The sequence below is a fragment of the Cheilinus undulatus genome, linkage group 20, assembly GCF_018320785.1.
Source record: "Cheilinus undulatus linkage group 20, ASM1832078v1, whole genome shotgun sequence".
NCBI lineage: Eukaryota > Metazoa > Chordata > Actinopteri > Labriformes > Labridae > Cheilinus > Cheilinus undulatus.
The window spans coordinates 25558364-25630452 of record NC_054884.1 but is presented as its reverse complement, the minus strand read 5'-3'; the positions used below and the strand labels follow the sequence as shown (position 1 = coordinate 25630452).

Sequence of the window (72089 nt, the reverse complement as noted above, 5' to 3'; positions counted from 1 at the left end):
TACATGTAACACTGAAATAAAGGCAAAGACTGCCATTATAGAGTCAGACTCAATTTGGCTATCTGTCATATCTGTGTTATTGTTTTAGTGTCATGTCCTGGCTCCAGATATACGACTATAATTCAGAATTTGAGGGCTGCTCGGCTCCTAAAGACATTGTGGCATTAAGACATCTTTAAATGTGTTCAGTATTCTCCCTAAAACAAGTAATACATTTCTGTTTTTTTAATTAAATTAACAACGAGAAAAGCACTTTGAGAGTGCAGACCTCTGCCATTAGCCCTATCACCCAATAGTGAAGCATCTTTAAAAAACTCCTGGATCCATCCCCATGTGCCCCTCACCACGGCATTCGCCGATTACTCCCTCCCGGGTGGGGTGGAAACACTGTGAGGCAAAGCATTGGCTTTGCTACAGGTGGGCTGTAGTGGTGGAAGCATTGCCTGCTGGAGCCAACAGATGCACTGACAGTCTCACCCATGGTCTCACTGGACGACTGGAAGTCATGGCAGAGGGTGAATATTCTTCTATTCCTCCCAGCGTTGCGAGTGTTCTCGCTACAGTTCGCTCTTTCTCTCTGTTACTCTCCGACTCGTCTCCTCGACCGGGCGTGATTCTTTTAGTCTCTATAAACTCCAAAACTTTGAATAGAAATACACCCACAAATACTGCTGGGATTGAGGTTACTCATGTCCGCCTATCCTGGTGTAAAATGGGAACAGCACAGACCTCTGCCGTTGGCCCTATCTCCCAATAGTACAGAATCCTTTAAAAAATTCCTGAATCCAGACGGTGATCTGGATCACTCCCAGATCTAATCAGTTATGCCATTTCTGACATTTCCTGAAAATTTCATGAAAATCCACCCACAACTTTTTGAGTTATGTTACTAACAAACGAACAAATGAACAAACCCACCACTAAGTTATGTGAGTTGCACCCCACAAGAAACATTTTCTATGCATGCTGCTGCTGAATTATGCATGTCATTCTCAAAATTATTGGGATTTTGACCAATGTTTACCTGACAAGCATCAAGCAGGAACAACACTTGTTCTTTTATTTCCTGTGCCTACAAGGAAAGCCTGAGGCAAGGGGAAAAGCAGTGATACACCCGGAGCAGAGCAGGCATCAATGACAGCAGAATGACATTGATTAAGTCAGATGTAGATTAAAGGAGAAGCTGGGGTAGAAGAAGGGGACAAACAGAAGCTTGCAGAGGGTTCAGCAAAGCATAGCCAGGCTGGAGCAGTTTAAATATGGCAGCATGAGCGCAATCAGCCAATCACATGCCTCAAAGCAATTCAGTTAGCTGTTAGCTGTTGAAAGCTTGCATGAGATCAGCTAGTCTCAGTTAAAATAGGGGTACTTTTTCCACTTTCAGGCTGATTGTACAAAATGTCATAATGAAATAAAACTATTTAATTTGGAAAATAATATATTTGGCTGTGTGGGGAAACTGAGAAACAGACTACAAACAGTAGCAATGAAGGGACACAGGAGAGTATAAAGGAGCTGGACCTATAAGATATAATTGAGGTGGCTGGGGTGGAGGGAGTTGCAGCAGTCACACTTAAACAATGTTTTCACATTATATTTGCCTACGTCTTATGTCTTTTCTTTTTGCCAATCCCTTTTTTACACAATAATAAAAGGTTCAGGGATTCAAATTAAGTTCCTGGCTTTCCTTTTTCTACCTTTTTGAGGTCCCAATTAAAAGCAGTCTCATCGATTTCTTAAACTGTATTCACTGTGTGAAGAAAGTACATACCTTACCAGTCTTTACTAGCTCTAAGTCAACAGTGTAGATGCCTGTTTTCTTCTCAATGACAATCCTACATTCCTTACAGAAATAAAGGAAAACAAGCAGAGTATGTACATGGGCGATTTATCACATCTCACATCTGCCCACATCCTTGTTTCCCGAATGTCATTTATTTATCTTTGCTGTGTTAACCATCTCTAAATCCACTCATAGACCGCACAGACTGGCCACTCCATTTTTTTAAAATCTTGACACTAGAATTCCTGTGGGCACCATTACAGTCCCATTTCTCCGGGTCATTTTTTCTCCCTCCCACAGAGGAAGCTCAAACCCACATCTCTCCCCCTCCTGTCCTCCTCCTCCTTCCTGCCTCCTCCTCCTCTCTCCTCCCCTCAGCCATGAACTCTGTAAACACTGAGGCTTTGTCTGCAGCTGTTGTGGTCAGTCCATCGCGTAAAGCCTGGCCCTCTCCGAGCATTGGTTCATGTACGTCCTATCGAGCCGGTGGACGGCCACTTTGGTTGACCCCTAGGAGACAAGAGGGCGGCGTGAAGGCAAAGCCACTGTGACTGGTGCTGTCTGCGGCTTTAAGGACCCTCCAGATACCCACAGGCCTCATTTATGGCCACAAGTGATGGTTTGTGATGGTTGTTTTGCTGTGGTCCCAGTGTTGTGACTGCCACATGTGAGCCTTTTACCTCCTACTGGAAGAGCTAAAGCTCTTTTCACTGACTGAAATCAGGGGGAATTTAATGTCCAATCAAGTTATAGATGGGTTGGAATAAAAACAAAGATTAGGATGAATATATTTTTCCTTGAATGAGTGGCAGAAAGTCTTATTTTTACCCTTCTCAGGGACATTTGGGAGTGAAGACATCCTTTAAAAGATGTACTGGAAAGAACTGCCTCAGTAGAGACTCACAGGGTTTCAAGTGGCATTTTAGCAAGCTTGTAGAATAAATGACATCTCTAAAGTTTTCCATACAGCAGGTTTTGTACAGTCTTCTTGTAGAAAATGCAGCACTCGAAGTATCTGACTCATTTCAATACTCATAAAGGTCAAGACAATCTCTGCATTCAGATGCATCTCTGAGCGTCACAGTCTGAGAGCTGGAAGGTCGTTTGACTGACTTTGGTGAGAATTTTATCATATCATGCTTACTAAAATGAAAATGTGTTCACTTGGGTCACTTAATGTATTCAGAAACTAACATTTATGGCTCTTGTAGCATATGTCCAAATACAACCACAATTTCAAAAAAGTTGGAGCGCCCTGACTGATTGACTTGCATATATCATAAACCAGGGGTGTCCAAACTTTTTCCACCTACAGAAATATGTTAGGATGGTGGGGCCATATTCATATTCCTGAGGATTTTAAAGTTAGTAAGACTAATCCAATGTAAGTTAACACATGCTTAGCAATTGTGTATGCCCAAATGGCTAGTTAATGGCTGACAGTGCAAATACAGTCATTTTCAGGATTTCTTGAAACCAATCAGATTTCAGGGGTCCCCGTTTAGCCCTGGCCACCACTGGCTATGCCCCTGAAAAGTTATTGGTGCTGCTATTTGCTGTGATAATCCATCAGGACATTACTAATCAAGATATCTTCATGTCAAAATATTTGTTTACAGATTTATCATGGTAGTTCTGCCTCATATTGAAAACAAGAATACAGTTAAGCACAATTTTCATGTTTTAATATGAGCAATATTTCATTTTATCATGGCATTTGCTGCAGGCCAATCAAAATTGGGCAGTAGGTCGCATGTGGCCCCAGGGCCATAGTTTGGACACCCCTGTCATAAACCCCTATTTTACTCCTAATACAGCATATAAAGCATATCACAAAAATTGAGATATTTTACCATTTCATGAAAAATCGTAGCTCATTTTGAATTTGATGGCAGCAATGCATCTCAAAAAAGTTGGGATAGGGCAACAAAAGGTTGGGGGAGCATTTTGCAACTAATTAGGTTAATTAGTAATAGGTCAGTGACATTACTGGGTATGTAAGGAGCATTTTAGAGAGGCAGAATCTTTAAGAAGTAACGATGGGCAGAGGTTCACCAATCTGCAAAAAACTGTGTCTAGAAATTGTGTAATAATTCTACAAATGTTTCCTTAATGTTAAACTGAGAAGACTTTGAATATCCCATCATCTACAGTACATTATGTCATCAAAAGATTCAGAGAATCTGGAGAAATCTCTGTGCACAAGGGTTAAGACCCAAGGGTCAAAATTAAATGTTCGAGATCCCAAGCATCACTATTAAAAGCAGACATGATTCTGAACGGAAATCTCTGCATGGGCTCAGGAACACTCCCTGAAATCATTTCCTGTCACAGTACACCATGCCATCCACAAATGCAAGGCAAAACTGTTTCATGCAAAGAAGAAGCCACATGTCCACACAATCTAGAAATGAAAAAACAACATGTGTCCTGTCTAATGATCATCTGTTGCCTTTTAGCTTCTTGAGTGTGACCATGTCCGTAGTTTACATCTCACACATCCAGCTCAAGAATTCTGGTGCATCCTCTAGAAACCTGCTGGCAACTCTGGTGTCAGAGTCTGGCTCAACATATGTTGACACACATGTATATCACTCTGCAAGGTCAAGCTTGGTCGAGCTCTTCTCAGCCCCAGTGATATGCCAGGAGACTTCCTGTTGGTTTCAGGCCCTTGGGTCATCTTAGCACAACTAGGGGCTCATGGCAACCCTACTACCAAACTAACCAGGATGGTACCCTAGGCTGTGTACTCTCCACATCCACCTCTTACTCCACCCTAAAGTTGTGGATTTTGTTTTTTTTTTTTTCAACAGATTATTTCCCCATATTCCTGGTATGTGCAAGGACATCCAGAGCACAACTGAGATTGTGTCAATCCTCCTTCCCACCCAACTGTGCCAACTGCTGGGTACTCCCCACATCTACGTCTGCTTCAACCTAATTTTTGGCCCAAATATGCCTAAAAGTTCTGCACAGTACTGTATAGCTCAAGCATAATATGCTAAACTTTGTAATAATGGTCTTTATCCACTCATTTTCAATGCAAAACCAGTGTAGTTCAGCATTTTCAGCACTCAGAATCTTTAGCTAAAAACACCCTTAGCTCCAGATGTTTTCTCATCACTGTACACAACACTATCAGTTCAAAACAGTTCAACTTTTGGTACGCTGTCACACTGAAGTTAGTATGCTTCATATATGAAAGAACATGAATACAGTCTTCCTTATGCAATCCACTGGATGCTTAGTTGTTAAAGTCCAGATATTTCAGTCTGGACCAAACTGGTGGTACAGCCAGCTTTCCCTTAAGTGATGCTGCCAGCATGTGTGGGGAAAAAAAATCTGTTTTAATCCAAGTTTAAATAGTTTTTCTGCTTCTGCATCCCAGAATATGATTAAAGTCAGTGTGCTGCTGATAGCTGTGAGGTACTGGTATGATCTGTGTCCAAGTGTCTCTTCTCGCATCTTTGATATTCCTACTTTTATTTTGTTTCAGTATTTTTGAGTTGTTGACAGAGTTGGCTCTCATGGATGTGATAATCAGTTGAATTACTCTCCCAGCGCCCGGGGTTTCAGTTTCCTCTCACCTCTGCTGTGGATCTTTCTTCATTTACTACAGTAAGGCAGAGCTCGGCCATTGTCAGCACTTTGACTTCAATTATGTTTTTCCAATCACAGACCCAGACAGTAGTGGCTGTAGGTAATGAAATTAAATGAAATTATAATTGAGTTTATTTTGGTGATGTTAGTGAGGAAAGGATGCTCGCAGATGTGAACAACAGGTAGATGAGTCATTTTCCTCCTGCATATCGGAGAGGCACTGCCAGGCATTTAGCATTCAGAGCCACAGGGGTCAGAGATTCATGCTGAAAATGTAATGCATCAGATACTCTTCAGTGTGATTTATGCAGCTTTCTACATGATCATCAGGGTGGATGATACTCTGTTTCATAAATGGATCTGTCAATGAAATGTGCATTAGGACTTAAATAAGAAGAGCGTGCAAAATTACCTTAAACATATGACGATTTAAAGGGATATTTCTATATTTTTGAAGTTGGTTTGTATAAGGTACTTAGTAGTAGGAGTGGCATAAGCCACCAGTGATTTCAGTGTGAGTTACCCCTTTAAGAAGAATGCACTGGGAGTGGCACGCAGGAAGTGAGGCTATACAGCATTACAGACAAGGCCTCTGTATTTGGCACTATTTTGCAATGCAAGCTTCACTGGTGGCAGAAGCTCTCTGGTAGAGATCAAAATTGATGGTCACATTCATTACGCCAAGTTGTCCAGGTCCTGAAGCAGCAAATTTGCCACCCATTAGAGGGGATAAAGGGGAGTGCATTCTTGGACCCAGCCACATTTGGTGTCCATGGAGGTCAGCATGGTTCATTGTAAAGTTAAACTGTGATAACCATATTTAATTTTTTCTCTGTATAATAACTAACTAATAACTAATGACTTAATAACTACTAATCAAAGCAACAAATCAATTATTTATTAATGCCATAGTATGTAACATTCTTAAGAATGTAGACAACTTTCCTAAAACTGAATTAAAATGGGTTAAAAGTGACCAAAACCTGCAGGGAAAAAAAAAAACAGTGAAAAGGGGAGAAAATGGGCATGGCAAATATTAATATGCAGTCAAAATCTGCAAAAATGGGTCAAGAGTGTTGAAAAGGGGTTCATGGGGGAGAAAATTCATCAACAGAGGTAACAATAGACAGAAGTGGCAAAAAGAGGCAAAGAAAGTGGTGGAAAGGGTTTTAAATTGTGGTGGTAAAATGTGTTAAAATGGTATTTTAAAAGCAGCAAAATTGGTTACAAGTATCAATAATGTGTTTAAAGTGGAAAAAGAGGGGGGAAATGGCAGAAAATTGTTCAAAATTTATTAAACCTGGCAAATAATAGTGCCAAAATGGATGAAAAATGTGGTGAAAATGGGTTAAAAAGTGCCCCAAATAAATTATTCCAACATCAGTATCAGAAACATTTTCACATGTTTCAGCTCCAGAATTAAGTAACTGTTTGCTAGGATGCTAGCACCATTGCTACTGATTCAACACACATGCATTTTAACTATCAATAAACCACAACTGGGGAGGGCCCATTCTCTGGGTTTGTCAGGGGCACAGCCATATCTGTGGGCAGGCCCAGACCATCACACCACTGCCATCATGTTTGACTGTTGGCATGATGCTCTTGTTATAAAATGCATCTTCCAAATAGTTCAAAATTTTCTCTTGTGAGTCCTCAGAATTATTTCCCAAACGTCTTGGGGATCATTAAGCCTTAAAGATTATTTTTAGGCTTTTTGCCTTTACTCAGATAGGATGGCAGAAGAGAGACCAGAAACATGATGGGGTGAGTGAGTGGGGGACCACAGCCTCTTCACATGGGCACCCGCCCCACACGTCGCGTCAACCTGGCGGCCAGGGATCATCAAGCCTTGTGTTCTTTTTGGCCAGCAGTGGTTTTTACCTTGGAACTCTCCCATGCGTGCCATTTTTGTCCAGTTTTGTTCTTATTGTTGAATCATGAACACTGGCTTTAACTGAGTCGAGTGAGGCCTGCAGGTCTTTAGATGTCTTTCTTGGTTCTTTTGTGTCCTCCTGGATGAGTCGTTGATGCACTCTTGGAGTAATTTTGGTATGCTGGCCACTCCTGTAAAGGATTGCCACTGTTTCGAATTTCCTCCACTCCATACTGAAAGATGTAGGTGACTTTGTTTTCTGTTCTTAAATTTCTTTAGATGGTGTCATGATGTGTTGCTTTTTGAGATCTTTTGGCCTACCTCACTTTGTCAGACAGGTTCTATTTGAGGGATTTCTTGATCGAGCAGGTCTTGCAGTAATCAGGCCTGGGTGTGGCTAGTGAAATTGAACTCAACTTTTCAAAAAACGTGGTTAATCACAGTTAATTCATGATTTAAAAAGGGAGGGAATTACTTTTCCACACAGTGAAATGACTGTCTTTCACTGGCATATAAAGCCTTTTCATTTGCTCATACCTAATCTGTTGGTCATTTTAGACAGTTTTCCACCTGAAGGACTATGGACTGTAGGAATGTTTGGAACAAAGACGTAAATCAGGTGAGGGCGTGACAGATAAAGGGATTGTCACACTTGCCAAGCATTCCTCAGATCTGCAGCGAGGGACGCGTCCTTCTCAGGACCTTGCTGTGATCAATAAATATCTCCCCTCTGGTGTGAACTAAAGGAGGCACCTGGAGGAAGAGGAAAACGCTGCGTGCACATTACTCTTTAAGGATTATGTGCAATGTGCCCTTTAAGATGCACATGTATTTTATCAGTGCACTCAGATGTCATAAACTTAATGCAGGAGGCCCATTAATATGAGCAGCAGCAGGTTTTCTCTGATTTATCTAAGGTGGAACAAGAAAAAAAGGAAAGCTTATCCTATTCCAGCACTGCATCAGTCATAATTCTCAAGCTGGCACTTTCTTCTCCACACGTTTAATGGATACAGAGCATTATAATTTATCCTCTTCTTAACTGCAACTTTACCTGAATTAAATCTCAGGCGCAGTGCTTTGGTTACGTCCTTGCTAAGTACCACAATCTGATTTCTCCATTATGTAACGAATGAATACAAATGGGCTGGCTGAGAGGGAGACAAAGTGGCAGCAAAGGGAGAGGGGACGCAGGGAGAGATAACTAAAGTAAGTCCGTTTGAGAGACAGAGAAAAGAAGAACAAAAAAGGCTTAAAGAGTAGAATGAGAAACAGCTCTTGACCTTCTCTTTTAGAAAAATAATGGTGTCCGCACACTTCAGTCTTTGAAGCCAGATTTGCACCACATCCTTGAATGCACCAGGCTCATTTTCAACCGTGCAGAGAGGAAAATCAAGCAGCTTTACATGAGCTTCTTCAGGTTTTGGCCGCAGCTTTCACCCCCCCCCCCGCTGGAGTCTGGACTTTGGAGCCTGTGGTCTGTCGCTCCCCTGGCAAAACTGAAGCTCATTTGTGGAAAAATGGCCTGCTTTCCTACGGTGGCTGAGAGGGATTCAGGGTGTGGGATAAAAGCATGCAACAGGACACACAGTCGGTGTCACCCAGAGATAACTCTCATTTCTGCTGCCAGGCTGGATTCCACTCATATTTCACGAGCAAACTCTGGGCTTTGCTCATCTCTCTCCTCGGCTAAATATGAAATAATAACCTGCCCGGGCTGGGTGAACTTTCAACCCTGGGCTTAGCTGAACGAAAGTCTCATCATTAGGCAGAGGCCTGAAGGTTGGATCAAGACGGGTGGAAAGAGTATTTATTAATTCATGTTTCATCATTTTACACTTAAAATCCAATGCTTAAAAAGAGGGGAGAGAGTCAAATTCTTAAATTAAATTCTCTTTTTTGAGGAAGTTTGTGTAGATTCTGCCACCAGGGGGCTCTCACCACCCATTTTACCTTTGTTTATGAAGGCAAGTCAATCAAAGGTCCTCTCATTTTCGATGGAATCTCTGTAATATCCAACTTAATGCCGTCTTTCTGCAGGGAGTGTTTGGAGTGTTTTTTTGTCTTCATGGTGTAATGGTAGCCAGAAATTCTGATAGACAAGGAACTGGGCATTCCAGACACAGAAGTCTTTATGCTACATTCACTTGAGACACATTCACTGCACTCAGGTGATCCCTATTTCCCTAATTGTGAGACTACTAGCACCAACTGGTTGCAATAGTGTGAATATTTGTGCAGGCATTTATTTTACCTTTCTCATTTTAATGTAATTGACATTACTTTGTAGAAATTGATTTTACTTGGAAATTAAAGAGTTTGGGGGGTTTGTATTTTTTGTCTCAAAAGCAAAACTTTTTCCCTTTTGCACTGCCAGAGAAAAGTCCTCACATGACAAGTCACAGCTCTGAGCTGCCCATGCAATAGGATGATGCTTCTTTTGCTGCAATATTTAACATTTTCTGGTCAGTATGTCACCAAAAAAGCACTGATACTGATTGCACCCTTTATATGGCTGTCTTGTGCATCTCTGTAGCAGCATGCTGCATGCATGCATCCCTATTTAAAGTCTTGAGGCCATGAAGTACAGAGATAACTCATTGAGTTGCTGCTGACCAGCTTAAAAATCTTCTTCGGTTACCATTCCTTGTTACAGCTTCCAAATTTATTTATTTAATATTTATTTGTATAGGGACAAGTATGAAGCAAGTAAACCGTTGCCACACTGAAACAACAGACAACATGTCCTGCAGACTGAAGAGAAGAAGGCCTATGCATCTTGTTTTCAAGGTACGGTTCCAAAGCCTGCATCTCTGATGGTATATGGTTGCATTAGTGCCTATGGTGTGGGCAGCTTGCACATCTAGAAAGACACTATCAGTGCTAAAAAGTATAGAGAGGTTGTAGAGCAACATACTCACTGTATGTTCCCATCCAGAAGTCTCTTTCAGGGAAGGTCTTGCATATTTCAGCAAGACAATGCTAATCCACATACCTGATCCACCCCGACAACATGGCTTCACAGTAGAAGAGTCTGGGTGCTGATCTACCTGTAGCCCAGACCTGTAACCAACAGAAAACATTAGCAACATAAAATGAAAAATGCAGCAAAAAAGACCCAGGACTGTTGAGCAGCTAGAATGGGACAACATGCCTCTCCCAAAATGCCAGCAACAAGTGTCCTCACTTCCCCAGTGTTTACAGACTCTGGTTAAAAGAGGAGGGGATGCTACACAATGGTAAACATGGCCCTGTCCCTACTTTTTTGAGATGTGTTGTTGCCATCAATTTCAAAATGAGCAAATGTTTTTCAGGAAATGGTCAAATGTCTTAATTTCAGTTTCTAATGTGTTGTTTTTGTTCTATGGTGAATAAAATGTGGGGTTATGAGATTTACAAATCACTGCATTATGGTTTTATTCATATTTTACACAGCGCCCCAACTTTTTTGGAATTGCGATTGTAGAATAGTGCTGCTCAACTCTGTCAACCTCCACTGCTCACTTCATGTTAAAATTGAAGGATTTGTTTAACGGAAACAGCTCTCCACAAAGTGTTTTACTAAACTAAAAGCCACCATTTGTCATTTCATGGATAGATATTTTATACTGAGGGACAAAATTGTTTAAAGAGGCCTCCCTAATTCATGCTGCAAGCTACTTGAAAAGAATTCTGGGGTTGTTTGCAGTGTGAACCAGAAAGGCCACTTTTAACAGCATGATGAATCACATGAAATGAAAACACAGGCTTGTTGAAACAGAACAGGAGCTTCCAGTAGAAGTTGATGCTTTCTTTGCAGTCTCTAATACAACATACAGCGTTTCCACGGCAGCGGTACATGTACATGTTGTGTCTATAGTGGCAGCTGTCACCATCGCTATTTTATAACTTATTAAATTAAAGATTTGTTTGGCTTTGAATACTCTTGAAATTATTTGAGGTAAAAATATCTCATAAGAGTTGTCATTTTTAATCTGTACAGACATTTCATTGCAAAAATTCTACATACTGAACCTTTATCTGAAATGTAGGCACCTAAAAACAAGGGCAGACTATGGGGATGGTGAAATGTGGTTGAAAGCTCAGTAAAAGCAAACTTGAGTACTTCCTTGATAAACAAAAGTCACAAAAAAAATCCAGTCAGTACAAAGCCTTGAAACAGAACTTGGCAAGCAGAGCGCCATTAAAAGTGCAAAGCATTAAACTAATTAGAGTGGATTTCATTGATCCCAAACAGCAGGCAATATGTTTCCTTGTACATCTGATTGAGATTGAAATACTGGCTGTCTGATGTGAAAGAAGCAAACGACAAAGCCCAAGGCCATGTGGTTGTGTTAATTAAGGACAACGCAGTAATGAGAGCTGACTTTAAAGCTCCTGTGAGGAGTTTATAACTGGTTAAGAAAGAAAGGAGAATTGATACTGATGGGCTGTAATGAACTGTAAACACAAACCAGCCAAACGGAGACACGATTGATTATTTTTTTAAAGTGCTTGTAACTGAGAACTGTGTCTGAGAACAATGAGGTGGGGTAGGTGTCAACAGAAGTAAATAACAACAAGCTCTTTATTTACATTAATTTCAGCAAATATTCCAGATATGAAATATTTGAGGATGAGAACACAGAAGGGGGTTGGGGTCGTTAAGAGACACCAGTATTAATTTCGGTCTGTATCATTAAAAGTTAACTCCACACAGGAGCTTTAATGTCATTATTTTTAAAGAAACCAACATGACATTTTTATTGTTCCATATTCCATATAAGACTTACCTTCAACAACTACAATATTCAAGGATTAATCATTTGTGTTTGCACACAGTTCCTACAAATGTACAGAATTAGATAAACTGAGAGATAAGGCTACACTTTGTCCACAGGGGGCGCCAAAATCAACACAAACCAAAAGTTCCTCACAGGAGCTTTAAATGTGTGCAGGGATTTAGTGTTTTCCATTAAATCCCTTTTTAAAAATTTTTTGGTAAGGTTTTATTTCTGGGCTTTTTGTGCCTTTATTGATATAGAAGGACAGTGGATGTAGCCGGAAGCAGGGAGAGACATGTGGGAAAGGGCCAAAGGCTGGATTTGAACCCCAGGCTGCCTGCGTACATGGGGTGTGCTTTAAACCACTAGGCCACCTGCATAAATCCCTTTTTAAAAGATGCACTTAAACCCTTTTGTGTGTTTGTCAGTAGAGTAAGTAGCTGGGTAGAGAGAAAGTGGGGTCACAGGTCACACTTGAACCCTGGCTGCCTGCTTTGAGGTCAAGAGCATCTGTATCATGAAATCATGCTGTACCTAGTAGTCTATCTGTTTTGTTTCCCATCTAACTTCAGTTTTAATCTTTTATCCTCTAACAAGCCCTTCTAGGGATGGGGGTTGCATATTAGCATTTGCTATAAACATTATAGATTTTGAATAGGATGGCTTTGTCAGCGTGCCTGTGTATATCCCTAGTACATAAACCACAAGTTCAATAAACTTTACCACTTGGCCACTGGCACCCCCCTGATGAAGTCCCTGTTTAATATCAATTCTTTTATGACCTCTTAAAAACTCACTTTTACCAACATTGAAGTCAGATGCTTTCTTTCTTAAAGGTCCTGTGATGAGCTTTCTGTTTATGTAGATGTTTAGACTCCTGCTTTTTTTATGCTCGCATGTATCACTCAAGAAGAATCTTTACCATTGGGAACTTTAATATAGGATGTTTTAGCAGCATACTATCTACCTTTTTGGACACCTACCCCACTGCAGGGGTTTCAAACATTAATATAAGCTTTAAAGAAATCATCAGTCGTGTCTCCTCAAGAGTTTTAATCATTCCTAACCTTGTGTCAGACCTTAGTTGCTGTATTGTACCATTGTTACAGTTACTGTGTACATAGTGAAAGTAGACATCCTGTGGTGCAGGATTTGTGCTGCCTGAAGGTCAGCACTCAGGGGCAAAAAGCCCTCGGCTGTATCAGTCAACTTGCGTGACTTTGTTGCACCAAGACCCAGTTCAGAGAGACTCGTCTGAGCGGTTTGACAGGTGTCAGATAAGTCGAGCCTCTGGAGGGTGAAACAAGCTGAAAAGATGCATCACTGAGGCTGTGGCCTGGAGCATTAACAGTGGGACTCAGTTTGTCTCTAGCTTTGCTGAATTATACTGCAGCAAGGCTTGGCATATTATTCTGCATACCTCTGTTAGTTTGAGCTTTGCATACAGCACCTGCATCATACACTGAATTGTTGAGTAGCAGCCTTTCAGTACTCTTAGGGGACAGTGCCATCTAGTGTTACACCTGTGCAGACTGCTACATAAGAATGGACTTGGAATTTGTATGCTTTGTTTTTCAGGATAAATAATGAGGTCAAAGCAGACTGAAGGCAGTTCTTAGTCCTGTTTGTTCAACATGTTTAAACATTTCAATATTTTCTGAGTCAAAGCAACCCCTTCACAGTCTTGTGCAAAGAGCAATATTCTGCCTTTTCTCAGGACAACCTTGGAAACCATTTTTGAAAACCAGAGCACTAAGAGAGAACCCTTTTAAAATATTTCAGCGACGAGACAAGAGATAAGACCTGCAATAATTTATTAATGGAATAAAGGATTATGTAACAACATAAAAGGTCAAAGTGCCTTTGAAAAGACAATATTAGCATTTCTATCCAACAGATAAAACATTCTTCAAAAAGTTCAACAATATACAGATACTGTTACCATTTTGAACCATCTCAGCCATCCAGCACTCATGAATTCCCTTACAGCAAGTTCCTTGTAGAAATAAAATACACCAAATTCAATAGAATAAAATAATCATTTTAAATATCAAAAAGAGAAAATACATCAGTTCTAGAACAGAATTCAAGATCAAGAAATAATTTCTTTCACAGTAACATTAAAATAAATGTTAGATTCAAGTGAAAGCACTAAAATGTGAACAGGAAATTAAACATTTTTAAAGTATAAGCGTGTTAAGATACTTTAAAAGTCTCTAGGAAAAACATTCAAAACCTGAAATTCATACAGGTATATTTCAAGCTTTAAGATGTGTAGAAATCTGATTCTTGGTTAGAAATACCTAGACCAGCTGACCTTAAATGCAACACTAACTGGTTCTTTCTGACCTTGGTTTTAGTACTCCCAACAGCAGTCTCTTAGATAGAAAAGAGTCTAAATCAAGTTGTAACTTTGGAAAACACATCACTGGTAAGAACTAAACATTTTAAAAACCAAAAGAATATTTAAAGATATTACATTAATTATTTACATCAACAATAACCAGCAAATATGTGAATCAACCCTTTTTAGATTAATTATGTTGGCGTTGGACCAAACATTTAAGTTTTCCCACTTGTTATGAAGTCTTCTTGTTGCAGCATTTTCCTTTACTGCAGTTTTCCCTGTAAAATAGTTGCAGTGTAGCCTCATAGAGGCACACTTCTCAGTCTTTACACAGCATTTCCACAGTAAAACCTCCAAAGAACCTCCATCTTTGAAAAACTAATACATTAAAACAACTAATAAATGTGCTGGGTGATTTTTTTGTCAGTAGCTTTGGCCAATGTTGACTTTTAGTTTGCAGGTTTTTTTGTGTATTTTTGGAGTATGTAACAGTGGTTGTTCAGAAGGACAGGATGGTTTTCTGGATGATGTCGACACACTCATGTAGCTCGTCCTCTTTGATGACAAGGGGAGGGGCTAGACGGATGATGTCACCATGGGTGGGCTTTGCAAGCAGTCCATTGTCTCGAAGGCGCAGGCAAACCTTCCAGGCGTCATAGTCTGGGGAAGGGGGGATTTTGTGAATAAAAGCAATAGCATGATAAAGATAATTAAATATTGAAAAAAGCTGTATTAGTTGAACGCTTTGGCCCTTTTTAAATGGAAATTTGAATGATTTTTGCCCTAAGGAACACACTTTGGAGAAAACATGAGGGTAACAAATCAGACTTGATCTACCAAAATTGAGCATATAGCATTAGTTCAGGAAGGCCATGGACTCAGGCACTGTTGTATGATCGTGATCAGCTGACAGTCAGCTGATTGGCTTCTAAGCACGCTATTGGCAGATCATGCTGCCATATCTACCCTGCTCTACCCTGGCTATGCTTTGCTGCTCCCTCTGCAAGCTGCTTTTTGGAACACTCCTCCACCCCAGCTCCTCCATAATGCCACATCTGACTTAATCAATGTCAGTCCGTTGTCATAGATGCCTATTCTGCTCTGGGGGTTTTGCTGCTTCTCTCCCTGCCTTAAGCTTTCCTTGTATGCACAGGAAGGCAGGAACGCGTACTGTTCCTGCTGGATGCTTCTCATGTAAGCTCATGGAAGGGCAGGGGGATCCCAGAACAGCCACACCAGCAAAAATAAATTACAGCCATTAGTGCGAATTAATCACTGCTAGTGAAGACAAATATTTATAGCCCCAGCAAACGTTTCTTGACAAAGTGGTCCTGACTGAACTACATTCAATAGTCAAAATGATATTCATCAACAAGGCTTCCCTTTCAGAAAACGCTACTGTACCTTTGGTCTCTTTGATAACGATTGCATTCAGCAGGCCTTTCCCTCTGACTGTGGTCACAATATCTTTGGGGAGTTTCCTCAGTTCCGCCCGCAGGATCTCTCCCATCCTTTGAGCATTTTCTGCCAACTTCTCCTCCTCCATCACCTGCAAATAAAACAATAGGAGTTTCAAAACTCAGTGACAGACATGTTTTGTTGTTCTGATGTTCCTGTAAAGCGTCCTTGGGTTTCTTGAAAGGTGCTATATAAATTCAAGATATTATTATTATTATTATTATTATGTTGTTGTTTTGAGTGGAACTGTGGTAGGCTTTAAAGCTTTGGTTCTCAACTGAGAGTGGGCTGCAAAGTCATTTTCTGTGGGTTGCAGATGTGTGGCTAGAAAAACTATGTGGCAATAAGTGCTTTTATTTTGAAGGGCATGGCTCCATTTCTTTAATTTGTCACATTTTTTTCCCATCTCAAGTCCAAACTGTCCTATTTTTCATTAGAAATATTTGGTTATGAATGCTCATTTTTAGAAATGTGTGTCTCTTTTTGTCATTATAAGGAGGTAGTTGTGAGTCTTGACACTAGACCAGACTTAAGAGTGTTAACTTCATGGGATGTTGCCATGTCAGATACTTAGATTTATTCAATTAAAAACACAAGGAAAAAAAACAAGAAATAGTGACAAGCAAAAAGACAAGAAAAGATTAGTTAACATTAACATCAATACTGACCTCTAGTGCGGCCATTGCAACCTGACACGCCACCGGGTTTCCTCCATACGTGGACCCGTGCTCTCCAGGCTTGATGGTCAGCATAATCTCATCATCACACAGCACAGCAGATACCTGAGACACAGATCAATAAAAGGAGAGGTAAGGATTTCATAACCACTAAGATCTTTGCTTTAGTCTGATAAACTGGACTCCAGGAGTTGATGGTAAACAAATCTATCAAGTGATATCAGTGTGGCTCAACAGCAAACACAAACATGCTTACAGGATAAGTTCCTCCAGAAAGAGCTTTGCCCAGAATCACAAGATCTGGACGGACTTCTTCATGGTCCACAGCCAACCGCCTGCCAGTTCTTGCCAGACCTGTTTGAACTTCATCAGCAATCCACAACACCTGGAAGAAAGGGTATGTTAGTTGTTAGTTTTAACATCCTATCATTTGTACAGCATTTCTTTTTTTTTTTGTTAGTCATGAGTTTAGAAATGTAAAAACTTGTGATGACACCTCACTTCTTGTGTAAGTTTAGGTTAATCAGAAGCCAAAAATCAGGAATTGGGCAATGATATACACAGCTTTCAAAAAGCTCAAAAATCATTCAAGTTTTCTATCAGAGGAATTATCACCATGATGAGGAGAGAGGACTTGCAACAGGACAATAAATCCAAGGTTTCAAACAGTATCAGGATTTTTGGTTGCAGTTTGCATTCAACATTAGCAATGAGAAATGAAGTGGACACACAAACAACAGAACAGCACAAGCTGACAGTTGATCTCAATGAATTTAATTCAGTGTACGACACATGTAATGCTAAGGTTGTCAGAACTTTTGCTAATTTTCTGATACCACGAGCTTAAACTGGAAATATCTTTTAGTTTAGGCCAACATCTGGGAAAATTTTTCAATTCAATTAATTTCAAGTGAAACAACTTTATTTATCCCTCAAGGGGCAATTGATTCAGAGTAATTTGTACATAAAAACATAAACAGAACACAGTGACAGACAGCAACAATTTGAGTGCGCTAAAACTACACAAGACCTTAAACAAATGCTGGTATAACTTACACTAGCTACATTTTTTTTTTAGTCTGATCTGGCCTTAAGTCTCTTTAACTTCTCATAAAGATGCACATGTTAACTTTAATGTCTTTAACAGACAGAGAGCAGAAGAGAGACAGCAATGTCTCCTGGTCCCTAAAAGTTTTCCCAGACATCCCATCCTGCATCCTGCAGACTGCTGACAGCCTCACACTCCTGCACAAACACTAACATTGAGTTTATATAAATATTTAAGACACTATACAAAACAGCATCGCACCAACCCGTACGGCTCTCCCTTTTGAATAATTACTCACAGGCCTATGGTCTCTGACCTATTTCTAAGAGGGAACATAGACAAGTTTACACATGCAAAGATGAACTAACTGCCAAAGGCATGAGAGAGAAGTGATGTTAAGGGCTGCTTTTAAAAGAACTTAGCGTTGCCACAGACCTCAGGATTTAAAACCATGTTTCTTCATATAAATCCAAAGTTGTTAAAGAAAAATCTCTTATCATTACACCAGGTAGGAGTAGAATAAATGATTATCACAAAATAATCATGTGATAAATGATTATCACAAAAAAATGCAGTTTAATGTTTAACAATGAAGAGAAACACATGAAATCCTTAGTTAAAAACAAACCCCTAGAGCAACGTATATGGAAAAGGAAGGGTCTGGGATCTAAATTCAATAAAATAAATTTTTGATCTGTTTGAAGATGGACCCTTACTGTTCTATGTGTAGCCAACAATGCACACCTATGCTAATCATTAAGTATTGACAGTTCATTCATGCCGTTTTTTTAGACTTACGTTATGTTTGGTGCAAAGTTCTCGAACTTTAGTTAGGTAGCCCTGGTCAGGCACCACCACCCCAGCCTCACCCTGGATGGGTTCCACCATGAAAGCTGCAACATTTGGGTCTTGAAGAGCTTTCTGGAAGACAGAAGAAAAAGAACAGTCAGACAATTTCATCAGCCATCCAAGATTACCCTGTAGATAAGTACCTGCTACTTCAGTCAGTCACTGAGTTCATATGTTTACAAAGAAAATCAGCTGTTACAGTGTCAAGTCATTAGGTCATCCTGTTGACAGAGATGACTGAGGGTGTCACGTCCCTGTTAGAACTTTAGAACATATCAATTATGTTTCTGAAGGTCATTTTGAAAGGGTACAGTGCAACTATGCATTCACAATAAACTTTTAAGAAGCTGCTTTCATCACAGCTCATCTTTTTTTGTTTGTCCTTCAAGTCTTGCCAGGAAAATAATTTGCAAATGCTCTGCAATTTGGCAGCAAACATCTGGGTGTTGTTGGCTGGATCCTTCAACCTGCAAATTAACTCTGAAGAAAAGTAAGATGAAACTTTCGCTGGATATGACATGATGTTGCTCTAGTTATAAATGTTAACCATGTATCTTAAAAATGAGATAATAAAGAAACAAATAAGATGCATGTTAGTTGTATTCTGTAAGCCTAACATACATCTACATCTTCAAGAGGCAAAAGTTTTGTCTGTAGTGGGTGACTGAAACACTCCATCCTGTAATTTTGGTATTTTTACGAGGCACTAAGACACCAAAGTTGAGGAAATTATTCTGAAATTGGCTACTTGTGGCAGTATGAAGCTCAAGAATGCTGTTCTCAAGTGTAGTCCCAAGTGTTACCTCCAGTGCAGCAGTGTCATTGTACAGGACGTTCTCAAAGCCTGGCATGTAGGGGCCAAAACCTTCATAACTACTGGGGTCATTGGAGCTGGAGATGGCTGCCATGGTGCGGCCCCAGAAGTTTCCCTCTAAACAACCAAGTAAAAGGGATTATATATTTGTTAGATAACATGTACATTTCATAGCACAAAGCAACCATAAGTGTCATATGTGATTTTTAGGCATGAGAAAAAGTATGACCTGATAGAAAGAGCTCCAAAACATGCTCAATATTTATGCAAACGTTCTTACAAGACTCAAAGTAAGGTAAAAAACAGAACTGACTACAAAGTATGATACAATCTTTTAGATATACTTTTACATACCTGCAAAAATTATCTTTGCCTTGTTCTTGGGAACACCCTTGACATTGTAAGCCCACTTGCGAGCAAGTTTACAGGCAGTCTCCCCACCTTCGACACCTAATATGCAACAACAAAACAAATTTCAATTAATACACACTTTGGAAAACATGTCTATACAATAATCACTGGGCAATTCCTGGCAGTACCTGTGTTCATAGGCAAGACCTTATCATAGCCAAACATGCTGGTGACGTACTCCTCATAAGCTCCCAGCACATCATTGTAGAATGCTCTGGATGTCAGGGTGAGTTTTGATGCCTGGGCTGTGAGTGCAGAAACAATCTTTGGGTGACAGTGACCCTGGTTTACTGCGCTGTAAGCACTCAGGAAATCATAGTAGCGGTTTCCTTCAACATCCCATACATAGATGCCTGAAAAAAAAAGAAAGTTCTTGGAAGTTACAGGCAAAGACTCATGAGTATTTGTAAACCATTAAAAAGAAATTAACTCACCTTGCCCTCTCTCTAAGGCTACAGGAAGGGGATGGTAGTTGTGTGCTCCATGTTTGTCCTCACGGGCATAGATTTCCTCTGGGGTGAGTGGACGCTCCATTCTCAATTTGAAGGCAGCGGTGGAGGCTGAGCGTTTACCAGAGTGGACACCGCGGCTTAGAACAGGGGCAGCACGGCTCATGCCGCGGCTGAGCTTGACGATCATTCCTGACATGGTGCTATGTTGCTGTATCTGTGTGATAAAAGACAAAACAAGGAAAAAAGGCCTTCAAGTTAATGTATACATTTTGCTCTCTTCTTCAGTCATTTTTTATCAAGATGTTTAATCTGTTCCCTTCATTGGAAATTATGCTTTTACCACAAAATATTTTAAAGAAACGATCCAAAAAAGGCTTTACTAGTTTAATAGTCAAGCATTTTGCAATTCCATGCACACAGGCTTTGCAGGTCTGCTGAACAGCAGCTTCTCTTTCAAATAACACAATAGAGGGGAGGACTTTCGCTGTGAGTGGGTTTTCAAAAGCTAATCTCATTGCAGCGTGGCAACTCAACTGTGATAATGATCCAGACTTTTCTATATAGCTGCAAGAACATTAGAGTTTCTCTACATGTTCATATGTACCTCTCTTATTAAAATATAAACTGGTTTTGGAATTTACGACTCAAAACTTTCACAGCTGTGTGCTAATAATGAATTGTTGTGGAATGACTCATGCAATGTTATACAAGTGTTTTAACCTTTATTGTGAGATGGTAAGCTGTCTGAAGTAAAGTCTAGCCTTACGACTGCTGTGCCGGGAAAATAAATATTGCATAAGGCATTGGGTTTAAAAAATCCATGACATCACTTGCAAGTTGATAAGAAAAGTACATCAGTGATGAAATACACGGTTTCTTGAGAGGAACATGAGTTATCCAGTACTTTGCTCGGAATAATCAATAACCTTGAACAGTAAATAAATACACATGGCAAACAGACAGCACCTGCGCCAGGCTACATCAAGGCCAGTGGACCCGTGCTTCTGATCCGTGACACCTAGACACCATTAATCCAGCCCTTAACACATGATAGGCCGCTGTGGAGCTGCCTCCACAACACACCCCTAACCTTACAAAGCAGGCGCTAAATAAAGACCCAAAGCACAAGTTATCAGATGATAGCCCTGAGAAAGCCACGCCGCTCCCTCAAACCACAATGAATTATGTAATATTACTTCATGATGAACAACGCTGGCTTGAATCCCATTCTAGCAGTAGAATAATAAATACAGCTTTGTATTTGATTGGTAAACTGTGGTAAACGCCGACTGTATGCTGTAAGTGATAGCAAACGTGTTTCTACCGGTAAAGTACATAACAACGTAACAGCCTCACTTCCTGCTAGCTTGGGAAGATTAGCACACATCCTCCGTCTTTTTAAAGCCTTAGCTAGATATTTTCAGCAAGTCCTCGATTAAGAAGAAGTTAAGATGCATACATGAATGAAAAACAATACCTGAAAGAAGTGAAGCGACGTTAAAACAGTCTTGAGATGCAAATGATGCCCTCCTTGTCCAACGGTTGAAAACGCAAACGGTACCCAGTGGGGCTTATATTTATAAAGGGCTGGTCTGGCGCGTGCAGTGGAGAACAGGCTGATGTCGTTTCGTACGTGCCTACGTCAGAGAACACGCCCCTATGTTGCAACATTTTCCAGGAATTGCAAAGTCACCTTAAACTATCACAGATCATCACATGTCACAATAATGACGACTTAAACGACAGTTAAGTGTCAATTACAGAATTATATCCTGTCATTTGTTATAATTTCATACCGAGAATTTGTGTGATACACGGGCCGGAGAAAACATGGACTTTCAAAGCAGTCAGTCTGAATGTAAACTGGCAACACGTGTAAATTACTATGTATAATTTGAATTCAAAGCACGAGAGCGTGGCAGGCGAGCAAGACCCTACACATTACGCGCATGCGCTCTTTAACTAAAGTTTCGTTATGGCTGACATGAACTGGCCAGGCTGTGCAAAGAGTTTAAAAGGTGTCATTTTGGACATGTGTGGCGTTTTATACGACAGCGGGGAGGGAGACGGGGTCGCCATTCCTGGTGCGGCCGAAGCTGTAAAAAAGTGAGTGAATAATTTCGGTGTAGTTTTCGATAATATGTGCTAGTTTAGCTTGCGCCCTGCATGCCTGGCTGTCAAAGCTAATAAGAAAGTGCATGAACAAAATTGTTTACTGTTTATGTAATTTTAGGGTACTAGTGTACTTTGCAATACGCCCAGAGGTTGTTTGTTTTTGAGGCAGTAACTGTTTATGTGAAGAATTTGAGCGCTATCTGCATGCCAGTGTCAATTTGATGTCATCAGCTGTGTGCTCCATTCAAACTTTGACCCCTCCTCATCCCTGTAAAGGCTGAAAACATCTGACCTGCAGCTGCGATTCTGCACCAATGAGACACAGGCCAGCAGAGACAAGTTTGTTGCCAAACTGGGAAGACTGGGCTTTGACATCTCTGTCCCTGAGGTCTTCTCCCCTGCACCTGCAGCCGTGGCTGTCCTGAAGGAGAGAGGTTTACGGCCCCACCTGCTGGTGTATGATGGTAATTTTTTCTAAAGACAGCAGAAAAAAATGGGAAAAAGAGGCTTAGAGGGGTTAATTTCACAAATAAATAATTTTAACATCACAACCCACTAATAGTTGGGCATACTTGTCAGCTCCAAAATGTAGTAACTGTTAGCCAGGATGCTAGCACAAATGCTACTGATCCGACACACATACATTGATAATATCCATAAATTACAACTGGGGAGGGCCCATTCTCTGAGTTTGTCAGGGGCCCAGCCATTTCTGTAGACAGGCCTGGCTGGAGAACCCTGAAATCTCATTACAGCACCCCTAAAATAATTATAACATGAGAAAATGCCTCACTAAACTTTTTTTGGACATTTGAAAGACATTTTGCAAATATCTTGATGATGCTTACAGTTATTTGGTGAGATGATATTTATTTTTAGGCCTATATCTTAACAGATATGCAGTTTAAGTATGGTTGAAAGGCCTTGTGCAAGCAATAGTACAGTGTAGAGCCTAAAGATGTTGGTAATAATCAGCTTTAACTCATAAAGACAGTGTACCTTAAAATGCTGAAGAACATAGATGGTATAAATAACTAACGCATTATACGTATACTTCAAATCAAGCAATACATGCTTTTTTCCTTTGTTTTACTATAACAGTATGCTGTGTTCCCCACAGAATGACACTTTATTTGGCTAGTAGGGGTGGCAGATTAAGTCATCCCACCCACTTAATTGTAAAGGTTTATTTTTTGACAGTATTCATGAGCAGTATGTTGCATAAAGATGCTCAAATAGCAGCACTCGCCTTTTAAAATGATTCTGTTGATATTTTGCAATCATGGCTGATGAGCTGTGTACATGAAGGTTTATGATCATGAGGTAGAAAATTGCCACCATCATCTTGGAGTGTATCTCAGGAGTGCAGAGTCATGATGCCAGTAAGCAGCTGCAGAAAAATTTAAAACAAAGGTGTTAGAAGCAAAACTTTTAACATGAAAAAATGCTCCTCAAATAGTGCATTAATATAAAAATGTTTCTCACTTATGGGTTGATGGTGACTATTAAAGAATTAATAGAAAATAATTAGAAAAAATAGTCAGCAAATATGCTTGGGTGGCTGCAGTTATGATGATGATGATTTTGGATCTGGATCTGCATCTGCATCGATTTAATTCCGTATCATAACCAGCTGAAGAGGTTTAAAAAGAACAACTCAAAGCTGAATAGTATAAAGCGTTGCTTTCTCTTCTGCAGGACTTCTCTCGGAGTTTGAAACTGTTGACAAAACCAACCCAAACTGTGTGGTGATCGGAGATGCGGCTGAAAAGTTTTCCTATGAGAATATGAACGATGCATTCAGGGTCCTTGTAGGTTTGGAGAAGCCAGTGCTGTTCTCTTTGGGCCAAGGGTAAGAAATATTACAGAACGGGAAATACTTTATTAATCAGTATGAGGAAACTGAGTGTGCAGTTTCTCTTATGGTAGCTTTAGGAAGAGACATCTGCATGAGAAATATTAACAGTAGGTTTATTTAAACAACAGTAAGAAGTAGAGGAACGGTAAGATGTTTTAACAAAAGAGAAATATTAATAATAGTACAAAAAGCACAAAATGTTGCACATAGAGCAACATACCCATAAAATAAGCGTAAGATTAGAAAATCACATAGAACAAATGAAAACATATGCAATACTCTTTTCACAGGAGGTACTACAAGGAGACAGATGGTCTGAAACTAGATGTTGGTGTTTTCATGAAGGCTCTAGAGGTAAAGGAGACGTTAAATTTGCATCGGCATATTTATCAAGAGTCAGTAACTGCAGTTTGAAACATGTAAATACTGTTTTCTCTTTTTGTTCCCTTCAGTATGCCTGTGATTTAAAGGCTGAAGTAATCGGGAAACCTTCACCAATGTTCTTCCAGAGTGTCCTCAATGACATGGGACTCCAACCTCATGAGGTACGTAGTAGCAGAGCACACTGAACGTATCCTGTGAATATAATGTAGAACAGGTGAGGTTATTGTGTAATAATAAAGACCTTGATCCAGGCCAAAAGGCTAAATATTAAGCTAAGCTTTGCTGTGGAAAATCACCCACTTTTTTGACTCTTTCTGGCCTCTGACTGTGCTGGGAAGTAAGCCAGGAATCCACACTGACGTAGATGGAGTTTAAACAGAGAATGTGGCCAACGTATGCAACATTTAAAGCAAACACACTCCTATCACAAAGCACATTTTCCCTCAGAGTTTCATCTTGGTAAAACTTTCTAACTAGTAAGAACTACAACCACAGACATCTATAACATCACTATTTCTAGATGGATATATGCAATGAAATTCACCCTTGGACAGACTCCCATTTTAGCTGACTGATTGTGGTCAGAGTGCAAAAATATATTCTTAATTCTTAAGCGTCTTTTGTGTCCCAAAAGTAGTGAAATGTCCCTGTACACACACAAATAGCTAAAGGGACAAGCTTTATTCTCATAATAGTGACCATGCTGATATCTGAAATGACAGTTGTGGATTGGAACAATGCCACTTTAGTTTATGTCAGTTACTTTATTGAACTTGTGGGGAATTACAACTCTTCATTACGTTATTGTGAAACACGCCACACATACATTTGCCTGAAACACAATCAAGGCCTATAGTCATGCATTAGTAAAGAGATTTCATAGTGAGGGATCTGCACAGGGACTAAATTCCCAAGATTTGAGACTCAGCAGTATACTGGAAGTGAGCTGGCACATCTCCAAGTATTTTAGTCCATACTAGGACTTCAAGCATTTTTGGTGACCTTGTGTGAATCCTATCCCCAGTTTTCTGTAAATGACGGGAGTGGCTTACAGTGTGGTCTTGTGCTGCTGTAGCTCATCTGTTCAAGGTTTGATATATCTTACATTCAGAGATGCCTTTCTGTATGAAGTGGTTGTTGTTGCCGTTCTATCAGCTCAAACCAGTCCGGTCATTCTTCTTTGAAGGCATTTTAGTCCAGGGAACTACCCTTCACTGGGTATTGATCTTTTTGGACCATTCTCTATAAACCCTAGAGATAGTTGCGAGTGAAAATTCCAGTAGATTACACTTTCTAAAATACTTAGACCAGTCTGTCTGGCATCAGCAACTGTGACACATTGAAAGTCACTTAAGTCAATACCTCCTTGTTCTGATGCTCGTTTTAAACTTCAGCAGATCATCCTGACCATGTCTGCATGCCTAAATTCATTAGTTGCTGCCATGGACCAATCACACAGCAGAGCCTCGGCGCACCCTCCTGCTGCTTTTTTCTCCTCAGCAGGTGTCTGAACACGTGTGTACAGTCTCTCGCTGGTATCAGCTGATCTCAGTGTATCCTGGGAGGAATGATGGTGCTCTACCACCACACTGTATGTAAGCTTTTCTATTTTTAAACCTGGCAGTTGGTACCATGAGGGAGTCTGAGTTCATCTGAGTCCAAGTTTTGCCGTTTTTTTTAAAACTAATTTCTGTTCTTTTAGTGAAACACGAACAAATTCATCTACTGGTCTTACTGGCCCAGGCTTTAATGCAAACTGACTGGTCCTGGTTTACTCACTAAATACTCAAAATGAAACAGATACAGATAGTCTCTTTTCATTGCTCAACCAAATTCCTGAGAATGAATCTTCTTATAAAAAGTTAACTCCTGTCACCAAAAAGCTGAGCCCACATTAATGGATAAGTGTATTAAGTGCAGCTAATGCCTTTTTCTCTTCCTCTCTTGATCCTCTTGAGACTTTGTTAATCTTAATGGTTTGACTCAGAAATCATTTTTTTTACACCAAAAGGCAGAAGTTCAGCCTAATTTTCTCGCAACAGGAATATGGTCAGCAGAAAAGATTGATTTTAAAAAGAACATGAGAGGAAGGTATGTCAGACTGAAACTGATCCAGCTGATGATAGTGGGCTGTAAGAACAGGAGCGGAACCATTAATCACTGGTCCAACTGGTCTAAAAAACCTGGAGAACAGTCTGCCAATTTTCAAATCAGGGAAAGTACATGAAGAATGAGAGATAAAGAAAATGGCCTGATTTGAACTAATATTTGGGCTACCACTACTTTTGTTAAAAAGAGTGGGACACCTGATGAACACTTGCAGGGTAATAATAGTACAAAGTAGTATGCCAATTTATCCCTATTGCTTAATATTCAGAGTCCTTGCAAGAATCAAAAAGGACAAATGCTGTACATTCTGCAACTACAGACAGAACATTATGGCCTTTAGATTTCAGACACTAGAAGTTCCACTTAAATTGCATGTGCAAGTAAGTAAAACTCATGTGGTAAAGCACCTTTGCAGAGCAAGGTCATAAAATGCTTCACAAGGTCTACAATAAATATAATGAGTGCAGCAATGATCAAAAAATACCTGCAGCAACAATGAAAGATTACACATTAAACTCAAAATATTCAAAAAGTATTGATGTACAACTAGATGCCTTTACAAAGCTTTTTTACCTGGCACTCTGTTACATAAGTTTTTGGTGTTTGTGTTGGCTTGACATTTATGTGAACTGAACTGAACCTGCCCGAGCATGGTGTGCTTGCTATGCCTGTCAGCTGTTTGGTGGAGTTTTGGCAACCATTGTCCTGGCAAAGCAAATCATATCACTTTAATTACAACACATCAGTAAATCAAAGCACTATTTGTACCTGCATAAATCAAAAGACTAATTTTTTTTATTCTAAGATCTGTTATTGTATTGCTTCTAAACAAAGATAAAAACATGACACAGAGTCATACCCTTGAAATCTATTTGTAGAACATTGATTTGCACACTGAGAAAATAATATTCAGACATGGTTGAACTGGTGCATCTACTAAACAAAGAATAAAATGTATTTACAGCCACACGCCAACTTTGTGGTTTCCTGAAGACAGTGTTCAAACATGGCATGCCATGAGCAGCTTGCCATTATAAATAGACATGTCGCAGTATCAGCAGGGAATATGAAATCGTAGAGGGTTGAATTTACCCGATCTATATCTCCCTTTCTTCTTTTTTGTGTTTTTTTCCCCTCCCTTGAAAACGTAAAATGTATGTGCACATCCCTGCTCATGTTAAGTCACCACAAACTTAATTCTTTTGCAAACAGGGACATATAGTGCTTATAAAGAGTATTCAACCCCTTGGTGTTTTACCCTTTTTGGATTTTATAAATCAATCATGGTCAATGTAATTTGGCTTTTTAGACCAAAAAACTCTTTAATGTCAAAGTGAAAACAAACTTCTACAGAGTAATGCCATGTAAATTAAAAATGCAGGTTAAATAAGTGATAATAATGAATAAATATGCATCTCCTTTAAAGTGACTGACCTAATTCAACAGAGATCTGACTAATTGGTGCTATTAGTCCCACAGTTAGTGAAATAGGGATCACCAGAGTGCAGTGAATGTGTCTCAAGTGATTGTAGTATGAAGATACCTGTGTCTGGAAGGTCCAGTCACTGGTTAATTAGTATTCCTGGCTACCATTACACCACAAGACAAAAGAACACTCCAGGCAACTCAGAGAAAAGGTTATTGAAAAGTATAAGAATGGAAATACAAAAACATTCCGGTTACTGAACATCCCTTGAGTTCAGTTAAATCCATTATCAAGAAATGGAAGGAATATGGCTCATGTGTAAATCTGCCTAGATCATCAGACCATCACAAACTGAGTGACTGTGCAAGAAGGAGACTAATAAGAGAGGCCACCAAGACACCTATGACTTCTCTGAGGGATTACAAGTGTCAGCAGGTGAGATGGGCCTGGTTTCTTCACCAGTCAACGCTTTAGGGGAGAGTAGCACTGTTGAGTAAAACTCATATTAAATATCGACTAGAGTTTGCCAAAAAGCATATGGGAGACTCATTCAAAATGGAGCTGTCCTCAGAAGGCTTGTAAAATGAATGCAGCAAAATTAAGGAACAACCTAGAGGACAATCTTATTCAGTGTGGAAGAGAGCCCCATCGCAGTTTTCTTGCTGTGGTATTGAAATAGTTAATGACATTGTTTGATTTCAACCAGTATCATATCAAATGTAAAATTCTGGTATCATAACAACCCTGCTTTGCATCCATGCACCACAATAAAATGGTTTATGTTTTAATGCATAATAGTTTGATTTTGAGCCTTTTTTATGTCTTTACTTGCAGGTGCTGATGATTGGCGATGATCTGGTGAACGATGTAGGTGGAGCCCAGAACTGTGGAATGAAAGGTGTTCAAGTCAGGACTGGAAAGTACAGGTTAGTGAAGCATTGAAAGCACAAATGAGTAAACCATTTGGTCAATCTCCCAACATGACACAACACTGTGTAGCATGCTCATGTTGCTTTCAGTCTTGACTAGTGGGTTTTTATGCACAGAAGTAAAGAATAGAATAAAAGACTGCTCTCCTGCACGGTTTTATAAATATCCCACAAATCCTGAATTTAAATACTGTCTTTTTAAGTGAAGCTATTTTGAAAAATAAGAAATGGAGATAAAGGTATAGAATAAAATGAAAATCCTCACAAGTTCTTTAAATTTTAAAGCCACATTTCTATATCTGGCAGTCAAACTATAAAAATCAATTTGTTTATTCTCCAATAGATGGCGTCCTCACACCAGAGTTGTGACATTTAGCTTCCTGTGAACCAAACCACCCCGCTCTCTAGCTCTCCCAGATTTGTTTATTTGATTGAGAATCCTCTGAAAACAACTTCATTCTCTCCACATGTTGAATGCTTCTCACCCACAAGGTCATAGTCACTGAAGATTTATGATCCCGAATCTGGAGATTACTGAGGCGCCCTACACATGGTGTAATTACAGAAACATATGGCTGATTATTTTAGAACATATATGCTGCTCTTATGGCTTTAAGAAAATAGAAAAGGAACTGGGAGAAGGAGGAGCATTTTATTGTGTGTTCAAAGTCACTGTTTTTAATGGTTTTTCTGTGCGTAAAATGACCTCAGCACATGTTTTTATGAGTGTACTTAAGAGATATTTATGGAAATGTAAGGGGGATCCTAAACATTTACTGTTTTACACTGTGGGTTGTTGCTTTTTCATTTGAAACACATAATTGTTCCCTCAAAAGCAGAGAAAATGTGCTTAGATTCTTACCACAAAGCTTTACTAAGAAACAATATTTAGTTTTTCTAAACCAGCTTAATGAAGTACCCAATTTTATAAAAAATATTTTGTATTGTTATAGCTAATATACACTCACCAGTAGAGTTTATCAAGTACACTGTTACCAAATACCCTTTCTCAACTGTTCTGTAATGCAAATACCTAATCAACTATGGCATCAAACAATGCATCCAGGCATGGTTAAGACCAAGTCTGCCAGACTGCCAACAACCATGTCACACTCAAAGTAATTTAAATCACTTTTCTTCCTAATTCTGTGGTTCACTTTGAACTTCAGCAGATTATCTTGAACATGCCAACATGTGCAAATGCATGATTATAGATTTGTGTTATTTGGGGTTGGACAGGTGTACCTTAGAGAGTACACCTTACATAGTAAAGGTGTTTTTTTATCCAGAAAAGAACCCCAGTGGAGTGAGCTGGGCTCTCTACCACTTGCACAGCTGCTTACTTACAGCTGTTTCAGACTAGGTGTGTGGCAACTGTGTAATGGCTGCATCACTGCTTGATTTTCATTCTGGTGTATATGTAAAAAAGTAAAAGCTGTCAAAACTGCCTACAGGAGTGCTGCATTTTACTTGCCTAGAGTCTTAAAGGGATACTTCAACATTTTGTCAAATTCGTCCATTGCCACAATCCCTATAGTCTTAGTAGGAGTGTAGTTCCGGCTTTGCATTTAGCTTTAAAACATCTCTGTCTCGTAATGTTCCATGATTATTTTATAGCGTGGTGAATGTACAGGTCACAACTTGTCCACGAGAGCGTTTTGGAGTTGTTGGATTGTGTATTTGATGAGTTTGATGAGGGAAAGCCGGAATACCATCTGCTTACATTGACTTGGCACAGCAGGTCCGAACTCGGCAGCGGCGATCTAAAAATAGTTTGCACCGACAACTAATTATGGCAATGGACGAATTTTCCAAAATGTTGAAGTATCCCTTTAACAACAAGAGGGCACACCTATTTGGTGTAACTCTCGCGTCTCATAAAAAATAGACAGAAAAATGCTAAAAAGAAACACACTTTTACCTCACTCTAGCAGGTATGTACAGTGCTGTGCATGTTCAGGCCAAAAACTCAGGCTGAATGGTGAGTAAACCCACCTGATGGCACCATCAGGTGGTAAGGAGGATTGACACAACCAATGCCATACCGAAGCCTACTGATTTTTCCATTAAACATACAGTTTTTTGGAATCTACAGTTAGAGATGTTCCCATTGCAACTGCTATTTTGTAGCCTTAATAAAGTACGCTTGAATATCTTGTATTACTCACGTTAAATTAAACATTTTCACTAAAGGGGATGAGATACAGGGTGAACAGATCAGCCTGAATTCAGCCACCTTTTTCCCACAGTAGAAAGACAATTTAGTGGACGTCTTTCTCAAGTAATACGATTGCAGTCAGTACTCCAGTCTGTGACTAGAGCCATGTCGCAAGCAACTGTGTACTCTTCTTGTTAAAAACTGTCATCTCTTGCAGGATAGAAGACTGCTGCTATGCTTATTTTGCAAAGGGAAAAAAATAGTTAACACAACCATGTTAAAATCAAATCTATCCACCCTGGCAGCTCTTCTCATGATTTTGTAATCACAAAATTTAGGCAGCATTTTAATGTTCTGGTGGTAACATTTAACCAATCAATGTCGCACACATGACACTTTACTGCTGCTTTATTTTAGCTTCAATTTAAGACTGTAAGATGATCATTTTTGATTGAAGTTTTTTTTAATTAATTGCAGTCTTAGTCACATGTTGATTAATTAGTTATTCGTCTTTCAAAACCATTTTTAGTCCATATAGTGTCTTGACTTGTGACTCAAATGAATGCAAAGAGACACGTGTTATGATCTTGTCTCTAGGAGTAATTATTAAATGTGCCGTACTGCTACACTCGTGTGACTTAGAGGTAGGAGACCACTTTAGAGTGTTTTTCTGGGAAAGACAATGTTTGACACTTTAATACACTAAGAAATATTCATGAGGGCATGTACAAAATGACGTCTGGTGATCCCTGTTGCTTTTACACTCAAAAATATTTTCTCAACGAACTGCTATCCTTATCCTTTCACATTGTTATTTATGCTTTCTTAAGCTAAAAGCAAATTACTACCCCCTTGGATAAAAGCCTACCTTAATTTTGAAAGAAAAATATAAAATTTACAACTAAAAACTTTAGCTTAACCAAGGAAAAATGTGCTAGTAAATGTAAAGTAAGAGAAAAAAGCTAAACGAGGCAGTAAAAAGGGAACATATTTGCTGCCATAAGGTGCAGAATACTTCTGACTACGTCTGAGCTTTCTGAGAATTTTTTTTATTTTGAAATGAGAAATTCAAAAGAGCAGCAGAAACATTATTTTACATCAAAGAGCAGGGAGATGTCCCGGAGAAAGGCATCCAGCTTTTACCCCACTACAGTACGCTTAAGTATGCTGCCCAGAGTAGCGCCATGTATGCTTTTATTTTGCCCTTAATTTCACAGATTTAAAGAAAACTCCACAGTTTGTAACTGTTCTTTTCACATTCATGCAATGTTATACAAGCCTCATCACCCCCTTATGAAATTAGGTTGCATTAGGTTAAAAAGTTGCACAGAATAGAGGAAGGGAGCTCAAATTGGTGCTTTAATTGGGTACATGTCAGGACAGAACAGTACATAACACATAACACATTAAAACAAACTTTGTTACATTTCACCCCTGCTGTGGAGGACATTGAACCTCCTCCTCTACAGTATTCTTAACATGTGTTTGGCTCTTAACCACAGATTAGCGTAAAGAGAGCACCATGCTGGATGACCTGCTCCAATGCCACGGACTGGCATGCAGGTCTTGGTTTATGTGTCCAAGCTGAGTAATCTGCTTGAGCATCAGTCAGCTCTAATCCTGCACTAAGAGCAGTTGCCCAGTGTAAAAACCTGTCCTGTGACAGATCGTGGTCACTCCTGTCTGTGTGATGGGAGCATGCAGGCATGTGCTTCCACCTCTGTTAAGTTACAATAGGCAGGGTTTCACATGGCAGATTTATGCAGACCCACAGCATAGTCTGTCTGATTTATTTGACTTCATTCTCTATCCAAGCAGCTCAGTTCAGCTCTGTGGTCTGACACTCATTATGTCACTTTAAATTTTATCGCTACTACTTATCTGGCTTTTTTCAGTTTTTATAGAGGGAAGAGCAGTTGGTTAAAATTGTTGAACTCTTTCCTGTAGGATGATATTAATGCAACAAGTGTAGTTTTTTTGAATGTAGTTATATTTATTAAATCTTCTGATTAGTGAAAGTGTGGTGAAACAATGAATGCTAAGTAAAGGTGCATGTTACTGCACAATTAGTTGCATAGTTTCTTCAGGACAGCACTGCAGCACTGCAGTTAATACTAAGCCCAGAGTGCTATTTCAAGTACTGCACTCAAAGTCCATCTATCTACAATCAATACTGCTTGTCCCATTTGAGGTTGCCAGGGGGTGAAGCATATCCCACCTTCACTGGGCAAGAAACAGCGTACACGCTAGAATGGTTACCAGTCAATCAAAGGACTCATATTTACACCTATCCACGTATGAGAAAAATATCCAAACTCTTATCAGGAACCATCTTGCTGTGAAGTGATAGCACTAACAACTGCACTATTGTCCAGCCCGCATTCATAGTATCAGCGGAAATTACTGTTTTCTACTTTTTCTGTTATTTTTAGTGTTTTTTTTTTTAAGAATAGCAACACATTTTATGAAATTCAGTTTACTCCATGACTATAATTTAAAGGAAACCCAAACTAAACACTGATTTCAGTTGATTATTCTACATTCATGTAAGGTTGTCAAACTTTTTAAAGGATACAATGTCCATAATTTTTATATTAACTGTACCAAAAGTACTGAAGTTCTGCCAAAAAAACATGGTGTACATTTGTATTTCAGCCCAAAGATGCCGTGAGCTGAGAGAAAGACTATTTGCAGCTATGGGTAATCAAATGAGAGCAAGTGCCAGAGTCCTATTTTTGAAACTGAGCAGTGAATGGAGACAAGATGTTATTTCTTGATTGATTATGATATGCCCCTGTGCAGAAATGAAAGAAGATACAGGATTTTGTTTGGCTGATGCTGAAGACTCTTTCTGCCCACTGGTGCCACTTTCCACTTCAGTATCTGACACATCTATCCTTGCAAACTGCACGGATAAAGCAAATAAGTTTTATTAAGTCTCTTGAAGAAGCACATGCAAAAGTTGTGTCTGTTATGGACTGACAGAGAGTGGAGGAGAGAGACAGCCACGTTTCCTGGTCCCTAAAAGTTTCCTTTTACATCCCGACTTGCAGACTCATGACAGCTTTACAACCTTGGCACCCTTAAATGACCTACATGTGAACAAAATAAAAATTACAGGAGAGAGAAGAATCACTGTGGACACTTTTTCTGGTCAATTAATGATTATTCAGAGAAAATATTTTATTTTAGGTCAGCCCTATACATTTTTTCTAATTCATTTTGCCTTTTTTGCTTGAAACACAATGAATTGAAGCAATATTGGGTTTCCAGCAGATCATTTTTGTTGTATTGCCATGACATTGAAACAGGTATCAATATCATCTGATTTTAATAAAAAGTCTGGTATCTGGACAACTCTGTATTCATGCTAACACTTCAATACAAGCACATAGCTGCTAAAACCCATAGACAAGCCTTTGTAGGAAAGAAGTGAGCCCTTAAAGAGCTCATTAACTTAAAGTGCTGCAGTTACATTGGCTGCCAGCATTGCATCAACTAAATTCATACGATTTTTACACAAATACTGCAACTATGCATCAACTTATTAGATTTAAAGTTTCAGTATGGCATCTTGAGGCAAAACAGCTTAGACCGTAAGGTAGACAATGAAAGCTCACAGATTGGAGTGAATGAAATTGGCTACTAGTACAACTTAATTACTGTTCCACTCTTTCCACCTTGTAGTAACATCAGCAACCAGGCTATGCCTCAAGTGTAATTAAATGGGCTTTCATGGTTCAGCACAAGCTTACCACTCTGTATTTTTTACATCTCCATAGGTATAAATCATGCCCAAATATCTGACAGTTGTATGGATAAATCTAGGGTGCAAAGACATTTTAATCAAATGGCTACTTCCAACTTTGTGGTAATGTTAAGGGAAAGCCCTTTAACATTGAGGTAGGTGCAGATGATCTCGATTAGCCTGCACAAAGCTCCGACCTTAACCCTACTAGACACCTTCGGGGGGAATTAGAGCACGGATTCAGGGCCAGGTCTCCTCGTCTGACATCAGTTCCTGACCTCAGTAACACTACTCTGGCAGAAAAGGCTCACAGAGCACAAACAAGCTCCAATGGGAAGCCTCAAGAGTTCAAGAATTGCCAGAACAGAAAGTCCAGTGGGATATCAGGATATTATCATTGAGTTAATGCAGGCTTTTTCTTGACCAAAGTTTGGATTTAGCTGATGTTACTAGTAGATGTTTGAGAGGTAAAAATAGACATTTGGATTGTTGCCCTGAAAAACAGAGAAACTTAACTTTGGGCATCAAATTAGAATTTAAGACTCTCCAAGGCTGTAATTTTCTAATTAGCATCAGCTCATAACATCCCAGATTCTTCACTTATTAGATGTTTTATAGTGTATACAGTCCCTGAGAACAGGAAGAGAAACTGTGACAGTAACAGTGTTTCTGTGGGACTATGAGCGAGGGAGGCAGACGTGAGATTTAACATTTTTCAGCCAAACAGTCACTGTGAACCCAGGCTTGCTGGGAGCAGCTATAAACCCTAAGTCAGATCTGTAAAAACACAGCTGTTTCCAAGTCAACCAGATGCTGAGCAGGCCTTGGGCTGGTGGAAAACACAGCTTCAAATACCTTAGGCTTGGTGACAAGACAGGAAGGGAAAAAGATACAAATCACAGACAAATCTAATCATATCAGATTATTTTAAAAAGATTTGACTCACTGTTACTCAGAAAGGACTGCATGAGACCTTAATGCCTTAAACCTGTTGAAGACCTCTTAAATAGACTCTAGTATTTCTCTTTCCCTTTTTTAACCGGATATGGTATAAATTTTAACATGCCTTGAAAGGAATTCAGTTAATTAAACTTCCTTTTGGATCATTAGTTGGAATTTATAGGCCAACTACCAACGTGATACAAAACACAATATCATACACTACCATACCACATACCAAACTGTACCATACCAGACTATACCATGCCATACAATATTATACCATTATCATACCATATTAAACCATACCTCTGTACATACCATACCATATCATAGCACTATACCATACCATACCTTATCATACCATACTGTATCATAACATACCATACCATACCATACTGTTCCATACCATACTATACCATACCATACTATTCCATATCATAACATACCATCTCATCCCATACCATACCATAACATACCAAACTATACCATTCCATATCATATCATACCATCCCATCCCATACTTTTCCATACCATGCCATACCATACTTTTACAAACCAAACCAAACCATACCATACCATGCCAAACCATGCCATATCATTCCATACTATTCCATGCCATACAAACCATTCCATACCATGCCATACCATACCATACAATACCCTATGCTATCCTACCATGACATGACATGTGCAGTTTATGCTCTTCTTCACTGTATTATTTTTTCAACCAAAGATGTTTCTACTCGGTGGGACACTGTATCTTAGGACTGGTAATACTTAAGAACATGCATGCAGATGGATACATGCTGTTATTCAGCCTTGACATGTGTTTATTTAAGGTCAATTTGTTGAGTCTCTGAAGTTGTTTCTTTATCTGAATTTTCCAGCCGATTTTTAAGTAGGTGAAATAGTGTACATATGTATCTCATGGTGCCCTGAAGGACACTGAAAATCAGAGATATGAAAAACAAAACTAGAGTATGTCTGGAAGACATTGTTACCCTTATTTTTTTCAAGTATATTCAATGTCTGTCAGAGACCTCTTTCATTTCTGTTTTAGAAAAAAAAACCTCCTGTTCATTTTCCCATCAGTCATCATGTCACTGTAAGGAATCAAATGTGATTTACTGAGTCTAACTGGCAGAGAAAACTTTTTAGTGTACCCTTAAAAACACACTGAAATATTGATATTCTGTGGTGTAGTTGGATAATGGTACCACACAAGTCAGGGAAACAATATATCAATATTACTAATTAATGTTATTATAGATTTCAGTGGCTGGATCTGGAGAAAAGAGCCAAAAAAGTCTACAGTCAGAGTTGTGTTAGAAAAACCAAACATGTAAGAAATTTCAATCTGAATAAAAGCATAACTGTTAACAAAAGCACATCAAATAGGAAGGTTTTTCATACAACAGAACATTTTCATTCTGTGTGCAGTAAAATACGTGCTTATTATGTGATTTTGATGGCTCCAACAGATTAAATTCAAGAGCTGCTGCCAGGCTAAGTGATGTTTCCGTGCTGCTTAGAAACGGTTGGGGGGACTATAGGTGTAATACTGTATAGGGGTAAGTGTAATGAAGTCGTGCTCTGCTAATAGTCAATTTTTCCTTGTTCTTAAATAATGAGTCTAAGTAAGCACACTTCCCTCAGGGGAGCTGGAGAACCCTTTGCTCTTTAATGTAGACCAGGTTTAATTGGGGGGCCTACACACAAAATGTGGATAAAATTAGTCTGTAAGTATAGAAATCTGACTGCTGATCTACAGCATGGGAACAATTTAGAAACACTGCACTCTTGTTCAACCACTGCTCAGCCTCTGAAGTCACTACAGTTACTATGTGTTGTGTATATGTTGAACTGAACCCCCAAAAATCAAAGCTATACATAAAACATCTGCAGTATAAGACTGAGTTATGTCCATTGAGTTATGTATCAGTAATAGGAGTATTTCATTATAAAAGCTCCAACTTTAGGTACAACTAACTTGACATACCATGGGCAACACTCCATGCATGGTGTTTTGGAAGGGCAGAACCTTTCCAAAAAATGTCAGACGTTGATTGGATAAATGTTATGTCTGTCAAATTCATTATAGGCCAGCCTTTAAGGGCAAAAACATGACATAGGAAGTCCACATTATTGATGTTTAATATCAGGGGAGCCAGGTGGCAAATCAAACTCTTGAGAGAATGGTGTTGGATGTGAGAAACTGATGTTTAATAGGGTATTTTTAGCTACACTTGTATCCATACTTCATTTCTAAATCACATAACGACAAGTCAGTGTTAATCTGTTGAGCAACTTAAAAACAGTCACAATTGATCAAAGTGCTTGACAGGTTTAAAACGCAATATAAAAGAACAAATATGAGTGAAATAAAAATCAAAAACTCAATAAATTACATTAAATATGAAGAAAATCTAAATTTCAGGATGTCGAGCTGAAAAAAAAGTCAACACTAAGAGGGGTTCCTGAGCACTGATTTAAAACATTCAAGAGTCTGGACAGTTCAGGTGATCACAGAGGACTTTCCCTCAGATTTTGAGCAGCTACAGCTCGGTACCTCAGGTTTTATCCTGAATCTACAAACATCAAAAAGCACCTGCCCATGTTTGCCCAAACTTTAGTCATGAAATACAGCTTAGTCTTTGTTAGACAAATACCAATGGGTTCCTTTATTGCATTTTTTTGGACGGCATTCCAGCCGTCTCCTTACAAACAGTTTCCTGAATACAGCCATAGGCGGTTTACCAGTACGCAAAGGTTGGCGTCACACTCCCTAAAGTAAATAATGAAGTGTACATCTTAATTACTTTCAGGGATTAAGACCATTTAGAATATAAATATGGGTCCAGTAGTGAATATAATAGCATTAAAATAGATTTTGATTATCCATAAACGTGCCATGGGAGGACCCCTGGCCAAGGCCGCCCATAAAGGGGGATGAAAAAGAGAGCTTTCTGGGCCCAAGCCACATGGGAGCCTATGGAGGTCGGCAAAATAATGGTCCATTGTGAAGTTGATCTGTGATAACCATATATTTAATATTTAGCATGAATAATAACCATTCATATCAAAGCAACACAACATAAATTGTATTTATTTATGCTGTAGTACAATGTAGCATTATCAAAATGTAAACCCCCTTTTCTTAAAACATAAACACTTTTTTTGTAATGGTCACACTGAACTAAACAATAAGGAGAGTAATGTCAGACTTCATAGCTAAGCCATAATGTGCACAAATGTAAAGATTTGAAGGAACTGAGACAACTTCAAGGGGAAAATAATTGCAAAGATGGACAAAAATGAGTTAAAAGGGGCAAAATGTGGTTACAAAAATGTTTGGAAAATGGTGAAAGCTGTTATTAAGTGGCAAAAATGGGCAAGAGTGGCAAAAACTGGTTAAATGTGGGAAAATAAAAAGTTGCAAAAATGACCAGATGAGGTAGGAAAGTATGCATTTCACTCTCTACTATGTGTTTTAACCTAAATGGGCAAGGGCCTGGTATCAATCTTTGCCTCTAGCCTCCAGATTATTTCACCTGCCCCTGCATACGGTCAGTGCCTGCTGAAACGGCAGTGGACTATGCCACATGGACTACAAACAAAAACCAGAACAAAAAACAAAAGTATTGTCTTTATTGTCCTTCTTTTTTTGTTCTCTAGCATTCTATTTGAGTTGTGTTTCTGACCGCTGGGCTTATAAATGTCCCAAATGTGTGCTTTAACTCTAGTTTGGTCCCTCAAACTCATGAGGTAAAGTATTTGTTCCTTTGGCTGTTGAATGATAAATAAAAATCCACTTTTCATAGTCATTAACGTCTTGAAATTGAACCACACGGTGTTTAATAAAGCCTAACAATACAGCTGTACTTGTCCATTTTAATGTTCACACTGTTATTATAGTGGCTGAGGAGGTAGTTAAAGCTATCCACCCTAAGGCTCAGTCTTGTGTGTTGCCCTGACTGGTCCTGTGTTTTTTCTATTCTGTTGTAATCTTAACTACATCAGGACAGGACTGGGTAGCTTTGAAGCTTCATAAAAGCATGTTCACATCATGATGTTATTTCATGTGTTATTTGTAACAGTTTAATTGCTTCTGCCATGCAGCATAGTTAGTTCCTGAACCTTTTGGTCTGTGCGTGCAGTCTGTCTCCATGTGTCTGTTTTAATCAAAGAAAATGGATTCCAGGTCTTTGATTCAAACATACACACTCAGTGTTGGCATTTATATTTCTACAGAGGAGAGAGCAGTGTTGTGCTGTGTTAGATGCCAGAACATTATTGATAGATATTTTGAATAACTGCCAGTGAGTTAGAGGAATCCCTCACTGGATTCCCATTTGAATCTGGCAGAGAGTGCAGAGCCAACATTTTCACACAGCAGCAACCATCTTCAAAATAGTTTACATTGTAAAACCGCTCCCTGTGGTCAGCTCTCCACTGCTAATGCGAGTGTTGGGAAACTGTTTTGCAAGCAGGCCAGACCAGATTAAACATCCCCAGAGAGAACTAGTCTCCTGATTATAGACACTCTGAACAAGGTTGCCGAAACCACTGGATCGTGCTCTTTCTGTCTGGACATAGAGGCCATATGATTACAGTACTCCTTAAATGTTTCTTCTGTTCTGTACCTGTGCTCCTAGCACACTCGACTTAGGAAAACAAGCCTGCTGACATCAGCTGTTTGTTGTAAACTTGCTATCATCTAAAGGTTAGTGAAATGTTGCATTTATGCCATGTTTTTTTGTTTTGTTTTGTTTTTTAACAACAATCTAAGATTTTTCTGGTTATCTTCATTACCTACAATTTCTAAACAGTCCATCTGTGCTCCATTCTGTGTTTCATCCACCACTTTATCCTCTGACCGATGGCACGTGCCCTGGCCGCCTGGTTCCTGATTTTTGAGGTGGAGCCCAGCCCAACCAAGAACAACTGGATTATCAGAGTACAAGCTGATGCAGTCATGCTGTTATGCCTTTCAGAGGTTAACTTACTGTTTATTTGCTCTCTTTTTTGATGCAATGTTTGGACAGGATATACAGTTAGCTGTAACTTACTCTGGAGTGCAGATGTATGACGGACTAGCCTTGCAGCTTCACCAAATGAATACTAGCTATGAATAAACAAACCACTTAATCTATTTGTCCATTCAGCTGTCTGTTTATCAGTCTGCCTACTTTAATCAGTGTAATTGGTGTTCATTTTCAAAAGACCAATAAAAAAGCAGGTGCTTTTATTTTTTTCCTTCAGATCATTTTTCCAGACATAATGGCCAGTCTGCAGCTTATGTTCTATTTGGTTGAAAATCTGAAATACTAGAACATTTTGCCACAAAAATATCTAACCTTCAAGATATTTCTGTAGTCAGAGTAGAAAAAAAATGGATGCAAGTCAAGGAGACTGTCTTGAAAGCAAGTTTCACTGTACCTAGTAACTATGGGGGACGACGAATGTTAACATTAGCTATTGTCTAATGATGGCATAACTGTTTAACCTTGCAAAGCTAATGGATTGGCCACATTTCATCTGTCATCTGGCAGATCCATCTAGCAAAGATGCAGTCTAAAGCGTTTGTCCCTGGGCTAAGAATGACTGGACAAATCAGTGTCATTTGAAGAGAATGTGGCAAGCCAGTAAACAATGACAACCTGTTAGGAGGTTAACTGGACAATATTTCTTCTTTAAATGAGGAGCAAAGAACTGCATTGAAAGCACTTCTTGGTGGAATTGATGTTTTACTCATTTCCTGACCATCTTTAGCAAGAGTTTTATTCACCAACTGGCTCTACTGGTAGTGAACAGTGACTAGTGTACTCTCCCGGGATGCACATTAACATTAATGATATTTACCCTACTCTTCCAAATTTGTATTATCCATTATCTTTCCAATTCCTGATCTAAGTTCTATCTAGTTATGAAATAAACTGAAACTAATTTTTATGCTGTTTTTACTCTTAAAAAAGCTGAATAATTTGTCTGAAGACTGACTTTTTCTGTTTAGTTATTTTCAGTGCCTAAGAGCTCTGTTGCTCGGTAGACATCAGATAAAGTGGTTGACTGCATGCAACCAAAACCATTGTTAAAAAACTCACTTCAGCAGGGATTCTTGAAGAGTGATGATTTGGCTGTTAAAAGAGAGCAGCATGGCAATTACTCTTAAAAAAGTACCAACACATTATGTTACAGGTGAAGAGATCAGAGGTTCCCATTTGTCCACAGGGGGCACCAAAATTGACATAAGATGAAAATATCCCTCAGGAGCTTTAAGGTATGAAATATGAATTGTCCTCATGATTTATCAGAGTTCCTGCTGTCCAATATTTGCAACCTAATATGCAGAAGAGGAACATTATACTTTAATTCCAGAATTTGAAATGAATGGCTACAAGTTCCTTTAGCCTGTTGTTTTTGGCATTTACCACGAAGATTGTTTCACTGCTTGTCCACAGTATAAATGTTTAATATATCTGGGACTTTTTCCATAGCTTATCTGCCATAAACTTTCTTTTATATAAAGTTGCAAATTCTCAACTAAAGAGGAATGCTCATTCCTCTAAGCCCTCTCCAAATGTTCCAGTTCTTCTGCATACTCTTACTTCTCTGTTTTAGCCTGATACCATGTTTTCATTTCCATTTTATAGATGTTTACTGACATTGTTTTGTTAAATTACTTCTGCGAACGTTGTAACACGCAGTATAAACCACACCTTAGCGCACACCTTATAAAAGAAGCTGCTATCCCCATGCAAAAACACAAAGACATACACACATGCAGCAGTGAATAACATCATTTAGAACAAAGTGTTCTCACCAGATGGCCGTATGCAAATATTCATAGCTATCAGTGTAACTGCTACACCTATAATCACAGTCTTTATCACAAGGTTTGGCACAATCACAAGGTTGTGGGTTGGTTTCATTTCTAGGTCCTCTCATGTCACATTCTCTGTCTTCTGTATGGATATCACACGCATGAAGTTGAAAAAAGGTAGTGGTGCTTTTTTAAGGCAAACTTCCTCAACATTTTTTATCATGTAAATCATTTTCTTTAGTTCAAATCTAGACAAAACATCTTCTGAGTGGCACCTAAGTTGTTACGTATGGGGATTTCCATAGTCCTTCTGGTCCTCATATTTGTAGTCATGCAAATAAAGCCATTATCAGTCCAGCATATAGGAGGAAGCACTGCTCATTAGGAATGCAAATGGGCCATCAGCCTGCACAAACAGTCTTATGGCAGAGAGAACTTTACTATCAGCTTGGTATAATGTAATGGTTCTTGTAAGTAGTATGAATATAGTGATAGCTGATATCTGTTTGAAGAGAGTTAATATTTGAGAACCATATTTTTTCATGAACTGAAATTGTCTCTTTAATGAATATAAGAAAATTGTGGTAAAATTGTGACATGAACCCTGCATGGTATGGAATGGTATTATATTGTATCGAAAGTATTTAGTTGTATCGTATTTGTAATGTGTTTAATGCAGAGGTATTCAATAACAAATTCTGCCGGGCCAAATTTTAAAATCAAGAAATGTAGCCGAGCCAGACATGTTCAGCGCCCAATAAGCAGCTGGTAATGTTAAATTTTGAACCAATACAGATAAATTTGATGAAAAATATGCCCTTTCCATTTATAGTCTTCCTTTTAAAATTTGGCAACATAACAAAAACACATCAAAAAGTACATAGAAACACAACAACACAGCTGTGTGTGAACATAACCTGAGGAAGTAGAAATGTTTTTTTCACTTGAATAAAAATAGAATAGAATAAATAGAATCAAAAAATAAAATGAAATTCTGTAAATGATAATTTGGGTCAGATCTTACCCAGGCATGTCTTTCAGTAGATAAAAACCAAATTTGCACAGTTGTAGCTACAGTTGAAAAGGACATGTTTTATACTAGGTATCTTGAGGCTACTTCCGTCAGCATTGCTACCCATGCTTTAAAACAACGCAGTGCACTGTAGGTAGACTGTTACCAGGCTACAAGGAGTGTTGCCTAGCAATTGAATGGGCCTGATATAATGTATCGTAATGTATTGTTCAACTTACACTACTGGTCTATAACCTGGAGTCTGTCATTATATTTATGTCAGTTAAGTGACGGTTGATGCCGGTCCGTAGGCTCCTTAGGCTGACAGCACTGTAGGTTACTCCCTGCTCAGAAAATAGGTTGCAATGGTTACCCCTATCATCTAATGGCTGCTGTGCATTAATTTGGAACAGTGTAATGATTTTTTGACCGGAACTACTTGTGAAGTTCGAACGGCATCCATATATCAGAAGTTAATTTGACACAAATGGAATTTCCAGAGCCAATAAGAATCGAGTATTCACCAAGACCATGGTGTTAGGTATTATACTGTATCATACAGTACCATAACATATCCTGAGTTGAGTGTATCGTTACATTTGGAAACATTTTAATATCTTGTATTATTTTTTAAAGATATATTTTTGGGCTTTTTATGCCTTTATTATCAGACAGGAGGACAGTGAATAGAGTCGGAAACATAACTTTTACAAAGATCATTATGAAAACACCTGTGGTTCCTGGTAGTATTGTCACTGCGCTCACAGTTCTCTCATTTAAAACAGTTCATCTATTTGAACAGCACCACCTCTCGTTGGTGTCCCTTCTCCCTCGCTGGTCAATCAAAATCAAGAAGGGACAGGATGTCTGATAAAGGAGCGAAAGAAACCGACTTGTCTTTAGGAGGGTACATTTTCAGGTGTACAGCTGCCTATGTCAGGACACAGCTCGTTTGCATGTTGCATGTCTGTTTTTATTGTTCTGTGTACTGAGGGCACTTGTGCAAAAGAAAGTTAACAATCCTCCTCCCTGAATAAACATACATGTTGAATGGCTGACTGAGTAAAAGGCTTCATGGAAAAGAGCGAAACATTTCACTGAATTATGTTAGTTGAAACAGCCGAGTGGTGTTGGGTTTATGAATGGGCTTTGTCCTCTGCAGGCCTGTGACACTGAACCTTGACAGGGCAACGGTGCATGTCTGTGGGTTTGGCCTTTATAAACTGCCCCTGGGATGGCTCACGGGCACATACTGTATTTCAGCCTAGCTTATCTTTCAGAGCTCCTCTGGTGTCCTATAGCCTCGGCGGCTGTGATAATGCATGGTTTCAAGTGTTTGCCCATCAGACAGGGAGTGTTGTCTGTGACTTATATCACTTACCATATTTCAAAGCTTTGTTTGCATGCATCACTCAGACCATTATGAAACCTCCTCTCATGCATTTGACTCTTTTGTTGTTGCACACTTTTGTAGATGATTCAGTATGATCATGTCTGAGCAGGTTATGCATGAGTTGAACTTGTATGTCCTGTCTTGACCTTTATGATTCTTCTCTCCTGTAGACAAGCATTTTATAGTGTCTACTACAACAGCAGCAGTCCCACGCCCTGCCCTGTTAACCCCAGTTAGCATGTTAGCTGTGTTCTGTGAAAGGAGGAAGTTAAGTTGTATCATTTCTCTCTCTTTCACTCAGGCTGTGGGCTGTGAGCTTAAAAGCCTGTCAACCTTGACAGCTACAGTATGTCTGAATGTGTGATTAAGGTTGTTTTGCCTGTGAGCCATTTCTGAAATCCAGTGAGTCATACTACGTGCACAACATGGCCTTTGAACTGTAGGGGGCTCTCTTTTGTGCCAAGGTCCCCCCGGATCATAAGAGAAGCAGTTATGTGGAGCAGTTTTGACCCAGTTGGTTTTCTGTAGTATTTTTGGCTGACTGCTGAGGTCAGCCCTACAGATGGCTCTGTCTGTGTCTGACTGACTGACTGACTGACTGAGTGATGCTGCTTTCACTTTCAGAGTCATACCATACAGAGTTGAATTTGCTTGTACTGAAAGCTGTCGGTAATGGCTGACTCCACTGTGGTAAATAGAGCCATATATACAGAGTTTTGCTATGGGTGGGGTTAAGATGTACTAAAAGCCTTCTAATGGCTGCCTCCACTGCTAGAAATATCTCAGATATAGCTTTAGCATCGCATCCTTTTTACTAGAACTGGACCACGTTTCTGTATGACTTAAAGATTAAAAACAACCCTGAAAGCTTTTCATGTTGGGAAAGATGTTTTCACTCTTCAGTTAACCTGCTTTGGCATAAGTGTGTGACAGTTAAGGGGGAAAGGGTTTCTTGTTGTGTGACTCCTTGTATACAATGGCTGCTAGTGGAGCGATTAGTTCAGAATTAGCCACAGCTGCACTTTGGTCAGAACTGGACATTTCTCTATATAAACAAACGCAGAGAGCAACACTGAACGTTTTCCGCAACAGAAAACAATGTTTTCGCTCTTCTGCTGACCTGCTTTGGCATGAGTATGTGATAGTTAAGGGGGGAAGGGTTAGTGGTTGTGAGTGATCATGTACGTATAATATGTCCCACTGCAATTTTCAAGTAGCAGAAATTGCTTTATTTCTTTTATATGATATGTGTGTTGATACACTTTTTTGCAGAGATGTTATGCTGTCCATGTCATGCAAACATTAAAGTGACAATTATTTAGAATAGTTCTTATTTTTGGGGGGGAATTTTTTTGTGCCTTCATTGGATGGAGTCGGAAACAGGGAGAGGGCAGGGAGAGACATGCGGCAAAGGGCCACAGGCCAGATCTGAACCTGGGCTGGCCACGCACATGGGTAGCACCCCAAACCACTAAGCCATCTGCGCACCCCTTTTTAGAATAGTTTTAAAGAAAATCCTACTTTCCTTGTCTTTGTATGTGCTTGTTTTTAAAACAAGAAAGATATGAAAATAATTAGGGATGGGATTAATCTGATCCAATATTGGTATCGAGTCCGATATGGACGTAATTAATAGATTGGATAGATTGGACGGCGCCGATCCAAGTGACCAATCCAAATCCATCCTACAGTTTGTGGTAGACCCTGAACGCACCGCAGTCTAACACGAGACAGTCTGTGTGTAACTGAGCTAGTATTAGTTAGGGATGTTCTTAGCAGTATAATTACCTAGTCGATTAAACGTAAATCTATATTTAGAATAGTCAAAACTAGTCTAAAGATGAGAGAACACAAAGAAGAGTGGGTGTGACGTTAGCCTGATAATACAGCGTGGCTAGCATTGAAAGCTAGTGCCACCCACCTTCATTCCTCTTTGCAGATTAATATCGTGCTTTGATATTTGGCCTCTTTTCACTTCAGGTGAGTAGGCTTACATGAGCTTAACCCTCAACAGCCCACATACCACTTTGTTTCCATTGACTACTTTAGAAAACTGTCGTACCGCGGTCTTCCTACTATACGCTAACAGCTTAGCCACCGCTAAGCTTCTCATTGTTTACATCCTGTGAAGGGTCAGAGAGGAAGGCTGCGGCCATCAACTGAAGCTGCAGTGATCTCTAGTGGCGGGAGGTTAATTAAAGGGCATCAAAGACAGGGATTTCAGCCCATTTTTTTGATAATGGTATTTATTTTTTAGTAGTAGTTCAAATAAATTTGTTTGGAATACATTTAAATTCGATTCTTTTTTTTTTTTTGCTTTTTTTTGCTTTTTAATAAGAGGAGCTGGGTGGTTTACTACAGCCTCATGTAACCTCACACATTATACCAACAACAATAATAATTGTAAAATATATATATATATATATATATATATATATATATATATATCAGTATCGGTATTGGCACATATTTATCGGAATTGGAACTTTAAAAAAAAGTGGATCCCTAAGTACATCCCTAAAAATAATTGTTCTCTTCAATACAACAGTTCATACTGAATTTATAATAAAAGTCAAAATAATTGGGATTCATCCAAATTAAGCCTTAGTTCAATCTACCACGTACTGTATGTTGTCATGTAGAATGAATTATTTCTTGTTCAAGAAATACGTAATGGTGAGGAACTTAAAAAATAACTGCATATTAAATTGAAATTGCAATATTGGGGGGGAAACCCTAGGCTGCCTAAGCAACCTTTTTTAAACCACTTTCCAGCAGAGAATCAGGGGTTTTTCCCCACTCCACATTCTCTAGTTCTTGTTTCCGAGTATATCCACTGTCACATCTCTATTTTTAAAGGCATGAAAGCCAGAGAATGAATCATAAAAAGAAGGAAAACTACTTTTACACGTACACAACAACACTACAAAGAGATAGCAGGTACTGCTTGGACCACTAGGGGCGCCAAAGCCACACAAAGCAAAAGCTCTTCACAGGGCCGTTAATAAGGAAGTCTTTTTCATAGTTTGCCTTTTACTTAAGCCTTATCCTCTAAGAGGAATGTTTTGTGTCATTTTCAGAGTTTATTAGATTTTTGTTTGTCCACGTATGTTAATTTCTATAAAGCAAAGCAGGACACCATTTCCAATAACCACATTACGTAGTAGGGAAGTGTGTACTTTTCCACCTTGGAGCAATCATCCTCTTAGCCTGAAGAAAGAGCATGCTATTAAATGTTGCTGCCTTGTAGTCTGGCACAAATTAATCAGGAGATACCCTGGATTAAGTTTTGCCTTAAGATGGATCCCATTTGGTTTTGTTTATTTTGTGGTTTACAGGCAGAACACTATTGGTCTGCAGCAACAGAGTGAATAACAGAAATATACACGATCGTATATGTAAATAAACCTATGTGTTTTATGTTGTCATAGTGGCATAAAAGTCTCTAAAGCTAAAGAGAACTTTTCCATGACCCAGAGCTTCATTCCAGTCCTGTCCACATATCTCTGACCAGTCAGTCAGCATCAGGACATTTGGCAGGACATTTTCATGGTAAAATAGGAAAATGCATGTTGCATAAGGTTTCTATTTCCCCTGCTGGATTTCCCTTCTTTATAACAGATAACACATGAGGGCTGGGTTTGGTTGCTTGGATCCTTTTCCTCTCTGCATACTCCCACCTTATCCACTCTTGTCAGGAGATGGTTGGGTAGTTCTGCATTACCTCAGGTTTGCAGGAAATGCTTTTTTCCATTCAAATCAAACATATTCAGTATCTGAGTGCTATAACTGTAGCAATGACATTTCTTAAACTCTCTCTACCATAAACAGATATGCTAGATAACATCAGCCGTGTGTTAAATGGAGGCATTTACCACAATTCCATATACTGTCGCTAATAAAGTTAGCATAAGCTACATTTTCATCCCATTCCCATGAATTGGAATCGGCAGCTTTGTGGGGAATGTAAACACAATCAATTCAGCTTTCTGCTTCCCTCATCCAGCCAGCACTCTGTTGTTGGCATGAAATCTGACTTTGCCTCCTTCCCCCTTTGTCTCTCTCTTCTTCCTTACATTTATTCACCCATGCCGTTTATAGGATTTTGGCATGGAAGTTTTGGGTGTAGCTTACATTCCCTGCCTGTATGTTTGCTGGTCGCTTTTGCTCAGAGAGGACAGCAGCTGTGTTTAAATTGTATTCACAGCAGCTGCATTATAGCGTATTTTTTAGGTGATTCATAACAAAAGAGTCAAAATGACCATACAAACTAGTAAAATTTATAGTGTCAGAATCCAACTCTCCAGTTTCCCCAACTAAAGGTTCTAATATACAGTATGGCATCCTAATTAGCTAAATAACGTTAAACTAGCCAAAGACAATGCTGTTTGGACATTCAGTTGCCCTCTTGTCATGCATACAATGAAAGCCAGAACATAAGTCACCTTGGCACAAAAGTGTCAATTCCATTTTGTTCAGCAAAGTTCCAGCTTTTTTGCTCTTTTTGTACCATTTGTTTTCACTGTATGAAAAAGGTGTTCCCAGGCATCTATTTTCAGCTAAATGCCAATTTGAATTGCATCTGACTAGTCGAAAGAGGAGAAAATACTTAGAAAACAGTCAAATTCATCACAGTCATTGTGTCAGTAGGTATAATGTGACATACCTGACATTCTTTGTAGAGTGTAGCTAACATTAGCAGCTAGCTCCACCAGCCTTCGTTCCTCTTTGCAGATTAATATAATGCTTTGATGTGTGGCCTCTTTTCACTTTGATTGAGGAGTTTGACATGAGGACAACCCTTGACAGCCTGCATACCACTTTCTTTCCATTTTCTACTTAAAAAACTGTCATACCGTGCTGTTCCTACTACATGACTGCTCAGCCTCTCATATTTATGTCCGCTGAAGTGCTAGGCAAAGCTCAAACAGGAAGGCAGCAGCCATTAACTGAAGCTACAGTGGCTTCTAGTGGCAGGAGGCGTCATTACAGTTTAAAAGAGCATTAGACTGTGATTTCAAACCCATGTTTAAAAGAAATGATAGATACTTTCACCGACTTGAAAATCTTGATACACACAAGTGAAGCATCCACCAGCAATGGATGGGGTGAATATTCAATTGCATGTGTGTACACATGTGGTCATGACAGGTCTAAGCCACAACCAACTTTTTAGATTAAAAAATTGGCAATATGAAATTACAATGCAGCTTACTCATCAGCTTTTATGGTAGCTCCAACTCCCATCCCCCAGTCCCCAACCTGCCCAACATTATAGCCCAAACATTTCTGAGTTGTGACTAGACATGCTGCTCAGCTCCGCCTCCTCTGCAGCGTTCTTGTTATTTTGAGTTGATGAGTCTTTTCAACATCAACAACAGTATAGCGCCGTTTATGATTCGTGGATGAATTTCCCATATTGAGGGAGAAAAGCTGTTAAAAGTCTCGCTGTAGCTGATCCCAGAATGTTTTGCAAGCAACTTACAGTGCAAACCAGGAAGGCCACTATAAAGAGCTGTCCTCGCTTAAAATTCATCCATGAAACAAAAGAGGTTAGTTTACTTTTCAGTAAAAACACCTTATGAGTGGAGTTTTTGTTGAACAGAGTCCTCAGTTCAAAACAAGAAGTAAGCAACAGATACGAGTTAAGCAGAAAAGGGTATCGTGTCATGTCGTTTGTTATTGTTTCGGTCGTGAGCCCACTGGCGGAGAATTAACATATTGCTTATTTTATTCAGAAATCTGACTTTTAATAACATAATTCTAAAATTTGGTCACCACCATCTGCATGGATCAAGTTGCAACAACTCTAAACCCCAAGGAAATTTAGTTTTTGACACTCAAATGGCAAAAAATTGTTATCAGAGTACTCCTTTAAATTGTGCCTTGAATGTCTAACATATATGGGGTTAAACTTAGTCATCATTTTTATGCTTTGTTCTCATAAACCATAGTCCATCAAAGCTATACTGAGGGGAGAAAGGTGAAGCTTCTTTAAATTGAACCTGTACCTTTGATTTTGATCAGTAGGTCATGAAATCACAATGTGGCAGAGCACAACCGTTTCAGCGCAGATTCTTTGTGGATGTGTCCGTTACTGCACAAAGGGGTTAAAGAGCTTTTTGACACTCCACTGGATGCCCACCATCTCTCGCCTCCCTGGGGTGACAGCTTCCTCTGCCCTGCAGGCTCCTCTGAAGCCTGCCATGCGTTATAAGTCAATGAGATATTAATAATTAACCTGAGCTTTTTTCAAAGTGAGACCAGACTCCCACGGTGAGACAAAGGAGACGGCTGGGCTTTGGCCACTGAGCCCCTCGACGGTACTTTTCCACCCCTGAAAGACAGAGAGAGAGAGAAAAGGAGTGAGAGTGGGAGAGAATCGGAGCTAAAGCTCACAGATGGCAGGCTGAAACATTGCACTGCCTCTTAAATACATGAACACAGACCCTTAGTTGCTTCAATGGGGATCCAATCCCTCTTGCAATTACCAGAAGACAGGCTGCTTGGCTGGGGGGACTTGGGCCTCTGCCTGGTTTCTTCTGGAGCCATGTTTTCTCCCACTTCTTTGTGTGGATGTGTTTGCATGGTTGCACATGTGTGTTTTCATTATCTGTAGCACAAGCAAGTGACTCAGCAGTCCCATATGGTAACAAAACACTCCTACACTGCATGAAACAGACATACATGCTCACAACAAAGACTCAGCAATTCTTCAGAGACAGCACAGATAATAATAACACACTGATGAAAAGATGTGGTTAGATCCAGGTCACATGAAGCTCTGCATTGAGCATGACAGTGAAAAGCTTTGTCACGACCTTTTAACACAGAAATATTAATTTGTATACTTCGTATACATATGGGATTCTTAGATGAGTTGGCAAAAACAAACTTTTTTCATAAGATCTCTGACAAGCAGTTCAAAGATCATGTGCTGCAACCTGCTGGCTTTATAAGGAGTTGTTTTTTAGTATCCAAATCAATGCAGTCAAGGCAGGGATTTCTTTTTTTTTTTTTTCTTTTTTTTTATTATTATTCTTGCTTGTCAAACTCTGCCTACATTTCCCATGATGCAACCTTATAGCTGAGCTAAATTAGCCTTAAACTGCAGCTGTGGTCTTGTAAGCTCACTTAACTCTATAGCGCCACAACCCCAGTATTTATGTTTTTATTTATTTATTCATTTATTTCTAAGTTTTAAGCAATTTCTTAAAATGTGACTGCTATTGGTTACCACACACTGGGATGGACACTGGATGATAATGTAGTCCTTTAAAGCCAATTTAATACAAACCTTGTGTTTTTCTTACACCTATTAATATCTTATTGATAATTAAGATAATAAACTGTTGATACAGTTTGCCTAAAACTACAAGTGAACAGTAGAAATGGCTTGATGGCAACTTTTCATAAATCCAATAAAGTTATAGCACTTAATCCGTGAAAATCAACTTAACTATGCTTCAAGAGTTTGGCGCTTGTTTAAGTTTTGATAAATGAATATTAATCAGTGGCCTCCATCAAATGTGGTCAAATCTCAGTACAAATCTGAAAAAAAGGCTACACACTAGCCCTAGGCCTTTAGCTTCACTAGAAAAAAGATGAAGGTTTCTGGTTAACATCATGTTGTTTAGCCTTTGATATTTTTGAGGTTGAGAAGGACAGAAACTTTCCAGTGGGTGGTTTTGACAGATCAGGATTCTCTTTCGTTCTCACAGTCACACATAAACAAACAAAAGATTTTCAGAGAGCAACAGGACGGAAAAGAAAATCAAGTGGCTCTTCATGCTGCGACCAGGGAATCCCCTTTGTGTCCTTCTCGCTTGGAAAGAACCGTTAATCTGTGTAAAGTGTGAAACCATACTGCAGCTGTTTGCAGATCATGACTCAGTGTTGTGCAGCCTTCATATAGTGAAGTGATAACGGCTGCTGCACGGCCACAAACTGAGCAGAGGATGTGCTCGGCATCTGTCATGTCTGTTGCCATAACATGCATGTATCATGGTGGTTTCCTCTGTTAAGCTGGGCTGTTTTTCGTAAGGGGTTGCAGCTGTTTTATATCAGGGGAGTAATCTTTTTCTTGTTGCGGTTTGTAAATACCAGGTAGAATAGGAACAAGAAAGGAAAAGTGGAGGTGAAGTAGATGATGTTAAAATCATGACAGAGTAGCTTCTCCTCTATTTTTTTAAGGATCATAAACACCATCTATCTCTCCCATGACCTTTTTATTTATAACAGAGTCAAACAGCGATCACATTCTCACCCCCAAGGCCGAGACTCCTTCAGCGTCACAGAGCTGCAGAGCACACAAGCAGCTTCAAACCTTCCCACCCACAGGGCGAGAGGAAAAGCTTTGTCTTGTGTTCATATCTTATGTCACCCACAAGGCTTGGCTGGACATAAAGGCTATAGTTATCGTGTTCTCCTTCGGGTTATGGTTATACAGTCTGCTTTATAGTGTGAAAAGGACATGTTTTGGCTAATGCTGCCTTCACTTGTCTGGTATGAAAAATGCACTTTAAAACAATGACTTGGCTTTAGTGTTTTTCCATCCTTCTCAGGTAGACTTCTACTTTTAGAGTTGTCCTAGCTCTTGTAAATGTGACAGCTCCCACTCCAGAATACTCAGGGTGTCAGCCTTTAGTTTTATTCGGAGCAGGGGATTTAATTGAGATATAGCATCACGGAAACATAAAACCCCTCAACTTCATAAATATACAAAAACTGAACTTAAATTTGCCTGCTTCTTGATTTGTTTTTTTTTCCTTTTGTCACACTTAAATATTTCAGATCATCAAAGAAATTTTAATATGAGACAAAGATAACCTAAGTAAATACAAAGTTTTTAAATTATGATTTAATTTATCAAGGGAGATAACATCCAAAGCTACTTGACCCTAGACTATAAGATCTCAAAAAACAACACATCTCTCATCTATGACATCTATCAGTCTGAAGAGGGTTTACAAACAGCCATTTCTAGACTTTGGGACTCCAGCAAACTATGGTGAGAGCCATTATCTACTACTGGAGAAAACTTGGGACAGTAGTGAACCTTTCCATGAATGGCCAGCCCACCAAAATTTCTCCAAAAGTGCATCAACAACTCTTCAAGAAAGTCATAGGTCAGTTAAGACAGTGCTTATTATCCAACAATGAGAAAGAGACTGGGCAAAAATGGCATCTATGAGGGAGTTGCAAGGCCAAAACCAGAACACAAAGGCTCGCCTTACATTTGCCAAAAAACATCTTAATGATCCCCAAGACTTTTGGGCAAATATTCTGTGGACTGATGAGGCAAAGGCAAAACTATTTAGAAAGTTTGCATCCCATAACACCTTGCATAAAACTTAACACTGGATTACATATAAAGATACCAACAGTCAAAAATGGTGGTGGTAGTGTGATGGTCTGTTTCTTTGCTGCCTCAGGACCTGAACGACTTGATGTAATTAAAGGAACCATGAATTTTGCTCTTTCTCAGAAAATCCTAAAGGAGAACGATTTGTTGCTATATCTCATTCATGTTTTTTGGAAGCGACTTCAATCACCCCGTAGGACGGAATTCCATCCCCAGGCGACCCCCAGTAACTTTGGCCCCACTAGACATTTCCTGGGACCAAATGCATTTCTAAGGTCAGCCAAATTCTGCGGCTTAGCTGTTGTTTGCAGAAGCTCCATAAGGATAAGATAATTGCAGAGGTAATGGATACTGCCATGCTGTCATAATGCTCTGTAAGCCAAAGGAAAACAACAGCTAACTGATAGCATTGATAGCATCTTGCAGGAACAGTGCAGTTTAGCAGTATGTTGATCTAGAGCAATGATAATCAACTGGCAGCCCGGGGGAAATATCAGCCCCCCCCCCCCCCCCCCCAAGCTTCCAATCCGGCCCTTAAACGACTATTAAATTCAGAAAACTGATAGTTTTTAGGGTACCTGTCGGCCATCATTAGTAAATAAGATCTATACTAAACACGTATTTGTCATTAAATCTGCATTTTTCCTGTGTCAACTTTCCACACCAGGCTGTAGTTGAGTTTGGTTTTCCTTGTCTGACATTTAAAAGAAGGACGCGTCTTTGTAGCAGATGGTGATTACAAGTTCAAGCTTGTTTAAAGGGTTTTTTTTTTCCCTATGATGATCTTGTGTCTGCACCAGTAGAGCATGAGCCAGTTAAAACAAAAAACATGCCAAGTTATTTCAACATTTCTGTGTTCAAATCCAGCTAGCTTTCATTTTAAAATTTCGATTAAACTACCAGTTGCAGACTCTTTCACCACAATCAGGTGCCAATTATAGAAGTGTAGAAAACATCTTTAGTAGGGTAATACTACCTTATACTCTTATTTCATGACAACATTATAGTGTTTTGTCTGCAGCTAGTGGTTCAGGATCTACGATTTCAACAGCAGGCAAAGTTATTTCAAGTTTCCAAAAACAAGCTGTATCTGTGTGATGAAACTCAGCTGGGAAAAGAGAGTCAAGTTTCCCAAAAACTGCTCTGTGTCTTAGCTTCAAGAGCAAAACACAGCTTTGAATGTTGTTTATTGTTGGTTTAACATTCTCATCTCTGCCCTCATGTCTGCTTTATCTGCTTTATCTGCACAGTGTCAAGCAAAATGCACGCTCAGCACAGGTGGAGAGGTTAAGAGAGAAGTGTAAATCGAAATCTGGTGTATGTGACAGTTTTGCTTCCTAGTGTGCACACGTGTGCTTTTGTGTATGTGCTGGACTGTTAAGCATTAACCAACAGGAAGGCTGTTGAGCTTTTTACCCCACGGTCAACTACCTTTTCTTTTATTTCTGCATCAAACCTCATCGCTCTCTGACTTTAACACACAAGCACACCCTCATTTAGATCCAATTTCATTTGATGGAGGCACGGCTTGTCCTTTTTAACAGCTTTTATAGAGACAAGCATCATGTTATATGTGAATCCATATGACTCTCTAAGCCACTTTAATCTTATGTTGCCCGAGCATCGTAAACACGATACCCATATTCTCGTGCCCAGTCTGCATTACTGTTTAATCCACTGTCATGTCCTGGCTGTTGTAGGGGATTATATATGCACAGTACGTACCTGTTTGAAAGCACATGTTGTGATGATTTAGATTACTTGTTCCCTGATGTCATGCATGTTTTGTCTTTTGGAAAGAGAATGTTTTAGTTTGAGTATAGTGATCCCAGTTAAAGTCTATCCTAAAAGGGAAGTTTGACTTCTCTGATGTGGAGTGGTAAGACTGGTATCTCAAATGTTAAATGCCCACAAAATGATTGTGGGCATGACAGATAACCCTTAGATATCCACTGGCTATTTTGCCATTTTGTTAATTTTCTTTTGACGAAATAAACCACTCAGAAAATGTATACCATGCTCATGTTTGGTATAATCTTTTTCAGCACTACCTCGACTTTATAAAATAAAAACTATATTTTTTTAAGTTTAATTGACTGTATTAGGTAGGGCCTCCAAAAACACAACAACCCACAAAAATGGATTTTAGAAAATTGTTATTTAAAGGTACAGTGTGTAGAATGTGGCTGCATTTCGCCAAACAGAAACGGTGTAAATGGGATATAATGTCTATATATTTATGTGAAGTATGTTAAAATAAGTGAACAATCATCCCCTTTAAACTTTCGTTTTCTTTTTACAAAATTAGAAAAAAGCTTTTTAAATTTACATTACCGCGGGTCGCCCTCACGGAGGCTGACATAACGAACCGCCATGTTGTCTATGGCAACGTTTTGGGGACAGAAAGAGCGAAATGCGATTTTTAAATACGAACCTGCCCGCCGGTCCTGAAAGCTACCTGGATGGTAGGTGGAGAAGAAGACTGACCTATAATCTATAAAAATAATGGTTACAAAAATGAATGAATAAACCCTCACCTTGTCACTGATGTAAATGATGTCCGGCTCACGATCCTTTTTGGTCTTCACAGGCTCTCGTCACTTAGTGATGTGACGTTTTGGTAACAGATCGGCTGATTCTAAAATCTGAACATTAGATGTAGCTAAAATTCCAAATTCTACACAATGCACCTTTAAACAATATATTTTCATTAAAAAATATTACAATATGCTGAAATTATGAAAAAATACCAGTACCAGTCCTGTACAGGATGTTCCACTGTACCCAATATGTGACATTAATTTTTAGATCAAATTAAAATGATCATATTTCCTCTCTTACTTGGCCCATTGACATCGAACAAAAACTGAAAGAAAGCTTAAAGATCATGCTTTTTACACCAAGTGATTGCAATGCAAAATGTGGCTTTGTTTTCATGCTGTCATGTGACAAAACTATTGATTATAAAATCACGCCTGTGTGATTGTGGACCCCAAAGGGCTACTGAACCTGGTTTTGTTCAGGGTTTCTGCTTCATAAATAGAAGTTTTTACAGTGTTGCCTAGTGCATCCCTATTGGTGGAATGAGGTTTGGTTGTTTCGTATCATATTTTGTCGTAGAAAATATTTCTGCACTAAAATATTGCATTGAGGTACTGTATCGATATTCTAAAATGCTGTATTGATATTTTATTGATTAATAAAAGTAGTTTTGTGGTATAAATTCAACCACTAGTTGGCAGCAGGCATTCAGTTGTTCCCTCTTCTCCTCTGTTTAGACAACAAAATTGCGTGAGTATTCTGGTCTAAGCCAGGGAAGTTTCTCGTACCTATCCATGCACTGTTGCCTTAAAGAGGATATGTGGACTTGCTTTGGCCTCCAAAAAGTTAAAGACTGTACAAGTCATTTGCAAGATATGCCACCTTAGAGTGAAACACTCAGACAACAAGACAAATCCGTGATTGCTGCTTCAAATTACAGTGATAGCATTAAAGCTTAAGGTTAACGTGGCTCTGAAACAAGCCAGTTGAAGCTACCGCTGTCCTCTTCTCATGCAACCATAATTACACAATCTATACTTCTTTTGTTTGCAATGACTTGAGCCGACTTTATGTAGTTAAGATAACGGCTTCCTTAATATGATAAAAACACCATAGCCAGGTCATGCCCTCCTGACAACATGGTCTACCAGTCCTTGAAGCTTGGCATGATGACCAGCTTGGCTCCCTGCCTCTCCCTCCACAAACACCTTAACATTAAGTACTGTCTTTATTGATCTATTATGGTTAACAAATAATTTCATTGCCAGTTGCTAGAAACTGATGTAATTTCTTCAGATTGTTGTTTTGTAAAGCATGCCAAAAGATGTTAAGCTTAAAAGGTCTTCCAAGAGAAAGCTGAAACTCTCCTCATTTGAGACACTAGAACAAGCAAATATCAAATGTTTTCTCATTGTTTATTTGTAAGATTGATCATAATGGTTGATTTATTGCTTTCAAATAGTAAACCCATGAATCAGCTTTAGTTTAGTCTTTTCTATAATCCCCCAAACTTTGAGATCATTAACTGACTTAACTGAGTTTTTCATTATGGTTTCATTCTTGGCCCCTTTTTCCCTTATGCTTCATCACTGACCTCATCTTTACGTGCATACTTTGCAGCTTCTATCAGACTCTGGGAATGAACCTATCTCTGTCTCTTTTATTGATATTGCATTGACCTAAAGGACACTGCATTGCGCCGTAGATTACCTCATTGGTAATACTAGCTGTGTTGTGCTGAATTTTGCATGGTCACATTGACCTGGTTACTCCTTCATTATTCATGACAATGGGAGGAAAGCTGCAAAATGAATAAACACATGCATGCATGCATATCTGAAAGGCAAAGGCCACGGGAGATTTAAAGGAGCATGAGGTTGGAGTGACAGTGGAGTCAATGCTCTTGGCTTCTCTGCTTGAAACATTAGACCCATGTGACTCAGTTACTTGTGTGTTTGCGTCTGTATGTGCGTGTGTGAACTCAATCAGTCCCAGGGCAGGGAAGGGTGTGGGAGTAATCCAGCACAGGAGACATAACACCCAGACCATTAGCGAAGCGGCTCACATAACCCAAGCGCTGGTGGCTGACAGACATCAGTAAACACATGGCACCGCTTCTCCGTATTCACCGCAGCCTCAGTATTCAACACCTCTCCTCAGAAGCCCCCCACAGGCCTCTTCTTTCTGGTGCTACACTTGGGCGGTTCACAAATATTTGCCACGGTCCTCTGCGGGCTCTCAGAGGGCAGGATTAATGATGGTGTGTGCCGCACACCCGGGGCCAGACAAAGCCTCCCCATCTGGAGCTCCAACCCCGTGACTGGGGGAACAGAGGCAGCACACAGAGCCCGGTCAAGGCAACCCAGGGAGGGAAGGAGAGGGGGGTGGGTTGGATCTATAAGCACCCCTTCATAAATGAGCAGGAGACTAGAGGAGTAACTGCAGATGAATGAAGTGGGCTTCACAGTCTTTTGATGTGATGAGGAGGAAAAGGGTCGTGCATGCTAGCCGGGGTCTGGTGCCATGCCAAATGGATCACATTTCCCCTACCAGCTGATTAAACAGACATATCTGCACCCTTTACTGGGACCTGAGCCAAATAATAGCAGCAGCCAAGGGGGAGATGGGCAAGGCTGACCTACGCCTTCTACATAAATTCCCACTATTAGGGAGGCCCAGTTTGGACAAAATTATGATGTCAGTGGTCAGTTGGCCTGTGACCTTTGTCCCAACTTTCCCATGGATAGTCATTGATACTCACAAAGAGAAGCACCAAAGTCACTTCATGTTTTACACAACTTTCATACTTAAGCTTAAATAGGTCTCATAAGCCCAGAGATGTAATAGCTTAGATTCAAAAAATTGTACACAAAGTAAGATTTCACACTTAAAAAAGAAGAAATGTCATTGCAATGTGTTGCTAATGTTTGCTACAAAAGTTTAGAGAGTGTTGTATTCTTAACAACCTCAGTACAAGCCTGATCATAAATTAGTCTTTGTACTGAACTTCAATAAATACTGTAGATATGACAGTAGTAGGGCTGGGCAATATTAACCTGACATGCTAGATAGACTGTTTCATATATCTATTGCAAGGGATATATTTCACATTCATGTGGGACAACTCCCATTCAAAGCACTTGGGAAGGGCAGGACTTTTTTAAAATTTCTTGGAAGACGATTGGACAAAGACACAAACACATGTTATGGGCCAATCAGAGTGACAAGACAGAATGAGTTAGTAGGCATGTGCTGCTCCAGTAGTAACCTGAGTTTAACAGACAGGCACTGTCATAGTTTATGAACGCTGAAGCATGTTGGTGGAGCAAACTCATGCCGAGGCTGGTCAGGAGAAGGGCGAAAAAGTCTTAGACAACCACCTGGAAAAACTTTCAGTGTGGCTCTTTGCTCTTGTTTGAATAAAGAAATGGGACCCAGATTTGATCAAATTGCTGCTATACTATTGCTACATATGAGCTAGTTGCTACGCTGGTGGCAGCCATTGTCTCTCCGGCTTACACTACAACTAAACCCCACCTGTAACTATTGCAAACTCATGCCAAAGCATGTAGAAGAGCAGAAACATCTTTTCCACAATGGGAATTTTTCAGTGCTATTCTTTGCTCTTTATTTGACAAACAAATGTGGTCCAGTTCTAATAAAACTACCGCTACACATAAGCTAAACACTGATGGGCAGCAGCCATTGGTTGGCTTCCAGTACAGCTAAACCCTGTCCATAGCTACCGCCTTATTCGCCTCAAATGACGCTGATTCTTCAGGTCTTTTGGCAGACCAGGCACAGTCGTTTGAAATTAGAACTTTGCAAGGTTGTTTTGCCTGTTGACGGACATGGAATCTGGCCAATTCACCTGCTTTTAAAGATTAGGGCGAAAAAAGTACAATCTTTTCATTCTAAACCCGATTTATGACTTAAATCAATTTTCTTTCCTGTTTACTATTGTAACATGCATGGAAAGTGTAGAAAATGTCTGGCAAATATACTAAGCAGTCGCCCAGCTATAGTCTGTGAGGGAAATGTTACACAGTCAGAAAATCACCTGCCCTCTTCACTGCTCTTCTGCATATGTGTACTTATTGAGGCTGGGCAACTGATTGCAATATGTTCTACTGCAATTTTCAAACTGCAGAAGTTGTGATACTTCTTTAACCAGAAATTTGTATCAAAAAGCAGTTTCATAATTTTTTTTGCTGCAGAGATGTTATGCTATTCATGTCATGCAAACAATGGAGCATCATTTTTCTCCAGAGTTAATTGCAATAAAGTTACTTTTTGTATTTTTGTAAAAAAAAAATTTTAATTCAAATGAGAATTTAATGAGAAATTAGAATGGGGCATAAAAATACCCATTCCATTCGATACAACTCACATTCAGTCTGCAATATGAGTCACAATAATTACAGTTTGATGCTCTGACATGATGAATCAGCCCTAGTGTTCATGATTATTGCTGCAAGGCTTTAAATTAGATAAATCAATGAATTTACTACTCTGATCGGTAAGTAAATAAATAAAAATTCATATTGATTCATGCATTATGTTAAGTCATACGAATGTGTCTGTTGAAAAATACACAAGATGAGGAACTTAAAAAACAATTGCATGTCAAATCACAAAAGCAATATTGGAAAATAATCAAAGTTTGATTATTTCCCCAAACTGTTCAGCTTTAGTTTTTATGCATTTTGAGAAGAGGGAGAAAACCGAGTTCTGCACAAATGATTCAAATGTCGCTCATTCTGACAAGGCATTTCCAATTAGTTTGTCTGTACTTGACCATGCAAAGCCCGTGGGGAGCAGCAGAGGAATTTCAAAAGAAAATGTAGTTTTTATACACTTTTTTTTTTAAACTAAAACTCCTACAAATATGATTAATCAATTAAATCAAATTATAACCCAGGCCTAGATAGTACACGTGTATCTTGGTAATCCTTTGAAAGAAAGAATTGTCTAATTAATAACCATTATAAATGCTAATATGTTCATTTAAAGCTAACTCAATAAGGCAGTGCTTTTTGGCATCTTCTTTTAGCACTCAGCATTCTTTTTCACATGACATTACTTATATTTACAAACACATGTTAAACCTGTTTAGCTTTGCACATATCACATAAATTGGAATGTATGATATCTTGCAATTCGATTCAAAACTATAAATACACCATAAAGGACCATTTAGAATGAACTGGGGAAAAAAAGATCTGCAACAACCTTTTTATAACTTGCAGGAATCCTCTCTTATTTAACAACTGTATCTGAAGAAGTGGAATTATAATCCTGAATCATATTTGCTTAGAAATTGACCTCAACCTTATTTGATGAAATCGCATGGGGTGCTCAGTATTATGATACATATCGTATCCAACAAAGGTATATCGTTACATCCCTAGTCATAAACCAAATTATGTGACAGTTTCATAATGCTACCTAATAAGGTTGCTATAGGAAAATCATATTACTATCAGAGTCATCAGTCTTCGTCCTCTGGGAAACACGCATGATATATATATATATATATATATATAAATAAAACACCATGTATATACAGTGCTTAACAAATTTATTAGACCACCTGTCATATTTGTCTCAAAGACCATCCAGCATCATGAAGTGCTTTAATGCGGACTCTTTCATTTTCAGTGAGCTCTCTATGTTTTACCATTTTGAACAGGAATGAGGGATTTCAAACTGAATTCACCCAAATTTGAGCCGGCTCACTGGGCTTCTCTGAGAAGTAAGAAAAGCATCACATTCAACCACTAAAACTAATTTTTCTGTTCAGGAATGCAAGTAAATAACTATAATTTGACATATTAATCAAGAAACATTAATTTGCTTCACTATTTTTTCAGGGTTTTTGTAAATCAGTAAATTTTTAAAATTCATGGATAACAATAATAATTATATTTTATCATTAAAAATATCATTTGGGTTAAAGAGCTTCTACATATTGATGTAATAACCATTGCAGAAACATAAAAAAATGATTTTGGTAATTACCAATGCTGTTAATTTAGGGCAGCTGTGGCATAAACCTTACTTTGGTTAGGGTTAGGGCGGTCTAATACAACATTTAGCAATCTGTCTAAAGAGTTTGAGACTTTTTTTTTTGTTTTTTGTTTTCCCTCAAATTCCCTACCTTTCAGAAGAAGCATATCTTCCAACTGGGTACTATATGGTTCCCATACGTATTTTTTTAAACTTAATGAAGAAATTGGGTTTTTTGCAGCTCTCATTAAAGTCCCAAGTTGGTCTGTTTTAGATGCATTACAATAGGCTGCAACAGTGTTTGACAGCTGGTGATAGAGACAGAAAGCATGCACTACCCTGCAGGGGCTTTTGGCAGGCAACTGCACAGTCACCTTTAAGTGTGAAGACTTCCCCACAGCCGAAATTCACTGGTAAACTTCAATTTCAAGAGTGTTGCTGCTAATCATAAGTGAGCCCTGAGGACAGATGCTATTCATCAAAAATACTTCCCCCTTTAGCTTCCACTAGACAGCCCATGAAGTGTTTAGTCTCTTTTTGTTAAAGCTTCGCCTTCCTGAATCTACTGACTGTTTCAGTTTATACTTCCAGCATTTGTAGCATGGCTGATAGCATCAAACTGTTAGTGCTTCTTGTTTACCGACCCTTATGTGGCAGTTGTTTGTTCCTGTGTAGTGTGTCTATAAAGCTTTTGCTTCTCCTCCCTCAGGCCCAGTGACGAGAGGCACCCAACAGTGACAGCAGACGGCACTGTGGACAACTTGGCCCAGGCTGTGGACATGATCCTAAATCAAAGGAACTAAGTACAAGCACTGGACACTGAAAACTCCTAATGTGGACTGGAAGATACAGGAAGGTGCACCATAGTACTTTAAAATAGCCATTAGGTGTTGTTGCCAATAGGAGGGGTGTGCAAAGCAGTATAAACTGAAAGTGTCTCCATAAACTGCATATCCTGTAACTGTCATGTCTAATTATACTGTCAAATATGGGAAACAAACACCCACTCATCTAGTGCAGAACTATCACCCAGGTGTACTAGAGATAGTTGTGAACTCTTCACAGCAGCACAAGCATTTTTCTTTGTGCATGATTGGCATAGATAAGATACTTCAGCCTGACATGAATGTGCCCGTAACCTGCTGCTGACTTACAGTTAGGGGTGAAAAGTACTTAACGTGTGTTTAAACACTCAGCTAATGTTTCACAGTTGAATTATTATGGAGATGGTGTACGTGTATGAAGTTTGTAGTCAAACTGGAAACATACTTTTAATTTTTTTCCCACGATGACTGTTTTCTTTCTGATGTCATGCTAAGGGTGCAGTGTTTAAAGCTGAAATCAGAGAGTCCTGATCAGTTCCAGGTTGCATTTTGGACGTATGGCAATTCTTTATAAATACTTCACTTCAGGTTTATTCATTACACTTAAAAGGAAGTGGATTCAAAAATATCCATGAGTCAAGAAACATGTCTTATTAGCTTCTGTTAGATAACAGCTAATGTGAGCATAAGTAACTTCTGACTTTTGACACTATTTTTAGACAGCAACTCAGGGTTGGAAAACTTACTAGCTCACTCTTTAGTAATGACCAATCAGATAACATTGGACAGTAGTCATTTCAATACAGTCTGTTCTTAGTCGATGTCACTGCATTCATTGAAAGTTAACAGCCAGCTTCATGCTGTGTTTTTGTTCGCTGAGAGGTCAATTTTACAAATTTTTCAGCCAGGGTGGCCTACGGGTCATTAAAAGTATCATAGTGGAGGGATTTTTGTCAGAAAACAGTAATTGTATCACCAACTTCTGTCTCTAATCTAGCATAGAGCTTTGCAGCTGCGCTCTGATCCGAGTTCACCATAAAGTCAGGGGGCAGGCTCATTGCTGGAGTTCTTGTCTATTTTTTCCTTGAGCCAGATGCTGCAGGAACAAACGTCTTACCTGCTGAAGGTTTTTTTTTAATCCATATTTCACTTATCTTTAGTCCTGGGTGATTAAAAGAAGCAAACTGTGGCTTTCTCTCTCTTAAAGCAGCCACAGTTCAATCCCTTCTGTCTGTTAGAGTGGCTATGTAAAGTATTGGTTGATAAACACATCTATTCCAGCCAAGTCTGTCACAATAAAAGGCTCCTATGTTAATCATCGTAAGAGCATTTTGAAGAGCAACATCAGGAAATTGAGTAATGTCACCACAAATACATCTCATAAATGGAAGGGAGACATAACTTCACATAACTCTAAAAATAGATATAAGGGATACCTGAAGAGTTAAATGAGAATGAGAAAATGAAACTGAGACTTTTAAGCTCTTCGCAGTTTGCCTGTCATTACATCAGTGTGATTGCACATGAGCTTTGGCTACACAGTGGTGTGATTGTTGACTCACTGCAAAAAAAGTTTCTGGTTGAATCCCTTTCAGATAAGGCCTTTCTGCATGGAGTTTACATGTTCTCCCCTGAGCATGCATGGATTCTCTCCACATGATCCGGCTTCCTCCCACAAACCAAAGGCAGACTTGTTAGAATTAGAAAGTCCCAATGCCATGTTTTCCTTCCCTCTACCGATTTCAATACGAGAGCACTGGGTGACAGCCAACACCGAGTACCAATCTGATATTGGTGTACACTCTCTTGACTGACTGTGCTGTGGAAAACTGACATTATTTTTGCCCTACCATGAACTCAGAACATGGCTCAGCAAATAGCATCCAAATATACAGCCTTTCTGTGACACTTCCTGCTAATTACTGTGAGTTCTACTGCTAAATATTATAATAACAATAACACAGAGGCCACATCAAAACCCCTTTTGTCTTTTTCCCTCCAATATGCTCTACTAAGGCAATTTCCACATCTCCATTCAGGTTTAAGCAACTTGACACAGCCTCGCATGATGACAGAACAGCCTATCATTGGTGGACAGCCCCTCACAAAGCATTCTGGGAAAACAATAAAACAATCTGGCCGTTAGCCTTAGCACTAGAAGCAATAAATTGTTGAAAATGAGTAAAAACTGATAAAAATGCATTAAAAAATGCCCAATATCAGATTTGCCGGTGTGGATTTAATTCTTTAAGTCCTTGAAAAGTTGACTAAGTTCCAGGTTCGCATGAAAAGCTTCCGTGAAGGACTAAGTAAGCATGGATAGCATCATTGGAACAGCTCAACAGCTAGCTTCAAGGGAGAAAAAAGTTAGAGGCTATGATTTATAGTTGAGAAGTTATTTAACTTTTAATAACCCATGTCAATTATTGTTCTAAAAGGCAATGCTGGTGTGGAAGGGTTTTTAACAAAAACCTTTTGATAGAGTGACACCATTAGATAAGAAAATCCTGTGTCTTTTTACCTTCAGGATAAATATGTCCATGATGCATGATCACATTTCAGATTTTTTTCTTTTTTCCTTTTTTTTCATTTTGTAACATTTTTAAATAGTAAAATTGTTTGTTAGGCATATTTTGTTCCTAGCATTATCCCAGAAGCTAACGGTAGTTTAATTAGGTGTTTTTGTCTTAAAATGCATGGAAATGTGGCCCAGTATCAGCTCAGTTGTGATTTAATATCCAGCCAGGTTTTTGCACATCACTGTCTTTTAGCTTTTGATGAATCGGTGAGTAGTAGTAACACTGTATATATTTGTCAGACATTTGTAAAACATGAAACCTAAAAATCAGTTGTACATCTGTGATAGTAGTTGAGATTCCCAATCTGACATCAGAGGCAAATAGCTACTGTTTGACGATGCTAAATTGGAACTTTACTAGTTTAACAAACATTTCTTCACGTTAGTAGTGTATATTGTGTAAAGTGTGCCATTCACTCCCTTTATAAGCATGCACAGTCTTGAACAAGTAGTGCAGCATGGTCTGTAATTCAAGTAAAATGATAAATAAAGCTATTTTTCTAGTCCTGAGAGCTGTTTTGGACATGCGTCTCCCTTTATTTGCCAGTTTGTCTGACCCATTGCCGCAGAACTTTAAGATATTTCAGAATAAGGTCAAGGTCATAAAACATTTAAGAAAATATAGCCCTATATTTGGTTTAAACTGGAATTTATATCGGTGCAGCTTTTGTTTAAAAAACAAATGGCTGGGAAATGGGAAGTGAGCTGGTCTGAGATGACAAATGCAGAGCCCAGCCGAGTGTGATGAATTACGCTGGTGCTCCAGCTCATGTTTCCCCGCTCTGTAAACAAAAATGAATCATGCTCTCCATCATCACAGTGAAGAATCACAAATCCACAACTGCTTATCTTTATTTACTTGACTGTAAGCCGCCTCTTCTGGGGATTGCTCTGTCATTCTGGCATAGTTAATTGCTGCTCATTAGACATGCGTTCACTCCAGTCTCCACAGCGAGGTTAAATAAGATGATGGGGGGGGGAAATTGGTTATCGGGCTCTAGTTTGCCAGCTGGATCGTTGAGGCCTCTGGAAGTGGGGCGTAAAACAAACGATTCCCCATCGCTGCCCCCGAGGTTTCAGTGCACCGAACGGATTCATCAAGAACAAAAGCCCATTGCCAAGTGATTCATTGAGGTCTTTCTGGTTCACTTCACCATTAGCTGACACAAGCTTGAATGTTATTGGGCAATTAAGGGTAATGAAAAGCTGAGAAGTGTTATGAAACTGTGCTAAGCTGGTTGTACCACTCCTATTTCTGAGTGGGAAATAAATATTAATGTACACGGTAAAACACTAGCAGCTGGTATTCAGTTTTCCAACAGCTTACACATTGTTCAGCTAGCTGTTTTGTCCATTATACTGCCTGTTGGCCTTGTATGCAGCTATTAAACATCATTTTGACTTCTCTCATATGAATTCTCTTGGCTTTAACCGGGTTATTTTTGAGGGATGTAGGCCACAGTTTTCAGTAACTCCTGGCAGGTTCACTAAGTGTTAAACACAAATACACACAGAGAGCTAGCAAGCTAATAACCACACCTCTATGACTGCACTGAGGTCATCCACCCATTTCACATGAGTTACAAATTAGCAGTAGTTTACCTCTGCAGGCTGTGGTGATATGTAAACAGAGATAGTCCTCCCTGTGAGAAGCACATTGATTCTCTCTCTGTGACCGCAGACTGTTAAGCAAGATTACCTTTCAAATAATAGAGCTGACCTCATTTCAGGAGACATGTCTGGGCATGTATGACCTCACTGACACTGGACAGTATTGACAGACTTAGTATATATACTGTCAAATCCTTGACTGACTGAAGCTGTTGTTGTGGAGGTGGTTATGCAGTCAGAGGTTTTTAGCAGATTAGGTTGTTATCTATGTACTTTATCACGTCTGATTGTGTTCACTGTTTGCTTTTCTCACATTACTGGTGCAGCTGCTGTCAAACTGATGCAGTAATGTCAATTTGAGAGCAAGTAGTTCTTTGGTCCTTTTTTTCTGTAAACAAATAAAACTGAAAAAAAGATTGACAGCTTTCACTGTTTTAGGAAGGCTTTCCACCAGATTTTGTTTCTGTGGGAATTTGTGCCCAGCCATTCTCTACATTGGACGAGAAGGCCTGGCTCACAATCTCGGTTTCAGTCAAGTTCTTCCACACCAAACTCATCAAACCATTTCTTTGTAGTCCTTGCTTTGTGCACTGGGGCACAGTCATGTTGGAATAGAAAAGTGCCTTCCCCAAATTGTTGCCACAAAGTTGGAAGCATACCAAAATGTCTGAAGCATTGAGATTGGCCTTCACTGGAGTTAAGAGGCCTAGCCCAAACCCTAAAAAAAAAACAGCCCCATACAATTATCCCTCCTCCACCAAACTTCACAGTTGGCACAATAGGAGGCACAGTTGGTTGTTGTTCCTAAACGCTTCCACTTTCTAATAATATCACTTACAGTTGACTCTGGCATATCCAGATGGGATGAAATTGCATAAACCCCCTATTGTAAAAGTGGCATCTAGTTACTGAGCTCTTCAGAACGACCCAGTTTGTATCACTGTTAAGCCAAACCAAAAAAAAATTGACATTTTACTGTTTAGTTCTGTATTTATTAGTTTATTCTGTTTTAAATATGGTAGGTCTTAGGTTTCCTAATTGTTTGTGCTGCTGCACAGGATGCAGAGTAGAGTAGACAGCCAGTGAGTGCAACATGCACCAGGTGAGCAGCATGCCGCTTAATTATATTAGTAGGTAGGAGCAGCAGAGCAGAAGCAGGAGCAGAGGAGATACTAGAGACGCCATTGGTCAGTTTGTTTATTTAATAAATTAAACTAAATTTAAACTGATACTTGTGAAGTAACAGATGCATTGTGTAACTGCCTAGATTTAGATAGGTTTGTATGCCTAGAATAGATATGAGTGATCTAAAACAATTTAGTTAGGTTGATTGTTTGACTGGATTTGACTTAATCTATTAACTTGAATGCTATTTGGTTGGGCAGAGTTATGCAGATTTAGTTCGATAGAAAATTATGATTTGGTCAAGAACTAGACATTAAAAAATCGTTTTTTTTTAATAGGTTGAGTGTTTCAACATGTTTGTTTTTTTCATGGATTGTGTGAGCTTGACTTGTCTGTTGTTATTTGTTCAGGTTTTCAACCTATTCCTTTGAAGAAAAATAAACGAAAGGGAAAAACTTCAAGAAAAAAAGAATTGAGTTGTCCTGCATCCTCTGGTGTCACCTCCAGCCTTTTTCAAGTTCAGGCAAACCTGCAGATAAACTAGAGAACTTGACAGTTGAAACCTGCTGTGTGACAGTGAAGACTGGAGGATAAATGGCCCTACCAGAGAAAGCTGTTGATTCATGAGGGGAACCGACTGTACTGCAACAAGAAACTGCTTCACAAAATGGCAGAAGAAGCTTTTGGAAAGACTGTCAAGCAGCTCAAGCAAGAGAGAACTTTAGCTAAAAGTGCTTTTACAAAATTAGCTAATTTCCTGAGCAGAGGAGCATGGAGCCTGATAGAGGTAGAGCTTCAAGAAGAATTTAAGAGGCTCGTATCTGAAGCAAGAAAAGTCAGTGAAGCAAATGATGACTACAGGGCTGGTCTACTGGCAGCAATTGAAGCTGATGATGATGATGGAGAGCTTACCAAGCAACAGGAGGCTGACCTGGAAAAGACAATCAATGAATGTGAGACAAAATTAAATCAAACGAGAAATTGTGCAAACCAACCTCTGGTCTTGATATGGGCAGAAAGAACTTAAAGCTACAATCCAAGAAGCTGAGAGGGCTTCTGGCACTGCTGTTAATCATGACGGCTTTATGGAGAAGCTGGTCAAGGAAGCAACCAAAAGCCTTGCATCGTGGGATTTATGGATCCCAGACACAGAGAAATCCAGCATAGGCAGCAGAGTAACAGGTCTAAAAGCACTACATAACAAGCTTGAAGGAGAGCAGACTGTGTTTGCACTAAGAATTGAAGAGGAGCAAAAGGGCGCATCTGTGATGACTTCTATGGCAGCTGCAACAAACATGGTACCACAAGCCATCATGAGAATCGAGCCAATTAGTCTGCCCAGATTTCATGGTTGCAAAAGAGACTTTCACAGATGGAAGAGAGACTGGGAGAACCTTCAAACGCAAGGAGAACCAACCGGCTCAATTGAGGTGAAGAAGATGCAACTTCTGGACAGCATAGATGAAGAAATCTCACAAGACCTTTGACTTTCCACATACAATTCTGCAGAAGACATCTTCAGAGTTCTTGAAAATAGTTATGGAAACAAATCTACAATTGCCCTGGAGATAATTGAAGACCTAGAGAAAATTCCTGTGGTAAGAGAAAATCAGCCAAGAAAAGTTATCGACCTGATCCAGACTGTGGAGAAAAGCCCTGACTGACCTTACAGAGCTTAAAGAGACGAATGCAGTCAAAAACCCACTGGTAACTAAGTTCCTAGAAAGCAAAATACCTGACCTTGTAAAGAAGGACTGGCTTGTCTTCATGGTAAACCCTAGCAATAATGTCACCCCTGCAACCACTTCGACAGCCTTCTCAGGTTCCTGAAAACCCAAGAGGAAATTCTAGAAAAACTTGAACAGCTTAGTGTTGGTGAGAAACAAGAGAAATTCGACAAGAAGTTTGAAAGAAAATATTCTTTGGCCCATTCTACAAAGAAAGACAGCGGCTGCATTGTCTGTGGAGATGCAAGATACAAAGACAAACTGTTCTTCTGCAAACAGTTTAAAGAGCTGAAACTGTCTGAGAAGTTAAATGCTGTGAAAAAGCTGGGGGCATGTACAAAGTACAAAGGAGTTCTTCAGACCATCGTTATTTCCTGTGTTCTAAAGGAGAATCCAGAGGTGAAGGCAAAGTCAAGAGTAAGAAAAGACATGAGCTGAATGCAAGAAAGCTTTTACCAATACAACTGCAATAACAAACTGTGCTGAAAAGGATCAGGCTGGTATGAGAGGGGCTTTAGGAGACAGTGGGAGCAGTGAAACTCCAGAGAGAATTGCATGCTGAAAGCTTAAAACTTCCAACTGTGATAAAGTAATTTTACACATCTCTTAAATAAATGTAAGGTGAGATACACCTGGAGATACTTGTGCATTGGTGTGTCAGCGTAGCCCTGCAATACTCCACCTCAGCACAAGACAGCAATGCAATTTCAATTCTAATTAGACTTCCTCAGCTGGGAGGAAGGACCTATGGTCATGAACTCCGCTCGAAATGATATTCCTCAGGAGGGTGTCTGGGCTCAGCCATAGAGATAAGTCGAGGAGCTTGGACATCTGGAGGGATCTCGAAGTAGAGCTGCTGCTCCTTCATATCAAAAGGAGCCAGTTGAAGAGGTTGGGCATCAAATCAGGATGCCTCCTGGTTGCCTCTCTGTGGAGGTCTTCCTGGCTCGTCTAACTGGGAGGAGCCCAAGGTAAACCCAGAACTCGCTGGAGGGATCATATATCCCATTTGCTCCTCCCCCAGGGAGCGCCTCGGAATCAAGAGTAACTGGGAGATGTTGCTGGGGAGTGGGATGTCTGGGTTGACTTACTACGCCTTCTGCCACTGTGATCCGACCTTGGATAAGTGAAAGATCATGGATGAATGGCTAGTAGATTTGATTTATTGGTTTGTCAACTTCAGCCATTAATCCAGAGTAGATATTACACACTGGCGGTCACCCATGCTGCCCAATGGACCAATCACAGGGCTTGATGTTTACATCATTTCAACATTTTTGAGGAGGTGCATGTCCTTGTGCCCTCTGAAGAGGTTCAGTGCCATTATGACCTACG

The 72089-nt window shown here is 39.3% G+C and overlaps 2 protein-coding genes across 3 annotated transcripts; one reads left to right on the top strand and one right to left on the bottom strand.

Annotated features, from left to right (window-relative positions):
• Positions 1-13819: 13819 nt before the first annotated feature.
• Positions 13820-21694, bottom strand: oat (ornithine aminotransferase). Its single transcript, XM_041815927.1, has 10 exons — positions 21556-21694; positions 20061-20292; positions 19755-19979; positions 19570-19665; positions 19205-19332; positions 18351-18473; positions 16761-16889; positions 16496-16609; positions 15774-15918; positions 13820-15029 (listed from the first exon to the last, which is right to left on the bottom strand). Exons 2-10 carry the CDS (start codon positions 20272-20274, stop codon positions 14869-14871), a joined length of 1335 nt encoding a protein of 444 aa, XP_041671861.1. The 5' UTR covers positions 20275-20292; positions 21556-21694; the 3' UTR covers positions 13820-14868.
• A 327-nt stretch (positions 21695-22021) lies between these two features.
• Positions 22022-66795, top strand: LOC121527821 (phospholysine phosphohistidine inorganic pyrophosphate phosphatase). 2 transcript variants are annotated; one of them, XM_041814819.1, is made up of 8 exons: positions 22022-22184; positions 22470-22657; positions 23892-24045; positions 24342-24405; positions 24504-24596; positions 28805-28896; positions 40403-40470; positions 40577-40676. In XM_041814819.1, the coding sequence occupies exons 1-7, from the start codon at positions 22054-22056 to the stop codon at positions 40431-40433; spliced, it is 753 nt and encodes a 250-aa protein (XP_041670753.1). In that variant the 5' UTR covers positions 22022-22053; the 3' UTR covers positions 40434-40470; positions 40577-40676. The 2 variants fall into 2 exon arrangements, with proteins under 2 accessions (XP_041670753.1, XP_041670752.1); XM_041814818.1 differs by lacking the exons at positions 40403-40470; positions 40577-40676 and adding an exon at positions 63599-66795.
• Positions 66796-72089: the final 5294 nt, after the last annotated feature.

What these genes read in the sequence shown, in the direction of transcription:
- LOC121527821 (XM_041814818.1), top strand. Translation starts at nt 22,054, where the DNA reads ATGGCTGACATGAACTGGCCAGGCTGTGCAAAGAGTTTAAAAGGTGTC. An exon ending in CCACCTGCTGGTGTATGATG is followed by an intron (nt 22,658 to 23,891) that starts GTAATTTTTTCT and finishes TCTCTTCTGCAG; the next exon opens with GACTTCTCTCGGAGTTTGAA. An exon ending in CTGTTCTCTTTGGGCCAAGG is followed by an intron (nt 24,046 to 24,341) that starts GTAAGAAATATT and finishes CTCTTTTCACAG; the next exon opens with GAGGTACTACAAGGAGACAG.
- oat (XM_041815927.1), bottom strand. Translation starts at nt 20,274, where the DNA reads ATGTCAGGAATGATCGTCAAGCTCAGCCGCGGCATGAGCCGTGCTGCC. An exon ending in TTGCAATGGCCGCACTAGAG is followed by an intron (nt 15,919 to 16,495) that starts GTCAGTATTGAT and finishes TTTTATTTGCAG; the next exon opens with GTGATGGAGGAGGAGAAGTT. An exon ending in CGTTATCAAAGAGACCAAAG is followed by an intron (nt 15,030 to 15,773) that starts GTACAGTAGCGT and finishes CCCCTTCCCCAG; the next exon opens with ACTATGACGCCTGGAAGGTT.